General features: G+C 45.6%; 1 long non-coding RNA gene across 1 annotated transcript; it reads left to right on the top strand.

Annotated features, from left to right (window-relative positions):
* Positions 1-18,454: 18,454 nt before the first annotated feature.
* LOC141074877 (uncharacterized) lies at positions 18,455-61,466 on the top strand. Its single transcript, XR_012227236.1, has 3 exons — positions 18,455-18,643; positions 57,837-58,099; positions 58,908-61,466. It is a non-coding gene; the product is annotated as an uncharacterized lncRNA (long non-coding RNA).
* The last annotated feature ends 10,623 nt before the right edge of the window (positions 61,467-72,089 follow it).

Raw genomic sequence — 72,089 nt, 5'->3', positions numbered from 1 at the left:
CATTTGCAATATTTACCTCTCCCTGCTCCTCCTCTGTGTAGTCTGGGCTGTCAAATCCTTCCCTGGGACTGCCACTACAAATTTGGCGAACTGATAGATGATGGTTAAGACGTAGCTATGCCCTGTCCTGTTGGCCGGGCTCTAGCTTCAGATGATCAATGGCTTCCATTTCTTATGGATGTCGACTCACAATGAGATGCAGTATTGGTTTATCATCAGCTTTCACAGTTTTCCTACTCACAGACATGTGACATTCCTGCCCTCATTTTTATATATACCTGTTATCCCGTGATACTGTACCCTTTCTCAACTTTCTGCAATCTTGTTGAATACATACTGTGCCTGAGACCGTCTGAGTCTGCCTCCTGATTACAGATGAGTGGTGTTTGAGTGGAACTGTTGGCCAAGTTCAAATTCTAGCTGTTTTGGGCGGTGTTTTATCCGTTCGTCGAACTACAACACTTTGATTAAAATTCGGCTGTTCGAGTTTCCGTTCAAGAACGTTTCGTTAAACAAAAGCGTATCTTTTTTTTCACATTAATAATGGTTTTCAATGATAATAGACAGTTTTAGGGCATAGTAGCGGTGTCTGGTAGCCAGCGGTGTAGTACACCTGTGAAGGAGCAACACCTTGCGTGTTTCTAATAATTTTTTACCGCATATTGTCCTGAAAATCCTTTTGGGCCTAGTAACTGTGTCTGCTACTCAGAAGAGGAGCCCACCCGTGAACCGAGCTATGCCTCCTGTTTATGAAAGAACCAGTTTTTGACTGTATTTACATCACTCAATACTTTGGGCCTAGTAACTGTGTATGCTACTCAGCAGAGCTGGCCACCCTTGAACCAAGCTATGCCGCTTGTATATGTAAGAACTGTGTGCTACTCAGCAGAGGAGCCCAGCTGTTAAGCAAGCTACAGCACCTGTGGTTTGGACACTTAAATTTTTCACATTCTTTCTGGAATGCCGTTTAGGCCTAATTCCGGAACTACGGTTGACCTGCACTTACTGGGAAACGCTTGTTCGGGGGGAAGAATTGTAATTGCAGATCCCCATCACTAACGGGGTTCAGCGTGTTATCCGCACCTGTAAGTGCTGGTCCTTTCATTGTAGCACGCGTGCAGCCCTGGACAAGTAAGGGCATGACAGACCTGTTATTGGCTGATCTCGCGTGCCAGAGCCTCGCGTGTCCCTCTAGTAAGTTGGACGCGGACCACGGGGGCATGCCTGAGTCTCGTTCGTTAATGGAATTAAGCTTGCAATCTGTGCAGCTTTTTTGTGGATGGTATGGTTGAGGTTGTCCGTGTTGAGTCCAATTAAGCCGCAGGCTCCACTCCTGGACATTCATTTAAGGTTCAGCTTTGCAACCATACTGCCCCAGGAAACCAAACACTTTTCCTGACAGTGACATTCTGGTCAAAGAGCGAGATGACATCACGTCTGTACACCCTCTGCCTAAACAGTCCAAGTGCAGAGAGATGGAAGATGGGGACGAGGAGGAGTCCAGAGTACAGGGATTCCCTAGCGAGGAGACTTATTAAATTGTTTTAAAGGTTGGGAGCAATTTTTTGGGAGCATGATACTCTGGAGAATGATATCTGGGGCCCACCATACACTGGAGCATTACAAAAGTGGACATCAGTCACTGGAGCAGCATTTACAAGGCCCATTATACACTGGAGCATTAGAAATGGGGCTCATTATATATGGAGCATTATTTGGGCCCATAAGACACTGGAGCTTCATCCATGGTGAACAACATATACTGTAGCATTATGTGGAGCTCATCATATACTGTATGGAACATTATATGGGAGCAATAATTCTGTATGGAGAAATATATGGGCCTCATTACTCTGTATGGCGCACTATGCGGTTGCCATAATACTGTATGGAGGACTATACTGTCTGTTTTTGGAGCTATTGGAGAATTTAAAATGGATATCAGTCATGTGATGTAAGAAGTGAAGTATTTTTCATTGTACTATACTGCTATTTCTCTGCCGTATCAGAGGATCATCAATTGTGGCATGTGTTAAAGGAGCCCAGTGACACTCTTTGGCCCTGGGCCCACGAAAATCTGGAGCCAGCACTACCCCCCCAAAAATTTTTTTAGCCAAATAACCCCCAGTTTTCAATGCCTAACTATTATTATAAAGTAAATTAAGGTTGACAAGCTTAAGGAATAAGAATTGATGTTTTTGGCGTTAAAATGGGCACTGTAGGTGTGTTTCCTGTCCTCCACTCACTGCTGACTTTTCTTCCTCATTGACTTACATTGGGTTTCGTGTTTCAGTCGGACTTCGACTTTTCACAATAGTCTGCCGATTTCGTTCGACCCGACTTTTGCGAAAGTCGGGTTTCGTGAAACCCGACTCGACCCGAAAAAAGGCAAAGTCGCTCATCTCTACTGGCAAAGTCTATGTGCCACAGAGCATCCCGCTCTCCACATGAGTGTTAGCACCAAATAGCGCCAGTCAGCACAAGGCACCACTGGACTGCATGTGCAGCAGCGTTCCTCACAGCGGCGCCGTGCGCAAGTCAAGCGCTTACCTCCCTGCTCTGGGTGGTTAGTAGCGTTCCCTGAAACGGTGCAGTGCACACGTGGTGCGACTATATTATTTAGTTTATGCATCGCAGTTGTGGTGTCAAATGCTAGTGGGACTAGAGGGACTCTAACCCTGCGTCCATGGGGCAGAGTCCTGTGTCTCTTAACTAGTGTTCACCTTGCTGAGCCCTGTGAGGTTAACAGGCTCCGGCACTTGTGTCCTGAGGCTCTGTGCAGTAACAGAGTTCGCTCCTGTACACACCGGGTCAGTGGTTACCCTGCCAGTGTTCAGTCAGTGTTTGCCATTATCGAGCAGCACAGGGGCGGGCACTAACAGCTTGGGGCCCCTGTGCAAGAAATATGTCTGGGCCCCCTTCCTTTTATGGCGTCAAAGCTACGTGTGTGCAATATATATATAATTTATTGATATTATATAGCCACACACACATACAAGTGTATATATTACATAGTCCCCTTTATTATGTATACTGCTGTCCCTTACACAATGCCCTCTCTTGTTATGTACAGTACCGTTCCTTACATATTGAATTATATAGAGCCCTGATTTTTATTACATACCATCCTGTCTTATTAGCAATGATGGCTGATGAAGCAAGGGAAAGCTTCCTTTCTAATGGAGGAGCTGATGAACAGGTAGTTTGGTCACCGGCTCCTCGATCAGCAGTCATTTTATATCTAAAAAGAGAGGGGACTGTGTAATAAAAGAGGGTACTGTAAATAACAAAATTAATGAGAATACACTATGTAAGAGACAGCACTATACATAACAGCAGAGGAAGCTATATAATAAGGGATGGCACCATATATAACTAGAGAGGATGGTACGTAATAAGAGACGTGTTTTACTGAATGAAAGCGGAAAATATATAACTAAGGATGGTGTTATACAGAATTAGTGAGTACACTATATACTAAGAGACTGTGTTAGACATAGTGAGTACACTATATACTAAGGGACTGTGTTAGACATAATAAGAGATAATAGTGTCTTCCTCCACCTCCCCCTGTTCCTAAGGCCATTATAAGTCCCCCTTCCTCCCATCCCAATCCCTCACACCCCTCATTGTCCTCCTCCCCTCGCATCCCATTATTATCCTCTCCCCCACCCCATCATTGCCCATTCCACCACCTCCATCATTTCCTCCTCCTCCAACACCCCATTATTGCCCTTTCGACCACCACCATCATTGCATTCTCCCCCACCACCCCATCATCATTTCTTTTTCCCCCACAACCCCATCATTGCCCTCTCCATCACCCCCATCATTACCTTCTCCCCATCACCCCATCACTGCCTTCTCGCCATCACTCCCATCATTGCCTTCTCCCCATCACTCCCATCATTGCCTGCTCCATCACCCCATCACTCCCATCATTGCCTTCTCCCCATCACTCCCATCATTGCCATCTCCATCACCCCATCCCTGCCTTCTCCCCATCACTCCCATCATTTCCTACTACATCATCATCCCATTACTCCCATCATTGCCTTCTCCCCATCACCCCCATCATTGCCTGCTCCATCACCCCATCACTCCCATCACTGCCTGCTCCATCACTCCATCACTCCCATCATTGCCTTCTCCCCATCACTTCCATCATTGCCTTCTCCATCACCCCATCACTGCCTTCTCCCCATCACTCCCATCATTGCCTGCTCCATCACCCCATCACTCCCATCATTGCCTGCTCCATCATCCCATTACTCCCATCATTGCCTTCTCCCCATCACTCCCATCATTGCCTTCTCCATCACCCCATCACTGCCTTCTCCCCATCACTCCCATCATTGCCTACTCCATCACCCCATCACTCCCATCATTGCCTTCTTCCCATCACTCCCTTCTCACATCTCCCCATCATTGCCTTCTCAATCACCCCATCACTGCCTTCTCTCCATCACTCCCATGATCCCATCAATGCCTTCTCTCCATCACCCCCATCATGGCCTTCTCCCATTACCCCCTCATGGCCTTCTCTCATTACCCCCTCATGACCTTCTCCCATTACCCCCTCATGGGCTTCTTCCATTACCATCTCATGGCATTATCTCATCACCCCAGGCATCATGGCCTTCTCTCCCCATCACGTTCTTCTCTCCATGTCCCCATCTCCTCCAGGGCCAGGCTCCACCTACACACACACAGACATACACACATACATACACACAAACACACACAGACATACATACATACATACACACACAGACATACATACACAGACATACACACACAAACACACACTGACATACATACATACACACAAAGACATACATACATACACGCACAGACATACACACATACATACAGACAGACATGCATACTTACACACACACAGACATTCACACACACTGACACACACACATACTCACACACAGACACCACCTCTCTCCTCTCACCTGTCCGCAGCATCGCCCGTGCTTCCTCACTCTGACACAGCAGTGGCCGCTGAATGATGACGTCATTAAGCAGCGCGCTCCTCTCTGTGTCAAAGACAGGAAGCGCGGGCAGGGAGCAGGACTGATCCCTGCAGCTCCGCATCAGCAATTTTCTCTTGCAGGCAGCGGAGCTGCTTGGATCACTCCCTGCCCACCCGCTACACATGAGGGCAATCTGGCCAGGGGCCCCTGGAGCCTCGGACCTGGAGTAACCGGCCAGATTGCCCTCATCATTAGCCGCCTTGAAGGGCCCCCTGGAGGCTCTGGGCCCCGGTGCAGTCGCACCTGTTGAACCGGCGGTATGTCCGCCCATGGAGCAGCAGTATACCATCTCTGCACGGTGGACTCCGGGTTGCGAACACACCTTACTGTTATATTTTATATGGTGCGTTCCGCCAACCCTAACACAAGGTCTCGAAAAATTCATTTTTAAACAGCAGACAAAAAGGCAGCAACACATACCTGCCCACATCTTGAAACAAATGCACTACAGGGTGCAACCAGCCCATGTAGCAAGATGTCAGCAACACAGGTGCAAAATACCAGATCAACAGCCACTCTCCACCTACCCATTCCTGGAGGGGGTGACTGCCCAGTATACAATTGCAGAATAGAGGCCCGTATAGGGCGTTGTTCACACAAAGTTACCACACAGTGTCTGGTTCACAGCCTATTAGTCACGCCCCTACTTTTCGATTAAGCGTGCTGGCCAGCACACTCTCAATGCATAGCCTTGTGAACACTCCTCATGCGAGACCAGACGTGTCGATGATGATGATGAGACCAGACGATGATGAAGGGGTTCCAGGGGAAGGGCCTAGGAAATGCATGGGGTCTGTAAGGTCATGGATGGGAGTAGACACATTAGGAGTGGAATCGTGGGTATGGAGAGACACATTGGAAGGGAGAGACACATTGGAAAGAAGAGACAAATTAGGAAACAAAGACACATTGGTAGGTGAGGGTGGAGTTGGTTGGAAAGTTTTAGGGCGACATTTGGTGCTTCCTCTTCTGGCAGTGTTCCTCTAGTCTCACTCTTCAGGCAATGCTGAGCAGAGCTGGTACTGGGCTTCTGTTTCCTGCTTTTTTCCTTGGGTGTGTGAGAGTGGTGGCTTGAGACTGGCGTGCTGCAGGACTCAGCATGGCTGTGAGCTGAGGCTGACATGCTGCAGGACTTGGCATGGTGGCGCTTGAGGCTGGCATGCTGAAGGACTCGGCATGGTTTTGGCTTGAGGCTAGTGTGTTGCCGGACTCAGCATAGTGGTGGCTTCAGACTGGCGTGCTGCAGGACTTGGCATCGTGGTGGCTTCAGACTGGCGTGCTGCAGGACTCGGCATGGTGGTGGCTTCAGACTGGCGTGCTGCTGGACTTGGCATCGTGGTGTAGCTGGTTAGTGGTGTCCAGTCGTGTAGGATAGCTCACCGTTTTCTGCCCCTGCCCTTGTTGCTGTGTTGCAAATGCCATGTGTAGCTGCTAGTAGTACTGGGACTGCTGCATTGCCTGGCTGTAAGCAGCCTGGCAGGCCTGCCTCACATTAAGCTGGAGTTCGGAAGTAAGTTTTTCTAACATGACCTGCTCTATAGCAGAAAAAAATGTCATGCCGGTCTCTAAAGATCGTCTTCCAGGCGGTCAAAGCATCGGTTGACTTCCTGGAAAAGTGTGTTCACATGGGTGAACCCACTTTCCAGTCTCTCTCCAATTGCCTTCTGCCCATTCTGGAAGACCGAGCTAAAGTGAAGAAACTCAGACATGACTGGCCTGTCCCAGGCCCTCTGACGCTGGCAAGAAGACCCAACAAAACCAGTGGCAGAGGACTGGGAGTGGGGAAAACCTGCTGGACCAGCTGCCTGTTCCCCAGCCTGTGAAGCATGCCAACTTGCTGCATCGCCGGTGGAAGAGACTGTTCGGTGGCTGGTCAATGAGGGGCCTCTCCAACAGAAAATGATCCAGGGTCGATGGTGCTGCTCCAGGTTCTGTGTGGAAAAGAAATGAAAAACATTACTATAAAAAAATAAAAAAATTAAAAGCGCCAACTTATCCTGTGGAATACAAAAATTCAGATGACCATGGAATACAACCCAAAATACTTACGTTCAATGAGCAACCACAGGACTCAGGAAAGAAAGATTACAATGGTACTTGAATTTTCAAATCTTCGGTGCAGCACCACTTCTAACTTGATTCTCCTCTCTCATGTCCTTATTGAAGCGATCCTTCATCGAACGCCAATGGACTTTACTCTCTTCATTGTGAAAGGGAAAAAAAAAGAAACTGTAAAAAATGCACCTTTTACAGGTTCACTGCCGCATCAGACCACATTGCAACACATACGAAAATCCTTTCTGACTTGTGGTGTGGCTTTGTCCCAATCATCCAACAGTGATCTGGCCACTTCTTCCCAGAGTTGTCGAATCACTGTGATGTCCGAGTGCTGCCGATCACGAGTGTCCCATAATGCTACTCGTTCTTGCACCAGCATAATCAAGAGGTCATTATCAATGGTGGCTTCCTCATATTGTGGAACCTAGAAATCAAAGAAACACATTAGTCATATAATTGTAAAGATAAAACAATTAAGCCAAAAACATTCAAGAATACTTACACGCCGTCTTTCCACCTGAGGAACTTGGGCCCGAGTCAACTGCTCCTGCTCTTCCGCACTGGAACTGTTCTGTAAAGAAAATACATGACTTTACCACATGTCATATTGACAGTTAATACTTACCAATCAGTAGTAAATGTACTCACTTCATCAGTCTCCTGTCCACTCTGGGAGGAATTCTGGCCTTCACTTGATGACATCTTTGAAGAAGGTTGCAAGAGAGACAGAAGTGAGTACAGACTGCAGTGAGAGAGACAGACAGACATTTTCATAGCTTCTATACTCACATCCAGAGTGAAATCCAAAGTTTTCATAGCAGATCCACTGGCTTGTATTAGCATCCATAGCCTTGAGAGTACTGGACTTCCAGTGTCCACACCCTCTTTTTATACAGCTTTGTTTTTGGGGTGGCTGAAACCTGTTCCTGGACCTGCTTATTCTAAAGTACGCATGCATATCGAACGCATGTGTGCATATGTCCTTGCGTACCAATGCGTTCCCATAGACAGTAATACGTTGTTTTGACACACTTCATCCGCACTCATCCACATGTGTATGGCTGCACATTTTTGATGCCTCAAAAAATGCAACATGTTGCATTCGCCGCACACCGCTGCAAACCACAAAACGACGCATGCGTATGCATCCGCAAGCGACCACATGCAAACGCATGTCTCTGCGTACACCATGTTAAAGATATGCATGCATGATGCCTGCGGATCTATGCAGATCAAACACTGCGCACAGATACGCAAATATGAAACCAGCCTTAGTATAGTATTGATAAGCTCCTGGTGATAAAACAATCATTACAAGTAAACAACAGCATGAACTTTGATAAAAGAGGCATAGCTGAAATTTGTGTTTTAACCCCTACAGCATTCTATCTTCAGATTTCATAGCAAAAAACTGCTAACAGATTACCTTTAAATTCTTACTTTTCTTGTAGAAAAATGTTTTGCTGGCTTAGAGAAATCAATAGTTGAAATTGTATGCAAATGAGCTCCAAGTGCAGTGGGGTGGGAACTGCACCTACAAATTTCTTTCTTTTCTGGCTCTCCCCCCCCCCCCCACTGAGCTGCCTGCCTCCTATTCTAACAGGTCAGTGAAATATGAGCTACCTGTCAGTCACAGTCAGAAGACATCCGGTGGACGGGAAATAAGAAAAGGAAGCAGGAGAACTGTAAGTGTAGTGCCTGCCCACTGACAGGGAAAGAGGCAGGAGAACTATAAGTGCAGTGCATGCCCACTGATAGGGAAAGAGGCAGGAGAACTGTAAGTGCAGTGTCCACCCACTGATAGAGAGAGAGGCAGGAGAACTGTACATGTAGTGCCTGCCCATGGATAAGGAAAGAGGCAGGAGAACTGTAAATGCAGTGGCGGCCCACTGCACTTGCAGCTCATTAGCACATCAGTTCAAATATGGATTTCTCTAAAACAGCAAAACACATTTCTAAAGTGCCTCTTAAATACATGTCCTTAGTTTAGGGTATAAAATTCTGATGAGAGGTTTTATTTAAGTTAATAATCTACAAATATTCTTCTTATAGAAGTACATACATTGTGCTATACCTTATTACATGATTAAGACTAAGTAATTTCCTCTCTTCTCTAAAAAAAATCAAGCTGCACAGCAACCCTCCTACTCTTTAGGCCAGGATCACACTACTGTGTGTGATGCGAGAAACTCGCACGAGTCTCTCACATCAACACCCGGCACTGCCGCCGGCACTCAGGACCGGAGCTGCGGCTGCATGTATTTCTATGCAGCCGCAGCTCCGGTCCTGAGTGCCGGCAGCAGCGCCGGGTGATGATGCGAGAGACTCGTGCGAGTTTCTCGCATCACACACAGTAGTGTGATCCAGGCCTTATTGTGCTTGTGATGGTTACTACTTAGCTGCAATATTCATTCACATAAATCCATCTGAGATGGTCAAAAATTCATCTGAGACTAAGAGCTTGACATCACATTTTCTTCAGTATTAAGCAAAATGATATGCATTCAATCTTCAGGTGGCACAGCTCTATGTGTTTTGTTTTTTGTAAAGTCACATCCTCAGAAGACCATCCATATTTTCCTGTGCTGTGCCTCTCTGCATTCTTTCACTGGAAGGGTTAATGGGGGATGGTGACACAGTTACCCTTGGGGACAGGTAATTGGCAGTGATTCTGTATCCCAAGCGTCACGCTCCCTGGGCCTGTAATTAACCAAGAGTGATTTAATGACAGGGGGACAATTCTGTCACTCCTGCCCCCTCTTTTTCTATATCCCTCTTTCCACTTTTCAATGTCTCTCACAGTCGTTCTCTCTCGACCTTTCTTTGATTCTTCTTAAGTGAACAAATTGGCTTTCTAATTAGAAAACCATATAAAAAGATATTACATTTTATTTCAGTGCAGGCAACAAAATACATTTTTCTTTGCCAAGCTTCTCATTTGTAGTAAATCAGATTTGTGTATCATATCAGAACCAATATTTGAGTCACCACATGTTTACTGGAGTCATCCTCACATTAGAAGGCATAATATAGTAACATAGTAACAGTTAGTAAGGCCGAAAAAAGACATTAGCCTATCCAGTTCAGCCTATAAAATTCTGTCAGAATAAATACCCAGATCTACGTCCTTCTAAAGAACCTAACAATAACTGTAAGATACAATATTGTTACGCTCCAGGAAGACATCCAGGCCTCTCTTGAACCCTTCGACTGAGTTTGCCATCACCACCTCCTCAGGCAGGGAATTCCAGATTCTCACTGCCCTAACTGTAAAGAATCCTCTTCTATGTTGGTGGAAAAACCTTTTCTCCTCCAGATGCAGAGAATGCCCCCTTGTGACCGTCACCTTCCTTGCTATAAACAGATCCTCGGAGAGATATTTGTATTGTCCCCTTATATACTTATACATGGTTATTAGATCGCCCCTCAGTCATCTTTTTTCTAGACTAAATAATCCTAATTTTGCTAATCTCTCTGGGTATTGTAGTTCCCCCATCCCCTTTATTAATTTTGTTGCCCTCCTTTGTACCCGCTCTAGTTCCATTATATCTTTCCTGTGCACCGGTGCCCAAAACTGTACACAGTACTCCTATGTACTAATGTACAGTAATGTATTTCTGATGAACCTTTACACTAGATTAACTCCTTCTTCATCAGTGATCTGTTTGGCATCACCCACTTTTCTGATGTGGAAGTCAGCAGCACTGAACAATCCCTTTAAGTATAGTGATGAGCCTTTTCTTTGACATTTCCACTTACAGTTTTATAGTATATACATCATATTTTGTACTATTGGGATTACAAGAATATCAATCAGGTAGATAATTACAAAATGTGATTTTCTATTTAGCTATTAAGTCCAATGTAGATTAATGTTCAGCCAAAGTTTTATACTTTTAATCATAACAGAAATAAACAATAATGGCCACGGATTGCCATACAACAAACCTCACATCACTGAAAGAAATTTAAATAACAGTTTTTACTAGGGCAATTAAGTGGTACACAAAAGCACCATGATCTCATCAACCCCTGGATAAAGGAATGAGCTATACAATATACATACTAAATCTGTCCTCATAGCTCTTCTTTTCTTGTGCTTTGTATGAAACCCTTAACAACATCTTACAATAAAGTTGCATTTTACTTATAACACTTGGAAATCTTTCAAAGAGGAATATTCAGCAGAATAAGTAAATAGCGCCCCCTGGTGGGCAAAAATCTCCCTGGGGTACATGACAACTGACACCCTGGGGGATCAGCCCAGTCCAATTTTGGAACTAATCGGAGCCGATTAACCTCTTAAATAACTCTGTCAATTGTGGCAGTGGTATTTCAGTGGCTACAAGGGGGTTTACATACCCCCTTTGACACCATCAGCACTGGCACCACCAGGGTGTAGTGGCCTGTTAGATCCTGCTATAAGCAAGGTCTAACAGACAAAGTCAGTAAGTCGAGCAGCTACACCTGTCCTTTGATGCTTGGAGGACTACAATTTCCAGATACTCTAAGTGAAGCTGCTGAGTGGCATGGAGGCTGCATTGTAAGCTTTGGAGTGGTGTGGAGGCTGCATTTTAAGTGAGCGTTAAACACAATAGCATAGTTTAACACAAGAGCATAGTTTGGTGCTTTACTTACTAGCTTTCAACAGCTCTTTGGTCTTAACCACAGTGGAGTTTGGAGTGTGACTGTCTGAGGTTGTGGACAGGTGTTTTTTATACTGATAACAAGTTCAAACAGGTGCCATTACTACAGGTAATGAGTGGAGGACAGATGAGCCTCTTAAAGAAGTTACAGGTCTGTGAGATCCAGAAATCTTGCATGTTTTTAGGTGACCAAATACCATAATATGCAAAATAAATGTTGTCAAATCAGACAAGGTGATTTTCTGGATTTGTTTTCTCATTTTGACTCTCATAGTTGTGGTCTACCTATGATTTCAATTACAGGCCTCTCTCATCTTTTTAAGTGGGAGAACTTGCACAATTGGTGGCTGACTAAATACTTTTTTCCCCACTGTACTGTATGTGCTCCATGGACAATACTACCAGGTGTGCATCTTGTGAGATGTATGCATGCCTTGAACACCTGTTTGCACGTGAATACATCTGTGCTCAATGTGAGCATGTTACATGTTTGGAAGCCCAAATAATTAGAGATGATCGAACCCAAACAGTAAAGTTCAGCATTCGTACCAAACACCTACTGTTCTGTCACGGACACCAAACATGGACTTCACTAGGAAGTCCGTGTTACTATTCGAGTACGGCCCCCCAAACACAGGGTGTTTGTTCCACTGTCATGTGCATCACAGCGCAGAAAACACCGCTTCTGATCGGCTGTAAAATCATCACCGCCGGTCAGACAGCCGTGGTTCCCATTCTCTCAAATGACAGCGTGAGGTGGACTTGAGTATGTGGGAAAAACAATCCGAGAATTTAGGAAGATTGAGGAGCACGTTGGTGATGTAACACATAAAAGGGACACTCCAATTTCAAGACATATTCATGGTCTGCATGATGGTCAAATTACACACCTCAAATTTACTGACATTGACAGGGTATTTAAACCTCAGAGAGGGGGCAACTGAGATCAGTCGCTTTTACAACGTGAGGCCAAATGGATTTTTTATTTAGATGCGGTTACACCTAAGGGCCTCAATGATCAGTTCAATTATAGTTAGTGTTGAGCGATACTTTCCGATATTGAGAAATATCGGATCGGATTGGATCGGACCGATACCCAAAAAGTATCGGGTATCGCCGATTCCGATACCGTAAATCCCATTCAAGTCAATGGGACAGAAATATCGGAAGTAAAAAAAACCCTTTCTTTACTTGCACATCCAGTTCGGGAGGGGGGAAGAGTGTGGGCGGTGCGTGGCCGGACACTGTGCGTGTCTGTGTGTGCGGGCGGGGTCTGTACGGGCCTCTCGTGGGTCTGTGCGGGCCTGCCAGGGGTCTGTGCGGGCTGCCAGGGGTCTGTGCGGGCCTGCCGGGGGTCTGAATGGGCATGCCGGGGGTCTGTGCGGGCTGACGGGGGTCTGTGCGGGCTTGACGGGGGTTGTGTGTGTGTGTGCAGGCATCGTCCAATGGGACTACAAGTCCCATTGGGCTATGCCTGCTACAATGACAGTGATTGACACATTAGCCAATGATGGGACAGTATTAGTCCCATCATCCGGCTAATGTGTTGAATGTAAAAAAAACAAACAAAAAAAACATACATACTACATACATACTACATTCATACAACATACATACATACTACATATATACTACTTTCATACAACATACATACATACATACTACATACATACTACATTCATACAACATACATACATACATACTACATACATACTTCATATATACTACATTCATACAACATACATACATACTACATACATACTTCATATATACTACATTCATACAACATATGTACAACATACATACTACATATATACTACATTCATACAACATACATACTACATATATACTACATTCATACAACATACATACATAGTACATACTACATACATACTACATACATAAAACATGCTACAGACATACAACATACATACTACATACATACTACATTCAATACATTCATACATTCATACAATACATACATATAGATATACAGTACATATAACATAGAGTACATACTCACCATCACTTGTCACTTTGATCCCCAAAGCCAGTGTCATCTTTAAAAAATATTAAAATAGCAAACAACCGATATACTCCCTGATCCGCAGAAATTCACGAGTGTCCCATGACGATCTCCCGTGGAGAACAGCAGCATCAGCTGATGCCATCGCTCTCTAGGGGCCCCAGGAATACAATGATGGAGGTAGGTATCCTTCCGCACTGTATTCCTCCGCCACTGTAAAAAAATAGTCCCTAGTCTCACTTTTGGCATTGCTGTGTGAGAAAGTTCCCACGCAGCTTTTGCCATAAAGTGAGGCCAGTGAACTATAGTAACCTCTCAGTGATGCACTGCAGATCTTCGTGGGATACTCGTGGATTTCTGCGGATCAGGGAGTATATCGGTTGTGTTTGTTATTTTAATATTTTTTACAGTGAGATGACACTGGCTTCGGGGATCAAAGTGACAAGTGATGGTGAGTATTTACTCTATGTTATATGTACTGTATGTCTATATGTATGTATTGTATGAATGTATGAATGTATTGTATGTAGTATGTATGCAGTATAAAGTATGTATGTATGTTGTATGAATGTAATATATATGTAGTATGTATGTAGTATGTATGTATGCTGTATGAATGTAGTATATATGTAGTATGTATGTATGTTGTATGAATGTAGTATATATGTAGTGTGGTGCAGTGACCGCTGTGTCCACTAGGGGGCGCTGTGTGGGTGTCCCAGGACAGCAGTATAAGCATTTCCATTACCCTGATAGGTGTAGGATACTGAAAGATCATAATGATCAGCAGAGGTACTGCTGAGTAGTACGTTCCGTTACAATGTGTCAGGGAAGCCTGTGTGTGTATGACTTGGTCAGAATGTGGGATATCCTTTCCGGATAGTGACGATGGGCCGCAGGTGTGTACCGTGATGCTGCATCGGGAAGGAGTCCCTGGTAGGCTGGACTCAAGGAGTCAGGTGACTCTGACAGGAACTCCGCTCGTTTTTTCTCTGACCGAGAAAAATGTCAGAGTTCGCTGCGTCCACGGGGTCGTTGTGAATTATAAGGTAGACAGAGTCCTGATTGAGATGACAAAGGGGGAGTGCCAAGGTGGTAGTATGCCACCAAACTTAGTGCATACCTTTGAGAGGCGCCGGGACTTTGTCATATTTAAAGACGTGGGGCAGGACGATAGAGACGTTTCTACTGTAGGGCTAGCAGACACTGAGACGCTGACGCCTCCTAACGTGGACAGCCTAGACGTAAGGGCGACCGGAGAAAGCATTGCGTCAGACGAATTTACTGACCTGACGTCACCTGAAGCGTACCACAGTGTGAATGAGAATGGTGTGGTAAACAAAAAGAGCGGAGCTGACACACAGATAGAGAGTGTCTTGGGGGTTCACCGTACGGTGTGGTGTGACTGTGACGTGTTATTGCCAGTAGCCACCACTAGGACAGAATCTAATGCTGTGCTGACTGAAACTCGTGACATGACTGGTGGTAACCTGATCGAGAAGATAATGGGAATAGAAACACAGTCAGAGGGTAACCAGGGGGTTCACTTGACTGATAGGACTGACTCAGTGGTACCCTTTGATGATATAATTAAAGTATTAGTGGTGCGACACGTGCTGGACAAAAGAGAACAAGATCAGGAGATACAACTAATAAAAGAGACAGTGGAAGAACATGTCAAACAAGAGAGAATCTTGAGACAACTGGCCGAGCACAAGGTGGAGGGGCTCGAGAAAGAAGTCTTGGAGCTCAGAGGTCACCTGTCCACCTGGCAAAGTGTGAACAAGAGCCTTAAGGAAGAGATGGAGGAACTCAGAGGAGTAGTAGAACGTCTTCTGCGGGAGAAGAGCTTGGACGGAGATGTGCAACGGCTGGGTCCGAGTGATAACAAGACGGAACTGCCGGTACCTATCTTGGCAAAGGCTCACAAGGAGATAAAATCTCCTGAAGTTGGGGAGCAAAGCGCCGAAGAAGACAGTCACCCGGTCGGGTCAACTGTAGTGAGGGAAGTGTCCGTGGTAAAGCCAGAATCTTCTGTCCAGGAAGAGGGCAAGACCATGACCTTCAAATCTGTGATCGAAGTACCCGAAGACATGCAAGAAGCCTGTGCGGAGGAAGGTGTACATGAGGCTTTCAAAGAGGCGGTCAAAGCGTGTGAGGTGCACTGGGCACCTGAGACTCGGCAGTTGGTGATAGTATCAGCCAGGGAAGATACATCAAACCGAGTAGCTGTCCTGAAAGAGATGCATTTGCAGTGTCTACGTGTCAAACAATTGGTTAGGCAGAGTAATATGAAGGCTGCTCGACGCCTAGAGATAGCAAGAGAGGCTATGGATCGGTTGGGTTTGAGGAAAGATGTGGTTCCGGTACCCAAAGCTCTGATTGGGAGAATCATTGGACGGTCCGGGAAGGTAATGCAAGACCTTGTGAATATCTCCAGTGTGGTGAGGGTGAGGATCCCTCCTGATGATGAAGACCAGGTATCCAGGGAAGTGGATAGGATTTCCATCATGGTGGTTGGCTCCATGGAAAGCCTAAGAGACTTTCGGATGCTCGTGGAGTATCGAGTGGAGTACCTGCAAGAAATTGAGCAGTTGAGGCGGGACCGTCGGCGAATCAATAAAGAGGTACGAAACACCAGGTGGCGGTCGCCTTCAACCTAAGATGTAAGGACCCGAAGGGTTCCACCAAGAAGTGACAGGGCAGATGGCCGAAAAATGTCAGCAAGTGGTAGTTTGACTGGCAGGATGACATTGAGAGACCATTGTTCCTGTGAGACCCTGAATGAGTCAGACTCAGGCCAGACAGTAGGCCCGATTAAGACTGATGATCGCACCAACCGGGAGAGCCGGTCAGTGAGAGAAAGGTCAGGTGACGAAGCGCACTGTAAGAGGATGGTGACTAGACAGTGTCTGATGACGCAGGCAGACTGTAACTGGAGGGCTAAAGATTAGGGCCGATATTCTGACCGCTGGGGGTGGGGGAGACCCAGAGTAGAGATGAGACTGTATGACAAATGGAGACGGTTCTCTCGACCTGTGCGGCAAGGTGTAATGAGTGCCCGGTCTCGAGAGCCTGGTGTAATGTTGTGTGCTCAACCCCATAAGTTTGAACAGAGGGGGAGGTATGTGGTGTAATGACCACTGTGTCCACTAGGGGGCACTGTGTGGATGTCCCAAGAGAGAGGATGAGTGGCAGAACCCTGAAGGACGGTTATGTATCTCAAGGTGGGTGGCCTTGAGATGGAGACTTAGGTATGTGTGATCAGCAGTGATACTGCTGAGGGGTTGCTTCAATGTGTCAGGGAGAAGTCTCCAGGTAACTAGGGAGTTGGGAGGTCCTAGTTACCTACTGTTAGGAATGGCGGAACGTATAAATAAAAATAATAATAAAGTTCGTTCGCCGCTCGGAGTCCACCGTGCAGTAGGAGTTACAACCGCTGCTGAGTAATGGCAGACGAGCAATATGGCGATATAATGTGCACGGGTTCAACTTCACCCGAAGTGCACAGAGCGGGCTCTGTTCACACACAGAGGCGCGGCAACAAAAACATACAAAAGGCTGAGCCTGTTAGAGTCACAGGCCTCAGGTAAATGCACACACGGTGAGGGCAGCACGGTGGCTCAGTGGTTAGCGCTGCAGCCTTGCAGCGCTGGGGTCCTGGGTTCGAATCCCACCAAGGACAACATCTGCAAGGAGTTTGTATGTTCTCCCCGTGTTTGCGTGGGTTTCCTCCGGGTACTCCGGTTTCCTCCCACACTCCAAAGACATACTGATAGGGAATTTAGATTGTGAGCCCCATTGGGGACAGTGATGAAAATGTGTGCAAACTGTAAAGCGCTGCGGAATATGTTAGCGCTATATAAAAATAAAGATTATTATTATTATTATTATAAAGGTCACAGGAGCAGGAACTAAGACAGAGGGTTTCATCCGTATAGACCTACCGTGTGTGCGGCGTCGCTACTGCGAATGACAAGAAGGGCTGCAACTGCAGCGCTGCGCAGGACACTGCCGCTGGACAACACAGCTACAAAGCAGGCGCTATGTCGGACGCTAGCGCAGAGGTGCGGTGTGCACAGTGGCCTAAGGCTTGCCACAGACTGGCGCAGACTACTGAACTAATTCCCTAACCACATGCGTAATATCAGAGAGAAGGGGTTTCATAATAAGTCAGTCACCAGAATCATACATCTGTCACCATTCACACAAAGCAGTATAGTCTATACTAGCGCATGGCGGAACGGCCATGCGCACTTTTTATAGCCATGCAGGACCTTCCAAATCTCCGAGATGGACCAAAGAGATCTGGAACAGGACCTGGACACATGACTCCCGATCTCCAATGGGAGATCGTCTCGTGAGCATGCCCAGTAGGAGCACAGAGGGACTTAGTCTCTGGAGCGGTCTGCTGCAATGTAATCTCCTCTGCAGTAGAAAGACTGCAGGAGACCACACAATGTGAGGCTCTGGATTCCTGCAGAGCAGACGCAGAAACCTGACGCCTAACACCTACAAACCCAACTAGGGGGGTGTGTTTAAAGAACACTGTTGTAAAGAGTGTGAGTGGTTAAAGGACCTGTGATGAGGTCATAGTCAGGTGACCCGGTGGGCGTGGCTATGGACCATATAATGTGGCCAGGGTAGGTCACATGGGGTGAATGCTGGGACCTGGTTGGTCCAGTGTGGAAGGCTCCGCCTGAGATGGGGCTGCCTTCTGACAGCAAGTGAACCGTCTGAGTGAGATGGGGCTGCCTTCTGACAGCAAGTGAATGCTGTGTTAATGGCTGCACGTGCCTGGTAATTCCCTGGAGGGAATGGACGTCTGCCGCATGATGGTGAAGGAACCATGAGTGACCCTGATGTGGGTGAGATAACGCTGAGGCTGAAGAGCCTGTTTATGAACTTTATGTTGCTTCTATTGGTTTATGCTGCTGAAAAAACCGCATGGACTATGTTATGTTGTATGGAAAACACGGTGCCGGGTGTGTTTTGTTCGCTGCCTAGCTAGGATCCCCTAACTGAATGACAGCGCTATCTCACAACATATTAAAAGTTATGTTTTAATTCCACCATTTGCTTTATATATATTTTTTTGGGGTGAGATTTGATTTGTGTCAATTTTGACAGAAATTGTCCACTGCTTTATTGTTAAAAAATCTGAAACAAATAATGAAACCAAAGTTCAAATCACCAGCAATTTTCCCCATTAAAAATAAGGATGATAAAAAAACACAAACACACACACACATGTGGCATCTCTGCACTTAGAAATGAATGATCAAAATAACTAACCCGTTTAATAAGCACTGTAAGCAAAAAAAATTAAGAATGCTAAAATTAAATATTTTTGGTCACTGGAATTCTATGAAAAATGCTGTAACAAGTGAACTAAACATCACATCTATGACAAAATGATATCAATAAAAACTTTGTCTCACACTGCAAAAAGTTAGCCATCACACAGTTCCATTGACCTAAAAGTAAAAATGTTACAGGTCTTGGAAAATGGCAACACAACTAGTGATGAGCGAACGTGCTCGCCACTACTCGTTGCATGCCCGAGTATCACGGTACTCGGTGTACTCGGCGAGCACCAAGCATTTCCGAGATTACTCGGCGGGAACTCGGGTTTCCACCCAGCATTTTTGGCAGACTTTAGAGACCCAATCACAATGCAGGGATTGTCTGCCAGGCCATGAAACGCAGCAGCCATCTTTGTTGTGGTCGTGCAGTGATTGGCTGGCCGCACTGCATCATAAGGCATATAAGAGACCAGATGCCATTCTGCTCGGCGCATTCAGCTCCGGATTTAGATAGTGTAGGGAGAGCAACAGCCGATATAGGGTCAGAATTGGACATTTATTAGTTAGTGTGGGGTCTACCATCCTAAACTACTCACATCCAGCTAAAGCAACAGTCCTTCTAAGGACTATTTCTGGAGTATATAGGTTCCAGTGTTAGGTAGGCAGGGTAGTGTTTGTCGCTCTATACACATCAGTGCAAGGCCTGCATGCACTGTATGTGTGTATATAGATCATTGCATACATCAAGGGGGTCCATTCCCTTCCTCTGTGAATGACTTTGATTCGTGAACATGATAGGCCATTCTGAACAAATGTGTTTTGAGGGAGCGCCTGAAATTATGCAATTTGTGGATAGGCCTAATTTCTTGGGGTAGAGCATTCCAGAGGATTGGTGCAGTGTGGGAGAAGTCTTGGAGTCGGGAGTGGGAGGTATGGATTAGTGCAGAGGTTAGTCAAAAGTCGTTTGCAGAGCGCAGCAGTCGGTTAGGCTGATAGACAGAAATGAGGGAGGAAATGTAGGAGGGTGCTGCACTGTGGAGAGCTTTGTGGGTGAGAACAAGTACTTTGAATTGGATCCTATAATGAATGGGCAGCCAATGTAAGGACTGGCGAAGAGCGGATGTGTCCGAGTACCGATTAGCCAGATAGATGACCCTGGCTGCTGCATTAAGTATGGACTGGAGAGGGGATAGTGGAGTAACGGGGAGTCCATTTAATAGAGCGTTACATTAGTCCAGGCGGGAGTGGATCAATGCTACAGAGAGGGTTTTTGTTTCCATGGTGAGAAAAGGGCGGATTCTAGCGATGTTCTTTAGGTGTAAGCAGCAAGAGCAGGCAAGAGATTGTATATGGGATGTGAAGGAGAGATTGGTGTCAAACATAACACCCAGACAGCACGCCTGCTGCCGGGGTGTTACTGTGGTGCCACCCACGGAGAGGGAAATGTCAGATTTAGGGAGGTTAGTAGATGGCGGGAGCAGAAGAAGTTCAGTTTTGAAGAGGTTGAGTTTCAGAGCGGACATGATGTTTGAGACTGCGGACAGACAGAAACATAGATTAATTTCCTACGATCTCCATTGCTCAACATTGGCTGAATATAACAGGCAGAGTAAGATTCCCAGGGGGTTTAGGAGCAATCTTTGCCCTACCCTCTTTTCCGATGATCCGGAATACTGTGATAAATATATAAAAATCCTCAATAAATGTTCTTTGGATATCATAATCCTAACTGTGGAATATTTGCAAAAAGCCATAACTGAGACAAAACAGAATATCCACGCAATTGAGACACAACTCTCAACCACCCTCTCTTCCTCTGAGTGGACCACTTTGAAGTCAAAGACGGATAAAGCCTTGGCGAACCATCAGAAAATACTACAGGAACGCAAGAGGCAAAAATTCCAACGAGACTCCGAGGATTACTCGAATAATCGAGTATACAAATGGACCGACTCCTCCGCCCCTTCAAACTCTTGGTGCCGGCCTCGAAACTCGCGCAGATATGGGTCCTTCAGTTCAGAGAGCGACTCCTCAACAACTTCTGGCTGTCACCATTTTTTACCAAAGGGCCACAGGGGAGGACACCAAAGTACAGACCCACAAGGTGATCAAGGAGTACGAATGACCACACGGTCACAAGTGAGACATCCAACCTGGTAATCAATATATTAGATCATCTCCTCTCCCCTGCGGAACTTTCAGTTTTACATAAAGGGCTCTCCTTCTGTCCTACCCCATCTTGGGACTCGTTCCAGTTAAAAAAGGACCTTGAACGTTTCTACAGGACTATCAGGTTAAAAACCCATTTTGGCTTGGCCTCAAACCCCACAAGGGATTCGGTACCATCCTCAGGTACTGAGTTAGTACCTGAACTATCCATTTCAGTGTTTGGCCTCTATAATCGGAGCAATTTTTGTCTTCCACGTACCCAACATGCCACTGAGACCTTCATTTCTTTGGTAGACTGTGAGGTCAACACTCTCTCGCATCAGCAACAATTAGGCTTTTTCCGTCACATTCCAATCTTTCACCCATTGAAAAACAGGCCCTCTCATCCCTCCATCATAATAAAAACATTATCATAAAACCTGCGGACAAAGGGGGAGCAATTGTAGTGATGAACCGCAAACAATACATGAACGAGATAACCCGCCAGTTGTCAGATTCTGACACTTATGACATCATACCTAGGGACCCTATTGCCACCATTAGCAACAAGATCCATAATGTTGTAGATACATATCTCATTCGTCATGTCATTGACCAAAAATCGGCAACTTTTCTTGTTAATCCCCATCCTATCACACCAGTTTTTTACGTTTTACCCAAAATCCACAAATCACTCCACATTCCCCCTGGCAGACAATTGTGGCCTCGACTGATTCTGTTTTGTCCCCTCTCTCGATTTTTTTTAGAAAAAATCTTAACCCCATTGGTTAAATCTACTAGGTCCTTTCTCCTTGATACGGGACACTTTTTGGAAATTAGTAAACAACTCGGCACGGTACCTCCAGACAGTACTCTGGTCACTTTGGACATAAATTGCCTCTACACTTTGATCAAACATGACTAGTGTTTAGCATTCCGATACCGCAAGTATCGGGTATCGGCCGATACTTGCTGTATCGGAATTCCGATACCGACTTCCGATATTTTTTCAATATCAGAATTCGGAATCGGAAGTTCCAAGTTGATTGACAGACTGACGTCATCATGATGCGCGGTGTGTGCGCATCATGATGCGCCGTCATTTCGGGCCTTCCGGGGGTCTCTGCCGGCCTGCCGGGGGGCTGTGCCGGCCTGCCGGGGGGCTGTGTGGACTGCCCGGGGTCTGTACCGGCCTGCCGGGGGGCTGTGCCGGCCTGCCGGTGGTCTGTGCACCCTGTGGGGGTCTGTACCGGCCTGCCGGGGGGCTGTGCCGGCCTGCCGGTGGTCTGTGCACCCTGTGGGGGGCTGTGCCGGCCTGCCGGGGGGCTGTGCCGGCCTGCCGGTGGTCTGTGCACCCTGTGGGGGTCTGTACCGGCCTGCCGGGGGGCTGTGCCGGCCTGCCGGGGGGCTGTGCTGATGTCCGGGGGTCTGTGCAAGCATCGTCCGATGGGACTACAAGTCCCATCGGGCGATGCCTGCTACCATGACAGTGATTGACACATTAGCCAATGATGGGACAGTAGTAGTCCCATCATCCGGCTAATGTGTTAAATGTTAAAAAAAAAAAAAAAAAAAAAAAAAATACTACATACATACTACATGCATGCTACATACATACTACATGCTACATACATACTACATATATACTACATACATACTACATCCATGCTACATACATACTGCATGCTACATACATAATACATACATACTACATACATACTACATGCATGCTACATACATACTACATGCTACATACATACTACATATATACTACATACATGCTACATACATACTGCATGCTACATACATACTACATACATACTACATACATACTACATGCATGCTACATACATACTACATGCATGCTACATACATACTACATGCATGCTACATGCATGCTACATACTACATATATACTACATGCATACTACATACATACCACATACATACCACATACATACTACATACATGCTACATACTACATACATACTACATGCATGCTACATACATACTACATGCATGCTACATACATACTACATGCCACATACATACCACATACATACTACATACATACTACATGCTACATACATACTACATATATACTACATGCATGCTACATACATACTACATGCTACATACATACCACATACATACTACATACATGCTACATACATACTACATATATACTACATGCATGCTACATACATACTACATATATACTACATGCATGCTACATACATACTACATGCTACATGCATGCTACATACATACTACATACATACTACATGCTACATACATACCACATATATACTACATACATACAATACATTCATACAATACATACATAGACATACAGTACATATAACATAGAGTAACATACTTACCAATACTTGTCACATTGTTCCCCAAAGCCATTGTCTTTTCCGGAATAAATATTAACATAACAAACCACAAAAATACTCACCCACGATCCGAAGCAGTCCACGAGTGTGTCCCACGACGATCTTGGGTAGAGAACTGCAGCATCAGATGATGCTGCCGTTCTCTACGGGCTGCAGGAATCCAATGACGGAAGGTAGGTATCCTTCCGCACTGTATTCCTCCGCCACTTAAAAAAAAAAAAGTCCCTAGTCTCACTTTATGCCATTGCTGCGTGGGAAATTCCCACACAGCAATGGCATAAAGTGAGACTAGGGACTTTTTTTTTTTAAGTGGCGGAGGAATACAGTGCGGAAGGATACCTACCTTCCGTCATTGGATTCCTGCAGCCCGTAGAGAACGGCAGCATCAGCTGATGCTGCCGTTCTCTACCCAAGATCGTCGTGGGACACACTCGTGGACTGCTTCGGATCGTGGGTGAGTATTTTTGTGGTTTGTTATGTTAATATTTATTCCGGAAAAGACAATGGCTTCGGGGAACAATGTGACAAGTATTGGTAAGTATGTTACTCTATGTTATATGTACTGTATGTCTATGTATGTATTGTATGAATGTATTGTATGTAGTATGTATGTAGTATATATGTGGTATGTATGTAGCATGTAGTATGTATGTAGTATGTATGTAGCATGCAGTATGTATGTAGCATGCATGTAGTATATATGTAGTATGTATGTAGCATGCAGTATGTATGTAGCATGCATGTAGTATATATGTAGTATGTAGCATGTAGTATGTATGTAGCATGCATGTAGTATGTATGTAGCATGCATGTAGTATGTATGTAGTATGTATGTAGCATGCAGTATGTATGTAGCATGCATGTAGTATATATGTAGTATGTAGCATGTAGTATGTATGTAGTATGCATGTAGTATATATGTAGTATGTATGTAGTATGTATGTAGCATGCATGTAGTATATATGTAGTATGTATGTAGCATGTAGTATGTATGTAGCATGCATGTAGTATATATGTAGTATGTAGCATGTAGTATGTATGTAGCATGCATGTAGTATGTATGTAGTATGTATGTAGCATGCAGTATGTATGTAGCATGCATGTAGTATATATGTAGTATGTATGTAGCATGTAGTATGTATGTAGCATGCAGTATGTATGTAGCATGCATGTAGTATATATGTAGTATGTATGTAGCATGTAGTATGTATGTAGTATATATGTAGTATATATGTAGTATGTATGTAGTATGTATGTAGCATGCATGTAGTATATATGTAGTATGTATGTAGCATGTAGTATGTATGTAGCATGCATGTAGTATATATGTAGTATGTAGCATATAGTATGTATGTAGCATGCATGTAGTATGTATGTAGCATGCATGTAGTATGTATGTGGTATGTATGTAGCATGTAGTATGTATGTAGCATGCATGTAGTATATATGTGTTATGTATGTAGCATGTAGCATGCATGTAGCATGCATGTAGTATGTATGTAGTATGTATGTAGTATGTATGTGGTATGTATGTAGCATGCAGTATGTATGTAGCATGCATGTAGTATATATGTAGTATGTATGTAGTATATATGTAGTATGTATGTTGCATGTAGTATTTATGTAGTATGAATGTAGCATGTATGTAGTATGTAGTATGAATGTAGCATGTATGTAGTATGCATGTTGTATGAATGTAGCATGTATGTAGCATGTAATTTTTTTTTTTTTTTTTAACATTTAACACATTAGCCGGATGATGGGACTACTACTGTCCCATCATTGGCTAATGTGTCAATCACTGTCATGGTAGCAGGCATCGCCCGATGGGACTTGTAGTCCCATCGGACGATGCCTGCACAGACCCCCGGAGCCTGCACAGACCACCGGCAGGCCGGCACAGCCCCCCGGCAGGCCGGCACAGCCCCCCGGAGCCTGCACAGCCCCCCGGCAGGCCGGCACAGCCCCCCGGCAGGCCGGCACAGCCCACCGGAGCCTGCACAGACCACCGGCAGGCCGGCACAGCCCCCCGGCAGGCCGGCACAGACCACCGGAGCCTGCACAGACCCCCTGGCAGGCCGGCACAGCCCCCCGAAAGGCCCGTACAGACCCCAGAGAGGCTGTACAAGGGCAGGAAAGGGTTTTTCTTATTCCGATACCGGAAGTCCCATAGACTTGAATGGGACTTCCGGTATCGGAATCGGCGATACCGATACTTTTTTTAAAGATCGGCCGATACCATCCGATACGATACTTTGAAGTATCGGACGGTATCGCTCAACTCTAAACATGACAAAGGTATTGAGGCCACAAGTCATCTGCTTAATTCATCAGACATGTCCAATGACTCCATCCAGTTCTGTCTTGATCTTCTTAACCTGGTACTCTATGAAAATTACTTCTTATATGAGGATACCTTCTATATCCAGAAGTGTGGCACAGCAATGGGCTCAAATGTAGCGCCTGCTTATGCGAATGCTTTTATGAATTTTTTTGAAGTCACCTATGTAGTTTGCAATGATTTGTTCCTACAACATGTCCTAGGATAAACCAAAAAAACTGAACTGGAGTAGACTTGAATGACATGCATGATGTAAAAGCATGTTCACACTGGCCATAAAAGCAAGCAAAACCAAAGGAAAAAACAATGTGTGTATATACCCTAATGAAAATAAGTAAAAAAGCAAGTGCATTAAATAACATAGGGTACTTGGTAAACACTATTTTGATCAAAAAAGTATAAAGCTGTCCCACCACGGCAAGGTGTACCAATTTGAGACAGTAACTACACTAACGGTTAAAACCTACCTAGTGTGAATAGTGACAGAGTCTCTGGGTCCCAAAAGGACAACCAGCTTCAGAGGGACTAAATGAACTACACAGCTCAGTAGAAAGGAGGCCACACCCTATTTGTACTGAATACAAAAATGCTGAAGAAAAACCAAAAAAACTGAACTGGAGTAGACTTGAATGACATGCATGATGTAAAAGCATGTTCACTCTGGCCATAAAAGCAAGCAAAACCAAAGGAAAAAACAATGTGTGTATATACCCTAATGAAAATAAGTAAAAAAGAAAGTGCATTAAATAACATAGGGTATTTGGTAAACACTATTTTGATCAAAAAAGTATAAAGCTGTCCCACCACGGCAAGGAGTACCCATTTGAGACTGTAACTACACTAACGGATAAAACCTACCTAGTGTGAATAGTGGCAGAGTCTCTGGGCCCAAGCGGACACCCAACTTCAGAGGGACTAAGTGAACTACACAGCTCAGTAGAAAGGAGGCCACACCCCATTTGTACTGAATACAAATACCCTATGTTATTTAATGCACTTGCTTTTTTACTTATTTTCATTAGGGTATATACACACATTGTTTTTTCCTTTGGTTTAATATGTCCTAGGATACCACCGCTACATAGATGATATCTTTTTCATCTGGACGGGCACGTCTGATTCCTTACAAACCTTTCACTCTTACCTCAACTTCATCCTTCCTGAACTTTGTTTCACCATGCATTTCAGTACTGAATCTGTTCTTTTCCTGGACATAAGAGTTCTTAAGGACACCCACAGTTGCCTTTCAACAGATTTATATTCAAAACCTACAGACTGCAATAGTCTTTTGCATTATACAAGTTGCCATCCTAAAGCCATAAAAAACAGTTTACCGCGTTCCCAGTTCAATAGAATTACATGTATTGCTTCTGATTCCAGAACTCTTAAGGCCCCTTTACATTTAGCGATGCACCAGCGATCTGACCCGGTCAGGATCGCTGATGCATCGCTAAATGATCGCTAGTGAGCTGTCACACAGGCAGACCTCACAGCGATGCAGCAGCGACGCAGCGCACGATACTCACCTTTCACACACAGCGATCCTGACGTCCTCCTGCCAGCGTCCATGCGTTGCTCATCGTCACAGCAGGAAGCCCCAGCAGGAAGCTGATGACGAGAAATGGAGCCGGTCATTCTCGCGCGATCAGCGATGGACAGCGGGGGAGCCGGTCGGAGGTAAGTATCACACATAGCGATATCGCTAACGATATCGTTATAACGTCACAAAATCGGTGATGTTATGGCGATATTGCTAGCAATATCGCTATGTGTAAAACCCCCTTTAGTAAAAAATTGGACTCCATAACTCAAAATTTCAAGAAAGATGTTATCCACTAAGAATTCTTAATGATGAAAAGGCACGTGCCTTAACACCCCCATCTCCCCCACCTCGTATGTGGCCTAGAGAGAGAATCCCATTTGTACATACATTCCATCCGCTGATGCCCAAGGTTTATTCCATCATTAGGAAACATTGGCCTCTCTTGGCCAAAGCCTACCCGGAGATTGATTCGTTTAATGTACCTACATTGATTTGCAGGAAAGACCACCTAACATTAGGGACAAGCTTGTGAGAGCGGACATAGGCAGCGCACGGCCCACTACCACACAGACATTGTTAGCAACTCAAAGAAAGGATACTTTTCTGTGTCTATACTGTGCCGCCTGTTCCAATATAATTAAATCGGACAACATAACCCACCCTAGGACGGGAAAATCATATCCAATACATGGTTTTTATACATGTGATTCAAATTTTTTAATATATTTGGTAAAATGCCCCTGTGGACTCCTTTATGTGGGCGAAACCACACAGCATATTAGGGACCGAATAGCCAGCCATAAGTCCACCATTAGATGTGGCAAAACCTGGCTGCCATTACCCGACCATTTTTCAAGGTTTAGACACTCAGTAGCCCAACTGAAGTTTCAGGTCATTGAGCATGTCCCCCGGCCCACAAGAGGTGGGGACCATATTAAACTGCTCAAAGCTTGTGAGACCTATTGGATTCATAAATTAGACACTTTGGCCCCCAAGGGCCTCAATAGAGAGATTGGCTTATCTGAATATTTACTAACCTTTTTCTGTTATTTTGCAGCCTCGCTAATTTACCATAACCATAGGTGAGTTTGCCCCATTCCTTGGCCCTTATTCTGCGTTATTGTCCATTCATATTTTTATTTCATTTCTCATTTTTTACCCCTTTCATATAAAAAAATGTTTTCACTATAGGCTATTCACTAACAACTACTATACCTTATCCTGGTGCCATTTTGCAATACGTTCCCCTATATCCTTATCAGTAGTCTCATACACTGCGGCCCCTTATATTATTACCTAGTGATCTATATTCTATTTACTTATCATGCCCATATCATACCATTAACTTTATTTAGGACGCCATCATCATGTTTATATTATGTGAACGCTCACACAGCTGCCATCACCTGGCAGGCACAGGTTACTAAGCCTTTAGCTTCCCTAACGATGGCCGCACTTGCATATACAGCTGAGCAACGTCACTTCCGATCCGGGCCGCTCACTTCCAGTCCAGCATCATTCAGGGGACATTGAAACGCTCACTAAGAGCGATGCAGGCACACACCGACTCAGCCAGGTGCGGGAGCGCCGCTGTACACATCCACCCCTCCAGGTAATACTCTCTTCTGCCACAGCTAGTGACATGACCCCTGGACGCTCAGGCTAATTTTAATTAAGTACACATACTTTCAATTCACAGAGCCCCACCAGCTATTGATGGTGATCAGGCACCTTTAAAAGACATTACCATTTAACTAGGTACTAGAGTTGAGCGACTTTTGTTTTTTTAGGGTCGAGTTTCGTTTCGTGAAACCCGACTTTTCCAAAAGTCGGGTCGAGCAAGATCATCCGATTATAGGGAAAAGTCGGGGTCGTCCCGAAACACGAAACCCAATGTAAGTCAATGGGGAATAAAAGTCGGCAGTGAGAGGAGGACAGGAAACACACCTACAGTGCCCATTTGAATGCCAAAAGCATCAATTCTTCTTTCTTAAGCTTGTCAACCTTAATTAACTTCATAATACAAGTTACGCACTGAAAAATGGGGGTTATTTGGCTAAAGTTGTGGGGGGGAGGGCTGGCTGCAGGTTTTCATGTGCCCTGGGCGAAAGAGCACCCCTTTAACACATACCACAACTCATCATGCTCCGATAATGTAAAATACTTCACTTTTTACATCTCATGACGAGGCCCATCTATTTCTCCATACAGAATCATTGGTCCCATATAATGTTTGAAACAGTATATGATGAGCTCCACATAATGCTACAGTATATGTTGGTCCCCATGGATGAAGCTCCACTGTCTTATGGGCCCAAATAATGCTCCAAACATAATGGGCCCCATTTCTAATGCTCTAGTGTATAATGGGCCCTGTAAATGCTGCTCCAGTGTCTGATGTCCACCTTTGGAATGTTCCAGTGTATGGTGGGCCCCATCTATCATTCTCCAGAGTATAGTGCTCCCCAAAAATTGCTGTCCCAACATTGAAAACAATCAAATAAGTCTCCTCGCTAGGGAATCCCTGTACTTGTCTGGATTCCTCGTCGTCCCCATCTTCCATCTCACTGCACAGTATTTCAACTTTGCAAGTGCTGTGATCCTGAGCAAGCAGGGGGGGCCCACTCGTTGGCGACGGCACTGGCACAGGGCCCCTGATAGTACGGTGGTGTGTCTGATGGCGGGTGGGCCGAACCTGCACTTTCATCTGCAGCTTCCTCTTTGTCACCGTGTAAGATGGAACTGTATATGGGAAGGGTAACCTGAGTTGCATCAGGGTCAGATTCAGGTCGTGTAGCGTGCGAGGGGAATGTAGTGGTCTGGGTCAATGTACCAGCAGATTCATCGAGCAGTGGCTGGGCATCAGTGCACTTGTGTCGCCCCCAGGAGTACGGTCGCCACAGTGGCATTACCTTCTTCCTAGGGAGTGTGATGTAATGCTTGGGAGCAGCGAACGATCTTTCTAGCAGGTTAACTGATTGGGCGGCGTTATTCCCACGAGTCATGACCCTCCAAACAGCGTTCATGAAGGCAAAGTGTTTGTTTTACGTGGGCAGTATGGTTGCAAAGCTGAACCTTAAAGGAATGTCCAGAAGGGCACCACCAGGAGTGGAGCCTACGGTTAAATTCGACTCCACCTGGGAAACCTCAACCATGCCAGCTACAGAACAGATGCACACATTGCAAGCTTAATTCCGTTAACGAACGAGACTCCGTCATGCCCCGCGGTCCGAGTCCGGCTTACTAGAGGGACACGTGAGGCTCTGGCACATGAGATTGGCCAATAACTGGTGTGTCATGCCCTTACATGTCCGTGGCTGCATGTGCGCTACATTGAAAAGGCCAGCGTTTGTCGCTTACAGGTGCAGATAACCCGCTAAACAACGTTAGTGATGGGGATCACTGATTACAATTATTACCCGAGAACAATGATTTCCCAGTAAGTGCAGGTCAACCGCAGTTCCGGAATTAGGCCTAACCGTCATTCCTGAAAAAATGAAAAACTTACGTGTGCAAACCACAGGTGCTGTAGCTTGCTTAACAGCTCGCCAGCCGTTCTCACGCCCAGTATGGATTACACGTGATTGCACAAAGGGGAGAAAGGGTAACGTATCCCCAGATAACATGTATGGATAGCGTACACATTCAAAATATATGTCTATACATCAGGAGGCAGGCTCAGACGGTGTTAGGCCCAGTATGGATTGCACGTGATTGCACAAAGGTTAGAAAGGGTACCGTATCCCCGGATAACATGTATGGATAGCGTACACATTCAAAATATATGTCTATACATCAGGAGGCAGGCTCAGACGGTGTTAGGCCCAGTATGGATTGCACGTGATTGCACAAAGGTTAGAAAGGGTACCGTATCCCCGGATAACATGTATGGATAGCGTACACATTCAAAATATATGTCTATACATCAGGAGGCAGGCTCAGACGGTGTTAGGCCCAGTATGGATTGCACGTGATTGCACAAAGGTTAGAAAGGGTACCGTATCCCCGGATAACATGTATGGATAGCGTACACATTCAAAATATATGTCTATACATCAGGAGGCAGGCTCAGACGGTGTTAGGCCCAGTATGGATTGCACGTGATTGCACAAAGGTTAGAAAGGGTACCGTATCCCCAGATAACATGTATGGATAGCGTACACATTCAAAATATATGTCTATACATCAGGAGGCAGTCTCAGACGGTGTTAGGCCCAGTATGGATTGCACGTGATTGCACAAAGGTTAGAAAGGGTACCGTATCCCCGGATAACATGTATGGATAGCGTACACATTCAAAATATATGTCTATACATCAGGAGGCAGGCTCAGACGGTGTTAGGCCCAGTATGGATTGCACGTGATTGCACAAAGGTTAGAAAGGGTACCGTATCCCCAGATAACATGTATGGATAGCGTACACATTCAAAATATATGTCTATACATCAGGAGGCAGGCTCAGACGGTGTTAGGCCCAGTATGGATTGCACGTGATTGCACAAAGGTTAGAAAGGGTACCGTATCCCCAGATAACATGTATGGATAGCGTACACATTCAAAATATATGTCTATACATCAGGAGGCAGGCTCAGACGGTGTTAGGCCCAGTATGGATTGCACGTGATTGCACAAAGGTTAGAAAGGGTACCGTATCCCCGGATAACATGTATGGATAGCGTACACATTCAAAATATATGTCTATACATCAGGAGGCAGGCTCAGACGGTGTTAGGCCCAGTATGGATTGCACGTGATTGCACAATGGTTAGAAAGGGTACCTTTGCACCGGATAACATGATTGGATAGCGTACACATTCAAAATATATGTCTATACATCAGGAGGCAGGCTCAGACGGTGTCAGGCACAGTATGGATTTGACGGCCCAGACTACACAGCAGAGGAGCAGGGAGAGGTAAAGATTGCAAATGCTGGGGCCCTGCCCAAGCAAGGGGGGCCCACTCGTGGGCGTCGGTACTGGCACTGGGCCCCTCATAGTACGGCGGTGTGTCTGACGGCGGGTGTGCACCACCACCGTCAGAGACACTTGATTGCACTATGAAGGACCCTGTGCCAGTGCCCGAGCCCAAGAGTCGGCCTACCCACCTGTCCAGGGCAACGGCACTCGCACGGTGTCGTGCGCTAGGTGGTGACCCCGGCCATGGGGGGGGGAGGCAGCACAGTTAGGGAGTTTTAGAAAGTGGCATATGTTGATGTTGGACATTCAGCTGATGCAAAAGGTGAAATAGGTCAAGTCCCAGGAAGAGGTGGACCAAAGCAAGCCATTTTTCTGTCACCCTATGTGTCATCAGGGGAAGGTGGGACAAAATCCTTGGAAACCCATGCATGGTTCATTTTAATGAAGGTTAGATCATCCACATTTTGGGTTGACAGACGGGTCCTTTTTTCTGTCAGGATTGATCCAGCTGCACTGAAGACTCTTTCCGATAGCACACTTGCAGCTGGGCAAGCGAGCTCCTGTAAGGCATATTGTGCCAATTCAGGCCAGGTGTCCAGTTTAGCGGCCCAATAGTCAAAGGGGAATGACCTGTGTGGGAGAACATCGATATGGGAGGAAAAGTAGTTTGTAACCATAGTTGACAACTGCTGTCTCCTGTCACTTTCCATCGATGCAATATTACCAGTTGTGTGAGTGGTACTTGAAAAAAGAGTCCACAACATTGTCATGAAACCCCTGTCTCCAACGCCACTTCTGCTGTGTGCACCAAGAACACCTCTGCCAAGCTGCCCCCGGCCCGTACGGCTCGTGTGAGAACCATCACCGCTGCTGTGTGCTGGGAATGCCTCAAGCAACCGATTTACCAGAGTTGCTTGTTTATTAGCCAATATTAGGTCAAGGTTCTCCTGTGGCATGATGTTTTGTAATTTGCCTTTATAGCGTGGATCCAGGATGCTGGCCAACCAGTAGTCGTCATCGTTCATCATTTTGGCAATGCGGGGGTCCCTTTTTAGGATCCGCAAGGCATAATCTGACATGTGGGCCAATGTTCCCGGTGTCAATGATGCACTGCGAGTGCTGGTTGGAGGAGCACTTTCTGGCAAATCCACATCCCTCCAGTCACGCACAAACCCTGTACCAGACCTTGCCACGCCAACATTTTCACTTGCCCCACGAGATGCATCCTCCTCCCCTAAGTAATCATCCCCATCATCCTCCTCCTCCTCCTCTTCTTCCTCCACCTCGTCCAGGAGAGGTCCCTGAGCAGACAATGGCTGAATGTCATCAAGGATTCCCTCCTCCTCTTGCTCCTCATCAACATTGGCTGCAGAAGCCTGCTCCTTAAGGTGCGTCAAAGTTTGCATGAGCAGACGCATAAGTGGGATGCTCATGCTTAGGATGGCGTCGTCTGCACTTACCAGCCGTGTGCATTCCTCAAAACACTGAAGGACTTTACAGAGGTCTTTCAGCTTCGACCACTGCACACCGGTCAACTCCATGTCTGCTCTCAAAGTGCCTGGCCGTGTATCCTCCCACAAATGCATTATGGCCTGCCTCTGCTCGCACAGCCGCTCCACCATGTGCAGGGTGGAGTTCCACCTTGTTGCAATGTCGATAATGAGGCGGTGGTTGGGAAGTGGAGCAATCGCTGCAGCTTCTGCATACGAACGGAGTGTACAGGCGACCGGCGGATGTGCGCGCACAGTCTTCGCACCTTCTGGAGCAGGGCTGTTAACTCCGGATCATTTTTGAGGAAGCACTGCACCACCAGGTTCAAGGTGTGAGCCAAGCAAGGTATGTGGCTGAGTTTTGAAAGTGCTATGGCTGCCACAAAATTACGCCCGTTATCACTAACTACCTTGCCTGCCTCAAGATGTACACTGCCCAGCCATGACTCAGTTTGTCGCTGAAAGTACTCGGCCAGCACCTCGGCGGTGTGTCTGTCGCCCAAACACATCATCTGCAACACTGCCTGCTGACGCTTTCCACTAGCTGCTCGATAGGGGGACAGCTCGTGTGCAACAGTGGCAGCTGCAGATGGAGTGCTCGTACGACTGCGCTCTGTGGACGAGCTTTCGCTTCTGGAGGAGGAGGAGGAGGAGGAGGGTCGAACGCCTACAGCCAACTGTTTCCTATACCGTGGGCTAGGCAGCACTGTCCCACCACCGCTGTCCCCTGTGGACCCTGCATCCACCACATTAACCCAGTGCGCAGTGATGGACACGTAACGGCCCTGGCCATGCCGACTGGACCATGCATCAGTTGTGAGGTGCACCTTTCCGCTCACTGACTGCTTGAGTGCATGGACAATGCGGTCTTTCACATGATGGTGGAGGGCTGGGATGGCTTTGCGAGAGAAGAAGTGGCGACTGGGTAGGTCATAGCGTGGTACTGCATAGGCCATGAGTTCGCGGAAAGCTGCGCTTTCCACCAACCGAAAGGGCATCATCTCAAACGAGATTAGTTTGGCAATGTGGGCGTTCAAACCCAGTGTACGCGGATGAGAGACTGAGTACTTTCTTGACCTACTCATAGTGTCTGGGAGGGTGAGCTGGACTTGAGAGCTGCATATGGTGGAAGTAGCGGTGGACAGGGCGGACTGAGAGAGGGTTGATGATGGTGATGGAGTTGGTGTTCTTTCTGATGGCCTAGAATCAGTCTTTCATTGATATAACAGTGGGATTCCCTGACTGCTGTGGCCTTGCAACGACACCTCAACATTTGCTGCTGTGCTAACCGGTGGGCTTACAGTGGGGGAAACAATGTAACGTTGCTGACTACCTTCGTTGTGATCAGTTGCACATGTGGCACTTGAGGTTTGGTGTTGTGTCCACGCTTGCAAGTGCATGCTGGTTAAATGTCTAAGCATGCAACTCGTATTCAAATTTTTCAGATTTTTCCCTCGGCTAAAGGTCTTTGCGCACTTCTTACAGATAACCTTGGCCTGATCATGAGGATTTTGTTCCAAAAAGTGCCACACTGCACTCTTCCTACTTTGGCATACATTTTGCGGCCTAGCACACTGTGATCTTTTGACCCTCTGGACAAGCTGTCCAGCAACTCTTTTGATGTTTGGAACCTGTCTTTGGAGTGCTCCGGGCCTGCCAGATAACAGCTGTTGCGATGTCGATGTCTGCTGTGGATGCTCCTCATCTGAGCTATTGGAAGCAGCACCCTCTTCCCCCAATGGATGCCAATCTGGGTCAACAACTGGGTCATCCATCACCTCCTCTTCTATGTCATGTGCACATTCCTCAGTGTCACCCTGTATGGTGGTATAGTGTGCGGGAAGGGGCACCTGAGTCTCATCAGGGTCAGAATCTGGCTCTGTACACTGCGAGGACAATGTAGTGCTCTGAGTGAATGTACCAGCAGAATCATCCATCAGCGGCTGTGCATCAGTGCACTCCATCTCAGATTCATCTTGGCCTGGGTGATTCACCATTTCACTTGATAATCCAGGCATGGTATGTGAAAACAGCTCCATGGAGTAATCAGTAGTATGGCCTGCGTCATCCTTCAATCTTGGTTGGGGTGAAGGACACAAGGAAAGGTGAGGTTCATGAACATGAGCCTCCAATGACGACTCAGTGCTTTTACTTTTTACAACTGAAGAAGAGGAGGCGATAGAGCTGGAGGCTGAGTCAGCAATGTAAGACAAAACTTTTTCCTGATGCTCTGGCTTTAAAAGCGGTTTGCCAACTCCTAGAAAACTAAGCGTTCGAGGCCTTATGTAGCCAGACGATGACGCAGGCTCAACACCTCCTGCATTCGGTCCTATTTTGCTCTTGCCACTACCATCAGATCCACCACCAACACCATCATTACCAGCTGCCAACCCCCGCCCAATTCCACGGCCTCTTCCACCAGCCTTCCTCATTTTTGGTAGAAATGTAGACAAAATCCAACAAACTATATAGTAATGTAAAACAAGGTACAAGGTGTCTATAGGATAGGGGAGATTTTGAATTTCTGCAGACACTTGTGGACACTGGACACTTTTGGATTGTGTGAGGCCCACTGAATATCTGAGCGCTCTGTCACAGACTCGATGGCACAGCTGTGACCAAAGTGACTAGAGGATAAGGGAGATTTTGAATTTCTGCACACACTTGTGGACACTGGACACTTTTGGATTGTGTGAGGCCCACTGAATATCTGAGCGCTCTGTCACAGGCTCGATGGCACAGCTGTGACCAAAGTGACTAGAGGATAAGGGAGATTTTGAATTTCTGCAGACACTTGTGTACACTGGACACTTTTGTATTGTGTGAGGCCCAATGAATATCTGAGCGCTATGTGACAGGCTCGATGGCACAGCTGTGACAAAAGTGACGAGAGGATAAGGGAGATTTTGAATTTCTGCAGACACTTGTGGACACTGGACACTTTTGGATTGTGTGAGGCCCACTGATATCTGAGCGCTATGTCACAGGCTCAATGGCACAGCTGTGACAAAAGTGACTTGAGGATAAGTGAGATTTTGAATTTCAGCAGACACTTGTGGACACTGGACACTTTTGGATTGTGTGAGGCCCAATGAATATCTGAGCGCTTTGTGACAGGCTCGATGGCACAGCTGTGACAAAAGTGATGAGAGGATAAGGGAGATTTTGAATTTCTGCAGACACTTGTGGACACTGGACACTTTTGGATTGTGTGAGGCCCACTGATATCTGAGCGCTATGTCACAGGCTCGATGGCACAGCTGTGACAAAAGTGACTAGAGGATAAGGGAGATTTTGAATTTCAGCAGACACTTGTGGACACTGGACACTTTTGGATTGTGTGAGGCCCAATGAATATCTGAGCGCTATGTGACAGGCTCGATGGCACAGCTGTGACCAAAGTGACTAGAGGATAAGTGAGATTTTGAATTTCAGCAGACACTTGTGGACACTGGACACTTTTGGATTGTGTGAGGCCCAATGAATATCTGAGCGCTATGTGACAGGCTCGATGGCACAGCTGTGACCAAAGTGACTAGAGGATAAGTGAGATTTTGAATTTCAGCAGACACTTGTGGACACTGGACACTTTTGGATTGTGTGAGGCCCAATGAATATCTGAGCGCTATGTGACAGGCTCGATTGCACAGCTGTAACAAAAGTGACAAGAGGATAAGGGAGATTTTGAATTTCTGCAGACACTTGTGGACACTGGACACTTTTGGATTGTGTGAGGCCCACTGATATCTGAGCGCTATGTCACAGGCTCGATGGCACAGCTGTGACAAAAGTGACGAGAGGATAAGGGAGATTTTGAATTTCTGCAGACACTTGTGGACACTGGACACTTTTGGATTGTGTGAGGCCCACTGATATCTGAGCGCTATGTCACAGGCTCGATGGCACAGCTGTGACAAAAGTGACTAGAGGATAAGGGAGATTTTGAATTTCATCAGTCACTTGTGGACACTGGACACTTTTGGATTGTGTGAGGCCCAATGAATATCTGAGTGCTATGTGACAGGCTCGATGGCACAGCTGTGACAAAAGTGACTAGAGGATAAGGGAGATTTTGAATTTCAGCAGACACTTGTGGACACTGGACACTTTTGGATTGTGTGAGGCCCAATGAATATCTAAGCGCTATGTGACAGGCTCGATGGCACAGCTGTGACAAAAGTGATGAGAGGATAAGGGAGATTTTGAATTTCTGCAGACACTTGTGGACACTGGACACTTTTGGATTGTGTGAGGCCCACTGATATCTGAGCGCTATGTCACAGGCTCGATGGCACAGCTGTGACAAAAGTGACGAGAGGATAAGGGAGATTTTGAATTTCTGCAGACACTTGTGGACACTGGACACTTTTGGATTGTGTGAGGCCCACTGATATCTGAGCGCTATGTCACAGGCTCGATGGCACAGCTGTGACAAAAGTGACTAGAGGATAAGGGAGATTTTGAATTTCATCAGTCACTTGTGGACACTGGACACTTTTGGATTGTGTGAGGCCCAATGAATATCTGAGTGCTATGTGACAGGCTCGATGGCACAGCTGTGACAAAAGTGACTAGAGGATAAGGGAGATTTTGAATTTCAGCAGACACTTGTGGACACTGGACACTTTTGGATTGTGTGAGGCCCAATGAATATCTAAGCGCTATGTGACAGGCTCGATGGCACAGCTGTGACAAAAGTGATGAGAGGATAAGGGAGATTTTGAATTTCTGCAGACACTTGTGGACACTGGACACTTTTGGATTGTGTGAGGCCCACTGATATCTGAGCGCTATGTCACAGGCTCGATGGCACAGCTGTGACAAAAGTGACTAGAGGATAAGGGAGATTTTGAATTTCAGCAGACACTTGTGGACACTGGACACTTTTGGATTGTGTGAGGCCCAATGAATATCTGAGCGCTATGTGACAGGCTCGATGGCACAGCTGTGACAAAAGTGACTAGAGGATAAGGGAGATTTTGAATTTCTGCAGACACTTGTGGACACTGGACACTTTTGGATTGTGTGAGGCCCACTGATATCTGAGCGCTATGTCACAGGCTCGATGGCACAGCTGTGACCAAAGTGACTAGAGGATAAGGGAGATTTTGAATTTCAGCAGACACTTGTGGACACTGGACACTTTTGGATTGTGTGAGGCCCACTGATATCTGAGCGCTATGTCACAGGCTCGATGGCACAGCTGTGACAAAAGTGACTAGAGGATAAGGGAGATTTTGAATTTCAGCAGACACTTGTGGACACTGGACACTTTTGGATTGTGTGAGGCCCACTGAATATCACAGCGCTATGTCACAGGCAAAAATTGGCTAGTTTATCACAAACTACAAGGTGTATGTAGAATTGGGCAGAATAGGAATCTCCCTAGAGTGCAGGTCTGTAAGAATGGAACATGTCCTCGTTTTATTCTCACAGAGTGACACACTGATAGCTTCACTGTGGCTGTGATATCAGCCGTTACACGGTACTGTGTGAGGAGCGTACACCGCTGTATGGTGTGAAAAAATGCACGCTCAGTACCTCAGCAGGACAAAAAAAAAAATTGGGATTGCTTTTAAAAAAGCAGTTTGCGGAGCAGTGGGTAAACAGCAATGCAGGAATGTCAGGAAGCCTTAGAAGGCAGCCCAACAACCAACACCACTGATACACCACTATATAGCCTCCCCTTGCACTGCACACACAGTGACTGATGTGTTGTACAGGCAAAATTGCTATCAGCAGAAGCAGTTTTTTTTTCTTCTCAGCAGGACAAAAAAAAAAATTGGGATTGCTTTTAAAAAAGCAGTTTGCAGAGCAGTGGGTAAACAGCAATGCAGGAATGTCAGGAAGCCTTAGAAGGCAGCCCAACAACCAACACCACTGATACCAGTGGCGTAGCAACTGTTTGTGGCGCCCTGGGCGGTCGAAAAATTTGCCGCCCCTTTGGTCGTTGATAATTCGGAAGCATCCGAAGAGCCCACACTACACTCAAAGATCTAATTTTTAGTCTGCTACTAACTCTGCTATTATTTCTAAATTTCTAGACTTTCAACTTCTTGCAGTTCTCTATATATATGTATGTATTAGCTTGATGATGCTGGATGAAGACCTAATGGCTTTTTTTAATAATAATTTTTAATAATGTGACAGAAAAAAAACCAGAAAGTACAAATTATTTTGGCGGACAGGGGGCGGACACTGACAGCTTGGGGTCCCTGTGCAAGAAATGTGTCCGGGCCCCCCTCCTTTTATGGCGTCAAAGCTACGTGTGTGTGTGTATATATATATATAGATAGATAGATTATTGATATTATATAGCCACACACACACATACAGGTATATATTACATAGTCTCCTTTATTATGTATATTGCTGTCCCATACACAGTGCCTTCTCTTGTTATGTACAGTTCTGTCCCTTACATATTGGATTATATAGAGCCCTGTTTTTTATTACATACCGTCCTGTCTTGTTAGCTGTATAATGCAATGATGGCTGATGGAGCATGGGAAAGCTTCCTTTCTAATGGAGGAGCTGATGGACTGGTCGTCTGGTCACCGGCTCCTCGATCAGCAGTCATTTTATATCTAACAAGAGAGGGGACCATGTAATAAAAGAGGGCGCTGTGAATAACAAAAATAACAAAAATACACTATGTAAGAGACAGCACTATACATAACAGCAGAGGAAGCTATATAATAAGGGACGGCACCAAATATAACTAGAGAGGATGGTAGGTAATAAGGGGCGGTGTTATACATAATAAAAGAGGAAACTATGTAACTAAGGATGGTGTTATACAGAATTAGTGAGTACACTATATACTAAGGGACTGTGTTAGACATAATAAACGATAATGTCTTCCTCCACCTCCCCCTGTTCCTAAGGCCATTATAAGTCCCCCTTCCTCCCATCCCAATCCCCCACACCCCTCATTGTCCTCCTCCCCTCGCATCCCATTATTGTCCTCTCCCCCACCTCCATCATTTTCTTCTCCACCACTATCTTTGCTTTCTCCCCCACCACTCCCATCATTGCCCATTCCACCACCTCCATCATTTCCTCCTCCTCCACCACCCCCATTTATTGCCCTTTCCACCACCACCATCATTGCATTCTCACCCACCACCCCATCATTGCCCTCTCGACCATCACCCCATCATTGTCTTCTCCCCATCACTGCCTTCTCCATCACCCCATCACTGTGCCTTCTCCCCATCACTCCCATCATTGCCTGCTCCATCACCCCATCACTCCCATCATTGTCTGCTTCATCACCCCCATCATTGCCTGCTTCATCACCCCCATCATTGCCTGCTCCATCACCCCATCACTGCCTTCTCCATCACCCCATCACTGCCTGCTTCATCACCCCATCACTCCCATCATTGTCTGCTCCATCACCCCATCACTGCCTGCTCCATCACTCCCATAATTGTCTGCTCCATCACCCCCATCATTGCCTGCTCCATCACCCCCATCACTCCCCTCATTGCCTGCTCCATCACCCCATCATTGCCTGCTCCATCACCCCCATCATTGCCTGCTCCATCACCCTATCACTGCCTTCTCCATCACCCCATCACTGCCTGCTCCATCACCCCCATCACTCCCCTCATTGCCTGCTCCATCACCCCATCATTGCCTGCTCCATCACCCCCATCATTGCCTGCTCCATCACCCCCATCACTCCCCTCATTGCCTGCTTCATCACCCCATCATTGCCTGCTCCATCACCCCATCACTGCCTGCTCCATCACCCCCATCACTCCCCTCATTGCCTGCTCCATCACCCCATCACTGCCTGCTCCATCACCCCCATCATTGTCTGCTCCATCACCCCATCATTGTCTGCTCCATCACCCCATCATTGTCTGCTCCATCACTCCCCTCATTGCCTGCTCCATCACCCCATCATTGCCTGCTCCATCACCCCATCATTGCCTGCTCCATCACCCCCATCATTGCCTGCTCCATCACTGCCTGTTCCATCACCCCATCATTGCCAGCTCCATCACCCCATCATTGCCTGCTCCATCACCCCATCATTGTCTGCTCCATCACCCCATCATTGCCTGCTCCATCACCCCATCATTGCCTGCTCCATCACCCCATCATTGTCTGCTCCATCACCCCATCATTGCCTTCTAGACCATCACTCCCATCATTGCCTGCTCCATCATACACACAGACACACACACACACAGACATACATACATACATACACACAAGACACCACCTCTCTCCTCTCACCTGTCCGCAGCATCGCCCGCGCTTCCTCCCTCACACAGCAGCGGCCGCTGAATGATGACGTCACTCAGCGGCGCTCCTCTGTGTGAAACAGGAAGCGCGGCCTCCGGGCAGGAAGCAGGACGGACCATTGCCGCTCCGCTCCTGCTATTCACTCTTGCAGGCAGCGGAGCTGCCGTGATCGCATCGCTCCCTGCCCGCCGCTGCACTGCACTGCAGGGTGGAATTGCTGCTGCCGCGCCGCCCCCACACACATGCCGCCTGGGGCGGACCGCCCCCCCCGCCCCCCCCACGCTACGCCAGTGGATACACCACTATATAGCCTCCCCTTGCACTGCACACACAGTGACTGGTGTGTTGTACAGGCACAATCGCTAGCAGCAGAAGCAGTTTTTGGTGTCTTCTTCCCTGCCTAACGCTCTCCCTACAAAATCATCAGCAGCAGCAGCTCCCCATCATTGCCCTCTCGACCATCACCCCATCATTGTCTTCTCCCCATCACTGCCTTCTCCATCACCCCATCACTGTGCCTTCTCCCCATCACTCCCATCATTGCCTGCTCCATCACCCCATCACTCCCATCATTGTCTGCTTCATCACCCCCATCATTGCCTGCTTCATCACCCCCATCATTGCCTGCTCCATCACCCCATCACTGCCTTCTCCATCACCCCATCACTGCCTGCTTCATCACCCCATCACTCCCATCATTGTCTGCTCCATCACCCCATCACTGCCTGCTCCATCACTCCCATAATTGTCTGCTCCATCACCCCCATCATTGCCTGCTCCATCACCCCCATCACCCCATCATTGCCTGCTCCATCACCCTATCACTGCCTTCTCCATCACCCCATCACTGCCTGCTCCATCACCCCCATCACTCCCCATCATTGCCTGCTCCATCACCCCATCATTGCCTGCTCCATCACCCCCATCATTGCCTGCTCCATCACCCCCATCACTCCCCTCATTGCCTGCTTCATCACCCCATCATTGCCTGCTCCATCACCCCATCACTGCCTGCTCCATCACCCCCATCACTCCCCTCATTGCCTGCTCCATCACCCCATCACTGCCTGCTCCATCACCCCCATCATTGTCTGCTCCATCACCCCATCATTGTCTGCTCCATCACCCCATCATTGTCTGCTCCATCACTCCCCTCATTGCCTGCTCCATCACCCCATCATTGCCTGCTCCATCACCCCATCATTGCCTGCTCCATCACCCCATCATTGCCTGCTTCATCACCCCCATCATTGCCTGCTCCATCACTGCCTGTTCCATCACCCCATCATTGCCTGCTCCATCACCCCATCATTGCCTGCTCCATCACCCCATCATTGTCTGCTCCATCACCCCATCATTGCCTGCTCCATCACCCCATCATTGCCTGCTCCATCACCCCATCATTGTCTGCTCCATCACCCCATCATTGCCTTCTAGACCATCACTCCCATCATTGCCTGCTCCATCATACACACAGACACACACACACACAGACATACATACATACATACACACAAGACACCACCTCTCTCCTCTCACCTGTCCGCAGCATCGCCCGCGCTTCCTCCCTCACACAGCAGCGGCCGCTGAATGATGACGTCACTCAGCGGCGCTCCTCTGTGTGAAACAGGAAGCGCGGCCTCCGGGCAGGAAGCAGGACGGACCATTGCCGCTCCGCTCCTGCTATTCACTCTTGCAGGCAGCGGAGCTGCCGTGATCGCATCGCTCCCTGCCCGCCGCTGCACTGCACTGCAGGGTGGAATTGCTGCTGCCGCGCCGCCCCCACACACATGCCGCCTGGGGCGGACCGCCCCCCCCGCCCCCCCCCACGCTACGCCAGTGGATACACCACTATATAGCCTCCCCTTGCACTGCACACACAGTGACTGGTGTGTTGTACAGGCACAATCGCTAGCAGCAGAAGCAGTTTTTGGTGTCTTCTTCCCTGCCTAACGCTCTCCCTACAAAATCATCAGCAGCAGCAGCTCCCCCTATTCTGAGATCAGCATGAGTAACATGGCGGTCGGCGTGCACGCCCTTTTATACCCCCTGTGACGCCCCCCAAAGCAAGCCAATCACTTGCATGCCCTTCTGAAAGATGGTGGTGACCCGTGCCTATGTCATCACGTTGCCCACAGTGTCCGTGGATCCTGATTGGCTGAAAAAGAGCGCAAAACAAACTTTTGAAACGCGACTTTGGCGCGTAAGTCGCCGACCTCGTGGCCGACCTCATCCTAGGGTCGGGTTTCGTTTCATGAAACCCGACTTTGCCAAAAGTCGGCGACTTTTGAAATTTTTCGACCCGTTTCGCTCAACTCTACTAGGTACCATACAATACTCCTTTGTTTTTTGTCACGTCTTTCGTATGCTAATTTTCTCACTATTCTTTGCAGTCTTTATGTGACTCTACAGGGATCTTTATCCCTTATCTTTGCATTCTTCCTTTATTTGGCACAGGAAAGGCCTCTCTCTTGCCTTTCATTATGCCTCATTTGTTTCAGGATCTTTTGACAGTCTATGCATGTATATCAGCTCTGCACAATGTATATGAATCTTAAAAAATAAGTATACACCAGAACGACCTTTCCAATTTTGTACATATGTATATATGATTTCATAACTATTTGTTATTTATGTATTTTTTCTCTGTTTTTTCCAGCGATTATGTGGTAAAGTGTTATGATTCCACCACACGGCAGGGGAAGAGGGTGCCACTGAGCTCCACCCACCACTGACCCTACCTACTTGCCGGTCCCACCCTAGCCGGTGGGCGACAACTGGGCGGCGGTCCCTACCTAGGCGTAAGTGCAGGGAGCTACAGTGAGGGTAAACCGAGGGTGGAATGAGTGCAGGACAACCTAAGGGAGACAAGCAGCAGCAAGGAGGACTCCTAGAGTGAAACTAAAGAGTGAATGAACCTGGAGGGTAAAACCATGAAAACCCCAAGCTAACACAAAAAATACTAAGATTTCAGCGAAGACCAAAGCGGAAAGCTGGAGTCCCAGAGGTACACAACGAAAGAGAGACCGGGAGGCTGTCAGAGGTTGTACCGGACAGCGCTGTAGGGAAGACAGGAATCCGTACCACAGAAGAATCACCGGCAGGGAGTGAGAACCCTGTGGAGTGCTAAATAGGAAAAAGGCGGGACATAAGCACAGGAAACAGTGAAGCAGCCAATCACCAGAACGGAGGAAGAACAATGAACGAAAAAGAACTAGTTGATCAGAAACTGTATATTACGAATGGTTGTGTGGCACAGCAAGTAAGGCAGCGAGACCTGCTGTGGAACACAGACTAGACCCCCGTACGAATCCTGACATTACCCCCTCCCTTATGAGGGGCCCCTGGACCCTCACACAGGGAAGGCTTCTCAGGAAAATTGATATGGAACCTCTTACATAACCTGGGAGCATGAACCTCAGAATGAGACACCCACGACCTCTCCTCAGGGCCATACCCCTTCCAGTCCACCAGGTACTGCAGGACCCCACAAACTTTCCTGGAATCCAAGATCTTTTTTACCTCAAACTCGGGGTGACCAAGTACAACAACAGGAGCAGGAGGTGTGTCAGCCGGACAAACTGGAGGTACATAAGGTTTTAGGAGAGCGACATGGAATACCTTATGCACTCTCATCGCCTGGGGGAGATCCAATTTGACAGAAACAGAGTTGATTATCTGAGATATTTTAAAAGGACCAATGTACCGGGGAGCCAGTTTACCAGAGGGGACTCTTAGTTTCAGATTTTTAGTAGAAAGCCACACTTTCTGCCCAACTTCAAAGGAAGGACTTCTCCTCCTTTTCCTATTAGCAAAGTGGCATTGTGACTCCTGAGCCTTTTTGATGTTGCTTTGGACTTGCTCCCAAACTGACCGCAGATCAGAGGAAACAATCTCTACCTCAGGATTGTCCGAGGGGTCCTCAGAGAAAGAGCTGGATTTAGGGTGAAATCCCATGTTGCAGAAGAAGGGAGATATCCCTGTGGAAGAGTTTACCCTATTATTTATGGCAAACTCTGCCAGGGCAATAAAAGATGCCCAGGTCTCTTGCTTATCAGCCACATAGCAATGTAAGAATTGTTCAAGGGCTTGATTGGCCCGTTCTGTCTGCCCATTGGTCTCCGGGTGAAAGGCCGATGAGAAAGCAAGGGAAACGCCAATTTTACTACAGAAAGCTCTCCAGAATTTGGAGACAAATTGGGTACCCCTATCTGACACAATATTAGAAGGAATTCCATGCAGCCGCACCACATGATTTAGAAACAAGGGGACCAATTGCTTGGCGGATGGCAATTTGGGTAAAGGAATAAAGTGTGCCATCTTACTAAAGCGATCCACCACAACCCACAAGGTAGTCATTCCCAGGGAGGAAGGTAAATCAGTAACAAAGTCCATGGAAAGATGGGTCCATGGCTTGGAGGGAACAGGTAGAGGACATAGTTCACCCAAAGGCCGTGAGCGGTTAACCTTAGACCGGGCACAAATGTCACACGCCTTGACATAGGCAGTGGCATCCCGGCGTAAAGTCGGCCACCAAAAATTTCTGAAGATTGACTCCATCGTACCAGAGATACCAGGGTGACCTGAAAGAGGAGAGTTGTGGTGTTCATTCAGCAGTCTCAAACGCAAATGACAGGGAACGAACCATTTATTATCAGGAGAGTCGGACGGAGACAAATGTTGAAATTGCTTAACTTCAGCAAACAAATCAGAGGAATTAGCAGCCAAAAATACTTTATCAGGTAAAATGGGAACAGGTGGGATGTTTGACGGTTGTTCAGGCAAGAATCTTCTAGATAGCGCGTCTGGTCTGGCGTTTTTGCAGCCGGGTCTGAAAGAAATCACAAAATTAAAACGTGAAAAGAACAACGCCCACCTTGCCTGTCTTGGATTAAGCCGTTTGGCCGTTTTGAGATATTCAAGATTTTTATGGTCGGTGAGGACAGTAACCGGATGTTTGGCTCCCTCCAGGAAATGTCGCCATTCCTCAAAGGCCAATTTTATAGCGAGCAGTTCCCTATTCCCAATATCATAATTTTTTTCAGCTGGGGAAAACTTCTTTGAGAAGAACGCACAGGGTTTCAAACGAGTCAAAGACGAAGTCCCCTGTGAAAGTACTGCCCCTACCCCTGCCTCCGAGGCGTCAACCTCAACAATAAAGGGTCTCTCCTGATCGGGCTGGGTAAGAACAGGAGCAGTGGCAAAGCTCTCCTTAAGAAACGTGAAGGCATCCACTGCATCCTTACTCCAGTTTACCAAGTCGGAACCTTTCACAGTAAGATCTGTGAGAGGTTTCACCACAATGGAGAAGTTTTTTATAAACTTGCGGTAAAAATTGGCAAACCCCAGAAATCTTGGAAGAGCTTTCAAAGATGCAGGACGAGCCCAATTAAGAACCGCTTTTACCTTCTCCGGCTCCATTGTGATGGCCTGGGGTGTCAAAATATGACCCCAAAAAGATAGACTTTGGACCCCGAAAATACACTTTTCTTGCTTGGCGAAAAGTTGGTTATTGCGGAGTACCTGGAGAACATCCCTTACATGATTTAAATGTGAGTCCCAGTCAGGAGAGAACACTAAAATATCATCCAGATAGACAATTACATAGCGGCCAATAGCATGTTGGAAAATATCATTGGTGAAATTTTGAAAAATCGCCGGAGCATTGCATAGCCCAAAGGGCATAACCAGACACTCGAAGTGGCCCTCGGGGGTATTGAAGGCGGTCTTCCACTCGTCGCCAGCCTTTACACGAATGAGATTATACGCCCCTCTCAGGTCCAACTTCGAGAACCATCGAGCCCCCTGAACCTGGTTGAACAGGTCCGCAATCAACGGTAGAGGATATTGGTTACGGACAGTTATTTCATTAAGACCTCGGTAGTCTACACACGGCCTAAGTCCTCCATCCTTTTTACTGACAAAAAAGAAACCTGCGGCCAGAGGTGAGGTGGACGGACGGATATGCCCCTTTCTTAGAGCCTCTTGTACATATTCACGTAAAGCTTCTCTTTCAGGAGGTGATAAATTATACAGGCGTCCCTTAGGGAATTTACAGTTGGGAACCAAATTGATAATACAGTCATAGGAGCAATGAGGTGGCAACCGCTCAGACTCCTTCAAAGAAAAGACATCTGTGAATTGGCCCAAAAGATTCGGAAGAGAAGCTTGTGCGGAGACGATACCACAAACGTGTGTTAACAAGCATTTCTGTGAACAATCTGCACCCCACTTCTCCTATTCACCAGAAACCCAGTTAAAGTTGGGGTTATGGAGCTGGAGCCATGGAAGCCCCAGTATGACACTAGTTGGGAGATCATGCATAACCAAAAATGACAGCTGTTCCACATGCAGTACACCAACCTGAAATGATAGCAATGGAGTACAGAGACTAATCTCCCCATTTGCTAGTGGGGTGTTATCAATACCAACTAATTTAGTGGGGTGAGCGAGTGGAATTAAAGAAATACCCAATGAGACAGCAAACTCATAACACATAAAATTAGCAGTAGCCCCTGAATCAATCATGGCAACTCCTTCTCCCTTAGAGGAGGTGAAAGCAATAGAAATTGGCACTAAGAGTCTCTTAGATCTTAAAGGAATTACCTGTCCACCCACAGGCCTAGGTGGTGTATTCCGAGAAGATTCCTGTGGAGTGCCAGGGTGCCGCGGGCAATCCTTTATCCAGTGCCGAGGATCTCCGCAGTAAAAACAGGTTCCAAGTGCGTGGCGTGGACGGCAAGGACTTGGATCTGTGGTAGCTTGCATGGCTCCCAATTCTATAGGTTCGGCAGCTGGCAGATTCGGAACAGCCGGAGTGACCCTAGAGAAAACGGGAGCTTGTGCTGCTGCCTGCTCCGATCTCCTCGCCCTTAACCTGCGATCTATTCTGACCATTAAAGCCATCAGCTCCTCCAGAGACTGGGGCAGAGTGTAGTGTACCAATTCATCCTTTAGGGCTGGTGAAAGGCCCCGCTGAAATTGATTCCGAAGTGCGGGATCATTCCAACGGGTAGCTAAGCTCCATCTACGAAACTGGGTGCAGTAAACCTCTACCTCCTGATCACCCTGGGTCAGGGAGGTAAGGTTTGCCTCGGCCAGAGCGACTTGGTCAGGCTCATCGTAGATATTCCCTAAGGCTTGAAAGAAGTTGTGTACAGAATCACGGAGATTTGAATCTGGCGGCAGAGAGAAGGCCCACTCTTGGGGCCCCTCCCGTAAGCGAGAGATTATGATACGGACTCTTTGAGCTGGGGGGCCAAAAGAAATAGGTCGTAATTGAAAATATAATTTACAATTTTCTCTAAAAGAAGCAAATTGGCTTCTATCTCCGAAAAATGGCTCGGGTAAGTTAACTCTAGGCTCAGAATTAGTTGTCCCTGCAACGGCAGCTGCTTGAATTTGCTCCTGACGCTGGACCTGCGCAGCAAGATCTTGCACCAGCTGAGTAAGACCCTGCATTTGATTGACTAAAGAGGTCATAGCGTCCATAGGGAAGGCCGGTGATTCTGTTATGATTCCACCACACGACAGGTGAAGAGGGTGCCACTGAGCTCCACCCACCACTGACCCTACCTACTTGCCGGTCCCACCCTAGCCGGTGGGCGACAACTGGGCGGCGGTCCCTACCTAGGCGTAAGTGCAGGGAGCTACAGTGAGGGTAAACCGAGGGTGGAATGAGTGCAGGACAACCTAAGGGAGACAAGCAGCAGCAAGGAGGACTCCTAGAGTGAAACTAAAGAGTGAATGAACCTGGAGGGTAAAACCACGAAAACCCCAAGCTAACACAAAAAATACTAAGATTTCAGCAAAGACCAAAGCGGAAAGCTGGAGTCCCAGAGGTACACAACGAAAGAGAGACCGGGAGGCTGTCAGAGGTTGTACCGGACAGCGCTGTAGGGAAGACAGGAATCCGTACGACAGAAGAATCACCAGCAGGGAGTGAGAACCCTGTGGAGTGCTAAATAGGAAAAAGGCAGGACATAAGCACAGGAAACAGTGAAGCAGCCAATCACCAGAACGGAGGAAGAACAATGAACGAAAAAGAACTAGTTGATCAGAAACTGTATATTACGAATGGTTGTGTGGCACAGCAAGTAAGGCAGCGAGACCTGCTGTGGAACACAGACTAGACCCCGGTACGAATCCTGACATAAAGGCTTCGGTGGAGCCGAAACGTTTATTTTACGTCGCTTGCACTGTATCATTCTGTTACGCTCCCAGATTGTGTGCCAATAAAAATTCAATCAGTTTTGCATAATAATCCACATGAGTGTGCGGTGAATTATGAATTACATTAAACATAACACCCAGACAGCACGCCTGCTGCCGGGGTGTTATTGTGGTGCCACCCATGGAGAGGGAAATGTCCGATTTAGGGAGGTTAGTAGACGGCGGGAGCAGAAGAAGTTCAGTTTTAGAGAGGTTGAGTTTAAGAGCGGACATGATGTTTGAGACTGCGGACAGTCACTGGCGTTCTGTAGTACAGCAGGGGTAAGGTCGGGGGATGACATATATAGTTGTGTATCATCAGCATAAAGATGGTACTGAAAGCCAAATCTGCTGATGGTCTGTCCAATTGGGGCCGTGTAGAGAGAGAAGAGAAGGGGGCCAAGGACCCCGAGGTACCCTGACAGTGTGAGGAAGAGGAGATGACTTGAGACAGAGAACAAAACACTGAAGGAGCGGTCAGAAAGATAGGAAGAGAACCAGGAGCGAGCAGTGTCCTTAATGCCTAGTGACTGGAGCCTAGAGAGGAGGAGACGGTGGTCAACAGTGTCGAAAGCTGCAGATAGGTCAAGAAGAATGAGCAGAGAGTGGTCACTGTTACGTTTTGCTGTCAGAAGGTCATTGGTCACTTTGATGAGTGCAGTTTCAGTCGAATGTTGGGGGCGGAAGCCAGACTGTGAAGGATCTAGAAGGGAGTGAGTGGCTAGGTAACGGGTAAGGCGGGAGTAAACTAGGCGCTCCAAAAGTTTAGTGATGAAGGGGAGATTGGAGACTGGTCTGTAGTTGTTTGCGCAAGATGGGTCAAGAACGGGTTTCTTTAGTAATGGAGTAACGATGGCGTGTTTGAAGGAGGATGGGAAAAATCCCGAGGAGAGGGAGAGATTGTAGTTAAATACCGCAGTATTTATCCCCAAAAAATTACAGGCCACACATTTGTCGTACAGTGCCTTGCGAAAGTATTCGGCCCCCTGAAACTTTTTGTCATGATCTGCTTAGTTTGTGGGATTAAGTAGTTCAGAGGTTAATCTAGACAGCCTCACTCTGAGATTCTGGGAGGCTTTTTATAGCCTCATTGTGGGCTCATTCCTCGTCACTTATACTCAGACCCTTGGCTGAGTGTGTGTGACCCTGGTATGCTTTGCGACTGTGATACTTTTTGCTTGTTTGGTTTTGATCTGGTTCCGTCCCTGTTACAAGTTCTGCCTGTCCCTCTTGTACTGTGCTGCTATCTCCGTGTATGACTCTTTGCCTATGACCTGACTATTCTCTGATTGCCCCTCTTGTACTGTGCAGCTATCTCCGTGTATGACTCATTGCTTACGTTCTGACTATTCTCTGCTCGCCCCTATGGTACCGCTCTGCCTTCTCTGTGTATGACCCCCCGTTTGTCTGACCTGAGTTCCCCTTGCCTCTACTCCAGGATTCCTGTAGTAGAATCCTACAGTCATCTCCAGCAGTGGGACGCTAAGCCCCGCCCCCTGTGGTCACATGATCGTAGGTCCTGGTACTTCTTACTACCTTCAGCATCGCAGGTCCCGTCTGTCTGAACTTTCTCTGCAGTATCTGACCCCGGGCCCTCCCGCAGTGTGGGTGAGTCACCTTGCTCAGCCGTGGCAGTTTGCCGGCACCAACAGGATCCTGATACTTTTCAACCTTTTCCCACATATCATGCTTCAAACATAAAGATACCAAATGTAAATTTTTGGTGAAGAATCAACAACAAGTGGGACACAATTGTGCAGTTGAACAAAATTTATTGGTTATTTTAAATTTTTGTGGAAATTCAAAAACTGAAAAGTGGGTTGTGCAATATTATTTGGCCCCTTTACTTTCAGGGCAGCAAACTCACTCCAGAAGTTTATTGTGGATCTCTAAATAATCCAATGTTGTCCTAATTGACTAATGATGATAAATATAATCCAGCTGTGTGTAATCAAGTCTCCGTATAAATGCACCTGCTCTGTGTTAGTCTCAGGGTTCTGTTTGAAGCACAGAGAGCATCATGAAGACCAAGGAACACAACAGGCAGGTCCGTGATACTGTTGTGGAGACGTTTAAAGCAGGATTTGGATACCAAATGATTTCCAAAACTTTAAACATCCCAAGGAGCGCTGTGCAAGCGATCATATTGAAATGAAAGGAGTATCGTACCACTGCAAATCTACCAAGACCAGGCCGTCCCTCTAAACTTTCATCTCAAACAAGGAGAAGACTGATCAGAGATGCAGCCAAGAGGCCCATGAACACTCTGGATGAACTGCAGAGATCTACAGCTGAGGTGAGACAGTCTGTCCACAAATCTGGCCTTTATGGAAGAGTGGCAATAAGAAAGTCATTTCTCAATGATATCCATAAAAAGTGTCAATTAAAGATTGCAACAAGCTACCTGGGAGACATACCAAACATGAAGAACTTGAAGAAAACCTGTTGGAGTCTGCAAAAGGCCTGAGACTGGGATCACTGTCTTGTTGGATGACAAATCTCCGTCCCAAACATAAAGCAAAATCTACAATGGAATAGTTCACAAATAAACGTATCCAGGTGTTAGAATGGCCAAGTCAAAGTCCAGACCTGAATCCAATCAAGAATCTGTGGAAAGAGCTGAAAACTGCTGTTCACAAACGATCTCCATCAAACCTCACTGAGCTTGAGCTGTTTGCCAAGGAAGAATGGGCAAGAATTTCATTCTCTCGATGTACAAAACTGATAGAGGCATACCCCAAACGACTTGCAGCTGTAATCACAGCAAAAGGTGGCGCAACAAAGTATTAAGTTAAAGGGGCCGAATAATATTGCACGCCTCACTTTTCAGCTTTTGAATTTCCACAAAAATTTAAAATAACCAATAACTTTCATTCAACTTCATAATTGTGTCCCACTTGTTGTTGATTCTTCACCAAAAATTTACATTTGGTATCTTGAAGCATTGAAGCATGATATATGGGAAAAGGTTGAAAAGTTCCAGGGGGCCGAATACTTTCGCAAGGCACTGTAGTGATATCTCTGTGCAGCTCATATCTGTGTGTGCTCAAAGTTTGGCCAGCTTACGGCCGTTTTCTTTTTTTGTCCTGGCTGTCACTGTAGTTAAATACAGCAGTATTTAGCCTCCCAAAAAAATACAGGCCACATATTTTTCGTAGTGGTATCTCCGTGCCAGCTCTAATCTGAGCGTGCTCAAAGTTTGGCCAGTTTATGGCAGTTTTCTTTTTTTGTCCTGGTGTCACAGTATTTATATACAGCACTATGTTGCATTATTTTAAAAAACAGGCCACATTTTACAGTGGGGTCTATCTCTGACACGCCCCATACATCCGTTTGCCAAAAATTGAGGCATTTTAGGCCTAATTTCCCTTTTTTGGGTAGTCTGTTACTCTCGTTATGTCTATCAGTCTTTTTTATCCAAAAAATAAAAAAAAATTATACAGTCTGTTATCTCAAGCTGAGGCCTGGTGTATCTGTGGTGGAAAAATCTTCGCTTTGCAGGCATACTGATCACATATAATTTTTCTCCAAATAAATCCATTGGCATTGAGCTTTTCAAATATTTCAGTAGTTCATTTAAAATGGGCAAGTCAAGGGGCGGGGAAGTGGATGTGATGCTGATGGTGCATCCCGGCCTTTACAGGTTCACTGACTTGTCAGACAACATTGCAATACTTACGAAAGTCTTTTCTGGCTCGTGGCGTAGCATTGTCCCAGTCATCCATCAGCTCTTGGGCCACATCATTCCACTGCCGCCGAAGCACCACCAGGTCCGAGTGCTCTCTATGCTGGCTGTCCCACAAGGTGACTCTCTCCTCAACAAGTGAGATGAGGAGGTCATTGTCTATGTAGTCCTCCTCTCGATGTGGAACCTATAAATGAAATAAAAACATTAATGTTGTAAAGATAAACAAGGAAAATCCCCCCCCAAAAAAATAGAAAAAAAAAGCCAGAAAAACCATCAATACTGAAAGGAAAAAAAATAAAACTTACATGCCGTCTTCCCACCGGTCCGTGTGCCTCCCTCTGCTCCTGCTGCTCCGGTTCCTGGGCACTTGATGAAGTGTTCAGTAAAAGAAAAAAAGCAGGATTTTGGCACATATGTACAGTGATACTTACCAACCTTAGTTGCAAAAGTACTCACTTCAGAATCCTGTCCTGTGTGCTCAGGGCTAGAGGCCATGGTGAAGAATGCTGCAAGAAAGAGACATACATAATTACAGACTGCAGGGAGGAAAATTAAAAAGACACACAGACATTAGGTTGTATACTCACATTTGGCTTGAATTCAGTGATGTCTTCTCTGCTCTTTCAGTCTCCAGTATCTTGAGAGTAAAGGTACTGTCACACTAAGCGATATCGCTAGCAATATCGCTATAACTTGTGACGTTATAGCGATATTGCTAGCGACATCGCTGTGTGTGATACTTAACTACAACCCGCTCCCCCACTGGTTATCGATGATCGCGCGAGAACGTTCAGGACCGCTTCTCGTCGTCAGCTTCCTGCGTCGCTTCCTGTGGAGAGACGAGCGTGGAACCGGGCGGGAGGACGCAGGATCGCCTAGTGTGACAGGTAAGTAGCGACCCCCGTCCCCAGCGATGTCACTGGTGAGATCTGCCTGTGTGGCAGCTCACTAGCGACCACTTAGCGATGCACCAGAGATCCTGACCGCGTCATATCGCTGGTCGGGATCGCTGGTACATCGCTAAGTGTGACAGTACCTTAATGGACAATGAGTGCCCACTCCCTCTTTTTATCTGTCTTTGTGTGGGGACTGGCTAATCAGTGTCTAAACAGGTTTAATCAGGAAAAACACATGCGTACGGAAGCGCTAGCGAACGTGTGTACTAGTGTAAGCATGCGTTCTCATAGACTGTAATGCTGTAATGCATTGTTTCAACGCATTCCTTCTGCAAGCATCCGGATGTGTATGGCGGCAAATTGCCACCTATTAAATTGCAACATGCTGCGTTAGCTGCGCCCTACTGCACGAGCCCTGAAATGATGCATGCGTAGTCAAACGCGGCCGAAAGCATACGAACGCATGTACCTACGTCCACAACGTTAAAGATAGGAAAACCCGACGCATGCGGATGTATGCGGCAGAAACGCTGCGGACATAACCGTAAATGTGAATCCAGCCTAATACACTATTTCTACTGTGGTGAAATTGATGCCACTTCTGTGGTGTAAGGCCCTCATTTCTTTAAATGTGTACACTCCTTGTAGAGTGTCCATCTGCTGAATTGGGTGCAGTGAAAGACCTGTTGGTCCCTATTCCACTATTTCTACTCTGGTGACATTGATGCCACTTCTTTGGTGTAAGGCCCTCATTTCTTTAAATGTGAACACACCTTGTAAGGTGTTCATCTGCTGAATTGGAGTAGAGAAAGACCTATTGGTCGTTATTAGACTATTTCTACTCTGGTGAAATTGATGCCACTTTGGTAGTATCTGCAAATAATTTTTGGAAATGTGAACACTCATGGTTGAGCCTCCATTTGCTGGATTGGGTGTAGTAAAAGACCTGTCGGTCACTATTCTACTATTTCTACTCTGGTGAAATTGATGCTATTTTGATGGTATCATCTGCAAATAATTTTTGGAAATCTGAACACTCATGGTTGAGTGTTCATCTGCTGGAATGAGTGTAGAGAAAGACCTGTTGGTCCCTATTACACTATTTGTCCTGTGGTGAAATTGGTGCCACTTCTGTGGTGTAGGGCCTTTAGGCCCCTTTCACATATCAGTTTTTTTGCCATCAGTCGCAATCCGTCAAATTTTGAAAAAAAAACGGATCCGGCGGCCATTTTTTTCTCATAGACTTGTATTAGCGAGAGATTGCGACGGATGGCCTCACGTTTCATCAGTCGTTCGCCAGATCTGTTGGAAATTCTCTGTCCAGCGGCTGGAGACAACGCACAAAGGAACATTTTTTGTCTCCGTCGAAAAGACGGACAGTGACGGATTCGTCACCATCCGTCGTCTGCTAGAATGGACACCTACAGATGACAGATCCATAGTAGTCCGTCACATGACTGAATCCGGCAACAGATTCCGTTTTTTAACTGAGCATGCTCAGTTTACCTCTGGGCACTGGTGTCAGCTGATGGGACAACTGATCCCATCATTCGACACCTACTACCACGAACTGCAGTGACAGCAGGAGCGGCGGATGGGCGTATTCATCTGCCGCTCCTGCGCTGAATATAAATAATAATTTAAAAATAGCGTGGGTTTCCCCGTTTTTGATAACCAGCCAGTAGAAACTCACAGCTGGGGGCTGCAACCCTCAGCTGTCAGCTTCAGCAAGGCTAGTTATCAGGAATCGAGGGGTTCCCACGCTTTTTTTTTCAAATTATTTAAATAAATAATTTTAAAAAACGGTGTGGGGTCCTCCCATTTTTGACAACCAACCTTGCTAAAGCAGACAGCTGAGGGCTGATATTCTCAGACTGGTAAGGGGCCATTGATCTTGGCCCCCCACAGTCAAAAAATAGCAGCCTGCAGCTGCCCAGAAAAAACGCATCTATTAGATGTGCCAATTCTGGTGCTTTGCCCGGCTCTTCCCACTTGCCCTGTAGCGGTGGCAAGTGGGGTAATAAGAGGTTAATGTCACCTTGCTATTGAAAGGTGACATTAAGCCTAGTTTGGGCATACTAATTTGTATATTTTCTGCATGTGCACCCTATTTACTTGCCCTATTTTGGTATACATATGTATTGCTATATACTTACCCGCTACTCTCTATATATGAGAGATTAATATACTAAATATTTTTTGGTCTCTGCTGTTCTCTGTGCACACCCGTGCAGTACCTTTTTTTGCCCCTTTTTCAATCCAGTGGCCTACTTAATATTGTTGTGTATACATGTAGAAAAGCTACATAGAAAAGTCAACATAAATACAAGGTTTCTCTGGAGACTTTTTTCTCCAGCCTCTAGTCACTACCCTTTCCTCCCATGTAAAGGACACTTCACATCTTTTGGTCTTGTTACATGATTTGATCACTCCGCCTAACACGTTTTTGGTTTCATTGGATGTTGAATCTTTGTACACCAATATCCGACACGATCTGGGTATTCAGGCGATCACCTATTTTTTGGAACATCATACCACTGGTGACCGCCAACACGATTCATTTCTAATTGATCTGTTGTATTTTATCTTGGACAAAAATTATTTTGTTTTTGACCGGGCATTTTTTAGGCAGGTTTCAGGTACAGCAATGGGGGCACGCTGTGCCCCATCTTATGCGAATCTGTTTCTCGGGTGGTGGGAGTTGACACATGTCTACCCACTTACCGAGTTCAGAGATCATGTATTCAAATGGTGGCATTATATCGATGACGTCCTTCTATTATGGTCTGGGCCTTTGGAAGAATGTAAAAACTTTGTTGACAAACTCAATAATAATAATCTAAATATTCATCTCACAGCTAATTTTGCAGGATCTGCAGTTGAATTTTTGGATTTGAGATTGGTCTTGGAGGGGTCTTCTATTAAGACGACGCTTTTTCGTAAACCAACTTCTACCAACAGTATCCTGCACTACTCAAGCTTTCATCCGAAGCATTTGAAGAATGGGATTCCTAAGGGACAATTTTACCGTCTAAAAAGAAATTGCTCTACCCAACAGGATTTTTTGACACAAGCCAGAGACTTGACAAGACGCTTTAAAGACAGGGGTTACCCACACAAGGTAATTTCCAGGGCTTTTCAATCGGCCAGGGGTGCCAATCGGGCGGATCTGCTGCGCTCACGACCGCCAAGATGTGATAGACCTTTGGGTCTTGTTACTACATATAACAACCACTGGCATGATTTGCGAGGCATTCTGATGAAATACTGGGGAATGTTGGCTGAAGAGCCCAAGTTGGCTCCGCATATTGCACCACAACCTACTCTTATTGCTAGAAAGGCAAAATCCCTGAAGGATTCATTGTGCCATAGTCACTTCAAAAGACCTGTTATCAGTTTGAATAGAGGGGCACGCCTGGTTGGGACTTTTGCCTGTGGTAGTTGTAGCATTTGTCATCTCACTGTTGGTAGTGAGGGAGTTAATTTACCCACCTTGACTTTCCCGGTCTTTTCTAAGACCTTTTTTAACTGTAGGTCCAAAAATCTGATATATGCATTGGTTTGTCCTTGCCCGAAGATTTACGTGGGACAAACAACGCAGGAACTTAGAAAGAGAATTCAACAACACCTCTCAAATATTAATACAGCTAAAACAGATCGTGATAAGGGTGAACCTTTAACCCCGGTAGCTTCACATTTTTTGCGTGAACACCATGGCTGTAGCGCTGGTATTAGAGTCATAGGGTTGGAAGCTTTACAGACCAACATCAGAGGGGGGGACACTTCGTTGGAATTGTTGAAATGTGAATCCAGGTGGATTTTCCACCTTCGGAGTCGCTCCCCTTTGGGATTGAATGAAGATTTATTATTTATCGGATATTACAAACAGATTTGATCTGGTTTGTTTTACAAGTTGTCTTCTTTTCTAGATCCTGGATATTTAATCTCACACCGTCTTTGCTTCGGACTTCATGACTCGAAAATTTTGTTCTCGACTTTTGATTCGTCAATTTGGATCTATCTGTCTTCCCGGTGTTACCTGGATAAAGCTGGCCTCTTGACGCCTTACAACATGATCTGCACATCTATTATATTATGGATCGTTTTCAAAGGACTTTATTTTTGATTAGAATTGTTTGTTATCTAGGCTTGTTTTTTGAGCATATCCAGTTGTTTTTTTGAAATTGTATTGTTTTTTTGAGTTTTACATTTTGCTTAATTATGCTTCTCACCCCTATGTGCTCGGCTACCAGTATATCTTTATCTTTTGGATGTCCCTGGGGGGAGTTTGTGGAGAACCTCCATGCATAGCCAATCCTGGTCTGTTTGAATCATACTCTCCTTTTTTTTTTTTTTTTTTTTGTGTATTTGATAAGCATTAATGCAGCCACTACATTTTATATGTGCGCTACATTTGTGGGGTTTTACTATGCGGCGTTATTGGCATGTATCTTTGTATTATAACAATGGAGAATTTTCTAAAATACTGAATATATAAGATCTAAGTACTGGCATTTGATCTTTTTCGTTCTTTATTGTCCTTTGTGACCACTAATTATTTGTGCACACTCGCTGATACTGGCGTCTTTTGGTCACTGTAATCATTATGTCTTTTGACATGCGCGGTATGTGCCGCCATATTTTCTATATTTATTTGCAAGGAATGGGTCATATTTGTGGCCTTTTCTTGCTATGCTTCAGTGCGTCTCTATATAATATATTTAATTACGACTACAGTCTCCTAAAGCTGCTATCTATCGCCAATTTGTGCGTATTTTGATTATTATGACGATCGTTTGCTGTATAATTGCCGATACTAGCGTCCTTTGGTTGGTATAACTACCTTGTTTGTGGCACATGCGCATTACAAGTTATTGCGTCCTTCCCGTTCTTTATTGTCCTTTTTGACTACTAATTATGTGTGCATATTCGTTGGTATTGGCGTTTTTTTTGGTCACCATAATTACCATGCCTTCTGACATGCGCAGTATGTGTTATCATATGTACCCTTTATATCCATCTGCAAGGAAAGGGTCACACTTGTGGCCTCTTTTTGCTATACATTTCTGCACTTCTATGCAATACATCTATTTGAGACTAAAGTCTCCTCGAGTTGCTCTCTATCGCCGAATTCTGCGTATTTTGATTATTATGACGATTGTTTGCTATATAACAGCAGATATTAGCGTCCTCTGGTTGCTACAACCACATTATTTGTGGCACATGCGCAGTACAAGGTATCGCGTTTTTTCCGCGCTTTATTATTTTTATGACCACTGACTATTTGTGCATACCCGCCGGTTCTGGCGTCTTTTGGTCATTACAATCACCATGCCTTTTGACATTTGCAGTATGTGTCACCACATATATTGTTATATCTATGCATAAGGAATGGGTCATACTTATGGCCCCCTTTTTTTGCTATGCTTTCCTGCGCCTTTATACAATATCTCTAATTGAGATTAAATTCTCTTAAAGCTGCTCTACACCGCCGATCCGTGTGCACTTCCATTACTATGACGACCGCTTGTTGTATAATCGCCGATACTAGCGTCTTTTGGTTGCTACGACTACCCTGCTTGTGGTACATGCGCAGTACAGATTGCCGCATTCCTGTTATGTACCCGGAAGTGGTGGTGAGCTACGGGTCACACATCCGGTCCTGGCCTGACATACGTCCTTGCGCCTCCGCACATTGCGTCTAATCAGATTCAATCTCGCAGCTGCTATCTATTATGTTTATTTTGGTATGTATTTATATAACTTCCACTGCACACACTCTCTAGCCCCTGACGAAGCTACCTTGCGGTAGCGACACGCGTCGGGCAGGGCACTCCACAAGCTCCCCCATATGTAAGAGGGCTATTAGGACATTTTGGGCTATTCTATCTGTGCATTATTTGCAGAGCAAGTTTTGTGTGTCTATTCTTACATGGCATGACTTGTTCTCCTCTATTTTGGTTTTATTTTAACTTATCTTTGTATGGTTATTCATATTGCTGCAGCAGTATTGTTGGACATGCTTTGAGTCCATTTATATATTTTTTTGATATATTGTTCATTTACAGGTTATTGTTACTGGCATGTACTGAATTATGTTTGTTTTGAATCAGTGTTATTGATTATCTCTATTACACATTGCTCTCCTCAGATTACTGTATTTAATGCCCACTAATTTTCAGCCCCATGGGGGATGCTTGTTTGGCTTTATTAGGAGCCTTGTGTATGATCTGTCATGTGTGATGACTTTTAATTGTTTTTACATGTGTGTTGTCTATGGTTGTTTAATAAAAATTATCATGATTTTTGGTGATCCCTGCTTTTTTGGTCAGTAGCTTTTCTACATGTATACAGTACTATTTCTTTGCTGACTGCAGGAGGATCCCATCAGTGTATTTCGTGGTGCCCTCCTTGGCTTTTATCATTCTACTTTATATTGTTGGCATTTAATATTTGTATGGAATATTAAAGAATATATTTGTTTTTTATTATTGGTGGTATTTTTTTGCTCCACATGTGTTCTCTTGTTTTGCCCATTGTATTTATGGGAGCTTTTCCACCTTGTACTCTATCTTGACTGGCCATTTGTGCCTTTGCCTTTGGACTGAAGGAATTGCTTCGTTATTTATGCCAGACATTTTGTGCTGATTGTGACTTTCGTTGTTAATCTACCCAAGTGATGAATAATGGGGCTTCGGTGCAAGATTTTCAACATATCAAATTAAATGGCATTTGCACGGCAAAAAAAATAATTACACCTCCATGCAAATTCTTCGTTTTCTGAACAGAAACACTTGAAGATCTGTTTTTTTATATTCAAATGTTAGGGTATCAGATAAAGAAAATAATGAGGCTTCACTGAAATCGTCTTCTGATGGCAAAGAAAAGCATTCAGTGAACTGTGAAATTGTAGGCAAAAATCATACATTGCAAGATGGTGGACGTTACACAAGGCATGGTTCCAAAACATTATTTTCAAATGTCAGAAAAGTGCGTTCTTCCCCCACCAATTACATTTCTCAATGTTCAAATAAAAAATCACATAGAAAATCACACAGAGTTAAGGAGAACTGACTGCAAGGAAAAAAAATGAAAGAATCAGCATCTCTTCCACCAAAACTTGATAACACTTCAGAGTTGTGGCTGATAAAAATCTCACCAATTAGTCCAAAAGTGAGTGAAACAGATTACTTTAAATCCTTGCAAGACTATAAAGTTTACTAATGTGACACAAAATCGTGTATGTTTTCAGTTAAGCTTTTGAGAATAACCAACAATGCAGTCTGAATGACGTGATTGGAGACAGGAGACTGTTATTTTTTTATTTTTTTTTTTAAAAAGGAGTGCACCATGAAACCTCAAGCTGTAAAAGCCTTTCTTGGTTTTCAAATGGTAATGGAATCCCAACAATATGTTGAGAGCAGGATGCAGTACATTGAAGGACAATCCACTTTTCTTATTTTTTAATGGTATGATGGTTCCCTCTTTGCAGAATTATTTAATGGATAATTTGGCTATTTTATTTGCCAAGTTTTTAACACTAAGGTTCAGATACGGCTTTAAAGATGTCTAATACTTGCAATATAATGCTTTTTTTATTTCAAAGTACAAAATAAAAGGAATAGTATGATTGAATAGTATGAGTGTGTACACTTTTGTGTATTTTAATATACAAAGATTAAATACATATAGGGATTAAATACATCTAATGATTAAGTATATATAAAGATTAACTACAGGTACAGGTACCCCAGTTTTTGCATCTGTCTTTGTGATTTTTCTCTCGTCTTATATAGTGATTTACACTATGTATTAACTCAAGTTCCACCCAGCCCTTCAAGTGGCCAGCTTTCAAGGTCGGATGAAACTGAGATAATAACTCTCGAAAGCTTGCTTTGTAACATCATTCACTATTATTTGTTAGCCATTAAAAGGTATCATACCCACAAGATTCCTATTTTGTTTCTCTCACTGAGAGCACTTTATATATTTTTTTCTACTGGCTAACACGGTACCAAACCACTTTTTTCGTTTTACTGACGTCAATAAACAAACAGTTCTCCAGATTGTGGCAGGATGAGCATTTTCTTCCACATCGGTACATCTTTTACCAGAAATGCAGCTATGCAGTTGTCTGAATGCATTCTGTATATTTCAACATGAATTCAAAAGAGCCATTTGTATATTCGCAATACAATATTAACAGCAATCATATCTATATTCAGCCTTTCTAGGAAAACGTAAGCTTAACCCATAGACTACTATGGATAATCATGACAATATTCTTGACCAGTATCTATACGTAAGTAATGTTAAAACTAGCTGCTACTATGTATTCTGAAAAAAAGAGAGAACTGCAAGAATGTAAAGATGTTCTAAAACATAACTGTGACCATGCTCAATATTCCATAACTGTTCCGTTCTGCTGTGTAGTAAATATTGGAGACTCAATAGATGATCTGACATCCTTTCAAAAAAATTCTTAGATAAAAATAGCATATATTATTATTCCTGTTTAGTGTCCTAGAAAGAAAGAAGGAGCATGCAGTCTCTCATACAAGTTATCTCAGCCAAAAATGATTACATTACATACTCTGCATCTACAAGCATTCAGCCAATCACTGTTTTGTATTGAACTCTTACCATTTGATGCAGCCAAAGTTATGGCTCTCAAGGAGATAAACAAATATAGTGGACAAAGAAATATTTGTAATGAAATACTGAGCCTACATAACAGTATTGTTTTATCAAATTTATATGAAGTGTATTGTTTACAATGTGAGCAATCAGGCAACCAAAAAAGGAGCTTTTCAAGTCAACTCTTTAAGGTACATAAATGTTATGAAGGAAAGCGACGAGACCGGCCTATGCCGAGGAGTGAACATGAGGAGGGGGACGTTAGTACAGGGCCGGTCAGCACTCTTGGGGTTCCTGTTGTAGTACATGGGCAGACCACCATAAGCTCCTCTTACTGGCGGACAAAGAAAGAAAGATACAACATGGATACACGGCTTTGTGTGAACCCATCAGAGCCAGATGATAGTGATTGTCACAGTCCACTGGGCTTGTTTGAGACATTCTTGGTGGAAATCCCTCCAGATCCTTCATCTTTTCCTGATCCTGATGTACCAAGAGTTTCAGAATCTCCTTCCACATGGTAGTCAAAACATTTCATGGTCAGCCCAATTTCTCAAGATGTCAGTGCATCCAGCAGGCATAAAAGTGGCTTAGTAGAGAGAATGCGCTTGGTGATGAATGCAGGCTCTGCTGTCAGGAATAGAGCCGAAGATGAATCTTGCATTCTGTTGGGATCCTGGAATGTAAATTCCAAGAAGGTGGGGATGCTGGATGAGTTATAGAGACCTTCTGACCAGCCATAATTGGACCTTCAGTTAATAGTACACGATGTGCCCAATAATGACGATGTTGTGATGTGAGGAGAAGACACACAATAAAGGTAAAAATTCTGATTCACTCTAAAAGGTCAACTGACAATCTGCTGGAATCTGTTCCTCCAACAAATTCAAAGGTGAAACTGGGAAAAAGAAAGTCCAAAAAGCAGACATTTGATATAGAAAATCAACATGATTCTCTTATCCTGTTTTCAGCAAAGTTCCCTATAACTGTTCGCGGAAGCACAGTAGAGGCATTGTATGAAGTCCTGATTAGAAGCTTGTTGCCTAGAAGACCGACCACCCCCTCTGTTTGACTTGGTAAAGGAGACAAAGAACTTTGAGTTGCCTGAGGAAACAATTGAAAAAACTGGCAGAAAATGTTGAAGAAGAAATATTTGGCTTGTATCGTGACACTAGTATAAGATGCAAAATAAGTACAGAAGTCTTCTTTTCAATCTGAAGGACCCCAAAAATAAGGGTTTATTTCAACGTGTGTTATTAGGTAAGATCACCCCACAACGTCTGGTTCTGATGAGTCCTGCAGAAATGGCTCACCAGGAGCTAACTGACTGGAGAAACCAGGAGAGGCAGCACACATTGGAGATAATTCAGAAATCAGAGGAGGAACTAAATCAAAAACAGCAAATGATAAAGCTCACACACAAGGGATTGATTTAAATCGATACATCACCAGATCAAATGTTCACCTTGGAGTATCTGTCTCATGCACCTTGGAAAACCAATGATTCACTGAGTTCAGATATCTATAATAATAAATGCGCTAAGCAGTTTCCGTCCGGTTGTAATGCAGCTTCCGTCCGGTGGTAACTTGGTGACGTCACATCCACCAAACACCTCTTGCCATGTTAACCCTCAACACACACTCCTCAACACACACACCTCAACACACACTCCTCAACACACACTCCTCTCACCTTTCACCATCTCCACTCACGTCCCCCCCTCTTTCACTCCACATACGACCCTTTCTCTCACTGAGTCTCTCATACTCACGCCGTCATCACCGCTGCTCCACGATCTCCGACATCTTCCGCCGGCGCCATCTTGGATCCAGACGTTGTCCACGCCGGCGACATGTTCTTGCGGCGACGCCATCTTGGATCGGCGAAATCCTGCGATACTCAAGATGGCGACGCCGCAAGAACATGTCGCCGGCGTGGACGACATCGGGATCCAAGATGGCGTCGGTGAAATCTCGCGAGATTTCGCCGACGACATTCTGGATCCAGATGTTGTCCATGCCGGTGACATGTTCTTGTGGCCGCCATCTTGGATCGGCGAAATCCCGCGATACTCAAGATTGCGTCGCCGCAAGAACATGTCGCCGGCGTGGACGACATCGGGATCCAGAATGGCGTCGCCGAAATCTCGCGAGATTTCGCTGACGCCATCTTGGATCCCGCGGAGTTTCGTCATTTACCTCACGCCGACTTGCTGTGCGGATGTGTTGCCTTGCTCCTCTGCCTGTTCACTGCCAGTGTCTAATTACAGGGCAAATATGCCTCTACCACTTCATAACTACTGCTGCCTTGCTCCTCTGCCTGTTCACTGCCGGTGTCTAATTACAGGGCCAATTTGCCTCTACCACTTCATAACTACTGCTGGGCAATTACAGGGCCAATTTGCCTCTACCACTTCATAACTACTGCTGGGCAATTACAGGGCCAATTTGCCTCTACCACTTCATAACTACTGCTGGGCAATTACAGGGCCAATTTGCCGCTACCACTTCATAACTACTGCTGGCACAATTACAGGACCAATTTGCCATTACCACTTCATAACTACTGCTGGGCAATTACAGGGCCAATTTGCCGCTACCACTTCATAACTACTGCTGGGCAATTACAGGGCCAATTAGCCGCTACCACTTCATAACTACTGCTGGGCAATTACAGGGCCAATTTGCCGTTACCACTTCATAACTACTGCTGGGCAATTACAGGACCAATTTGCCATTACCACTTCATAACAACTGCTGGGCAATAACAGGGCCAATTTGCCGCTACAACTTCATAACTACTGCTGGGCAATTACAGGGCCAATTTGCCGCTACCACTTCATAACTACTGCTGGGCAATTACAGGGCCAATTTGCCGCTAGCACTTCATAACTACTGCTGGGCAATTACAGGGCCAATTTGCCGTTACCACTTCATAACTACTGCTGGGCAATTACAGGGCCAATTTGCCACTACCACTTCAATGCCAACAACATGGAGGCCTTTATAATTCCCCTTCCAGCATGCCAGCCAATACCTGACAAACTTCGCCCCTTCGGGGGGCCTGGTCTTGAGGATGAACATCCTCATCTTTTACTGGCTCTACTTTATCTAAACTATCCATTCTGGACTTCATGTCCCGGAAAGGTCACCAAAATTCAGAGAGAGGAGGATCATGATCTTTCTGATGACATATTCACATCTATATTAGAAAATGTTGAAAGGGAGGCGAATTTGATGGTGGAACAAGGACACCCACCTGTAGGGCAGGAGATACCTGGTATGGGAGAAGTGTACATGTCAGAGCTGATAAATATTCTGACTCATCTGTCAAATAACCTGCAGAAACTTGCTGACAAAAACAACAATAATGTTCAGTCTACGCCCCCAACTAAACAGCCAAACCCCATATCAGCAGCAGCCACTGTTTGGCCATCATGTCCTATGGCACCCACTTTTCAGGTTCCTGTTTGTTTTGGCAATGATCCAGCTGCCATGTTTGATCCTTCGACCTTGTATGGTCCATCGGGCAGTAACCCTTATACTTTCTAAAAGCAACATGACAATAGTTTTCTAACCCAATTCTTAAGGTTTTAGACTAGGTATATATAAAACTTTGTTCATGTTTTGAAGAACATATATACCTACAGTTTTAAAAATCAAAATTGTATTGTTATCACAGAGCTATTAAACATTTCTAAAGATTTTTTTTTATATGTCTCCATTGGTTTATGTTTGTATTGTTTGCAAAGCATATTAAAATCTAAATCTCATAAATGTTATCAAGTCTTTGCCAACAAGGATGTGGTTTCACCAATGGGGGTACCTTTTTAAAAATTATACTATTGCCATCACAGCCCCCCTTGCCCAAAATTCACTGGACTATAGCAATACAGAACAGGTTCATTTAGGTCATGTATTCAGAGATAAGGAAGAGACATTGCAGGAAACACAGTTAAGAAGTAGGCGCAATGTATAGGTGTTGGTCACTGAGACTTGTAAAGGAGTGCATAGGCTGACAAACATTTCACAAATGGGGTTACTTTTTGTAAAAATATACTAGTGCCATCACAGCCCCCTCTTGCCTCAAATTCACTGGCCTATAACAGTACAGAACACGTTCATCTAGGTCAGGTAGTTGGAGATAAGGAAGAGACACTGCAGGAAACCGAGTTAAGAAGTAGGCCCAATGTAGGGGTGAGGGTCTCTGAGACTTGTAATGGAGTGCATGAGCTGACAAACAATTCCCCAAGGGGGGGTTCCTTTTTTCAAAATATACTATTGCCATCACAGCACCCCTTGGCCAAAATTCACAGGACTATAACAATACAGAACACGTTGATATAGGTCAAGTATTCAGAGATAAGGACGAGACATTGCAGGAAACACAGTTAAGAAGTAGGCCCAATGTAGGGGTGTGGGTCTCTGAGATTTGTAATGGAGTGCATAGGCTGACAAACATTTCACAAATGGGGGTACCTTTTTAAAAATATACTAGTGCCATCAAAGCCCCGTTGCCCAAAATTCAATGACCTATAACAGTACAAAACACGTTCACCCAGGTTATGTAGTCGGAGATAAGGAACAGACATTGCAGGAAACTGAGTTAAGAAGTAGGCAAATGTAGGGGTGTGGGTCTCTGAGACCTGTAATGAAGTGCATGAGCTGACAATCCCCAAGGGGGGTTCCTTTTTTCAAAATATACTATTTCCATCACACCCCCCTCTTGCACAAAATTCACCGGCCTATAACTGTACAGAACACTTTCATCTTGGTCATGTATTAGGAGAAAAGGAAGAGACATTGCAGGAAACCCAGTTAGGAAGTAGGCCCAAAGTAGGGGTGTGGGTCTCTGAGACTTGTAAAGAAGTGCATGAGCTGACAATCAATTCCTCAATGGGGGGGTTCCTTTTTTCAAAATATACTATTTCCATCACACCCCTCTCTTGCACCAAATTCACCGGCCTATAACAGTACAGAACACGTTCATCTAGGCCAGGAAGTCTGAGATAAGGAAGAGACATTGCAGGAAACCGAGTTAAGAAGCGGGCCCAATGAAGGGGTGTGGGTCTCTGAGATTTGTAATGGAGTGCATGAGCTGACAAACAATTCAACAAGGGGGGTTCCTTTATTCAAAATAGACTATTGCCATCACAGCACCCCTTGGCCAATATTCACCGGATTATAACAATACAGAACACCATAATCTAGGTAGGTAGTCGGAGATAAGGAAGAGACATTGCAGGAAACCGAATTAAGAAGTGTGCCCAATGTAGGGGTGTGGGTCTCTGAGACTTGTAATGGAGTGCATGAACTGACAAACAATTCCCCAAGGGGGGTTCCTTTTTTCAAAACATACTATTGCCATCACAGCTCCCCAAATTCACCTATAACAGTACAGAACACGTTCATCTAGGTCATGTATTCGGAGAAAAGAAAGAGACATTGCAGGAAACACAGTTAAGAAGTAGGCCCAATGTAGGGGTGTGGGTCTCTTAGATTTGTAATCACTACGCAAACTTTATTCCCCATTCAATTCTACCCCTTTAACATGACCACCTGAGTCCATGGACCGGGTCACTGCCACTGTGACATTTCCCATTGAAGTTAACGGGCCTGGCGCAGAGTATCCCACGGCCTCTGGGGCGCGTCACACACAGGTTATGTAGTCGGAGATAAGGAACAGACATTGCAGGAAACCGAGTTAAGAAGTAGGCCCAAAGTAGGGGTGTGGGTCTCTGAGATTTGTAATGGAGTGCATATGCTGACAAACATTTCACAATGGGAGCACCTTTTTAAAAATATTCTAGTGCCATCACAGCCCCCTTGCCCAAAATTCAATGGCCTATAACAGTACACTACACGTTCACCCAGGTCATGTAGTCGAAGATAAGGAACAGACATTGCAGGAAACACAGTTAAAAAGTAGACCCAATGTAGGGGTGTCAGACTTGTAATGAAGTGTGTTATGATGAGTCACCGAAGGAGGAAAAAACAAAATACCAGCTAAGTCCAGAAAAACCAGAGAGGTTGGCAGCTATCGGATTGCAGACCCCTGAACCTATCCACAACAGCTAGCAGTAGCCGTGGGGGGTTCCTACGGTGCCCTAGACCCCTCGATCACAGCCAGAGAGCTACATAGCCTAAAGACAGAAAGGGGAAAAACTAAACTGCCCCAGAGCAGACCCCAAAGCAATAGGCAGCCCCCAACATATAATGACGGTGAAGCAAGATGAAAACACTAACACAGATAAAAAGATAGGTTGACCAAATGATGGGGCCCAAGCTAACTACATAGGACAGGATAGGAAAGCTGCTGTCTGCCATCCGCAAAAACCCTATCAAAATGAGCCAACCGACTGATAGGAAAAACTGGCCCTGAAGTCGCTAGGCTTCAAAAGACTATATCAGCACTCAGATATATTCTGAAGACAGAGCAAAAGATCAACAGATCAGAGACAAAAATGGAATTCAGCTCACCCCCGGCTGAACTCCCAAAAAACAAGGCAAAACAAAAACAAAACTGAAGAGTACAAAGCAGAGCAGAAAAACTTAGCTTTGAGACACAGGAATCAGACTGGTCTCCAAGAATCCAGCAGGAAAATCACCAGCCAGGAAGAAGGGCGTCGGCAGCCTTATATCCAGTCCTCAATTCCAGCCACCCAGTTATCATCTAGCTGCCCAGGTGTTTGGTAAACAGTCTCACTACCTTCCTTCACCAGAGGAGGGAGTTCATCAGACCTCATGATGAAGGGAAGAATGAACTCACAACAGTACCTCCCCCTTGAGGAGGGGTCACCGAACCCTCATCCATGCCACCAGGGCGATCCGGGTGAGCCCGATGAAAGGCACGCACCAATCTTTCGGCATGAATATCAGAGGCAGAGACCCAGGAATTATCCTCCTGACCATAACCCTTCCAATTAACCAAATACTGGAGTCTCCGTCTAGCCAGACGGGAATCCAGTATCTTCTCTACCTCATATTCCATGTTACCTTCAACCAATATAGGGTCAGGAGGTGCCACCACAGGAACTACTGGTTCAACAAACCTCTTCAACAAGGACTTATGAAACACATTATGAATTTTAAATGTGACAGGAAGAGCCAACCGAAAATAGACCGGATTAATAATCTCCAAAATCTTGTAAGGTCAAATAAATCTAGGCTTAAACTTAGGAGAAGCCACCTTCATAGCGATATTTTTTGATGACAACCAAACCATATCACCCACCTTAAACTGGGGACCAACGGTCCTACGCCGGTTGGAAAACCGCTGGGCCTTTTCCTGGGAGAGAGACAACTTATCCACTACTTGGTCCCAGATCTGGTGCATTCTCTCCACCACAGTGTCAACACCTGGGTTGGCAGAAGGCTCCACCTGCCCTGAAGAAAATCGAGGGTGAAAACCAAAGTTACAAAAAAAGGTGACATCAAAGTGGCTGAACTAGCTCTATTATTTAAAGCAAATTCGGCCAAGGGCAAAAATGAAACCCAATCATACTGATCGGCAGAAATAAAACATCTCAAATACGACTCCAAAGTCTGGTTTGTTCTCTCCGTCTGCCCATTGGTCTGAGGGTGAAACGCAGAGGAGAAGGACAACTGAATTCCCAGCTTGGAACAGAAAGTCCTCCAAAATCTAGACACAAACTGAACTCCTCTGTCAGATACAATGTTCTCAGGAATCCCGTGCAAGCGAACCACCTGTTGCAAAAACAAGGGCACCAACTCAGAGGAAGATGGCAACTTAGGGAGTGGTACAAGATGGACCATCTTAGAGAATCTATCACAAATCACCCAAATAACAGTCATTCTCTCAGAGACAGGCATATCAGAGATAAAATCCACTGAAATATGGGTACATGGCCTCCTGGACACCGGCAAAGGCATCAACAAGCCACTAGAGCGAGAACAAGATTTAGACCGGGAGCAAGTCCCACAGGACTGCACAAAATTCCTGACTTCACGAGACAAGGCGGGCCACCAAAAAGACCGACTCACCAGATCTCTAGTACCAAAAATACCTCGATGACCAGCCAATGCAGAGCAATGAACTTCAGACATCACTCTCTTCCTCCACTGGTCAGGAACATACAACTTTCCACTGGGACAACGCTCAGGTTTGTCCTCCTGAAACTCTTCCAGAGCACGTCTCAAATCGGGCGAGATGGCAGAAAGAACTACCCCCTCGCCTAAGATGGTAGCAGGCTTAGTCACAACAGGAGAATCAGCAAGGAAACTCCTAGAGAGGGCGTCTGCCTTGACATTCTTAGTGCCCGGAAGAAAAGAGACCACAAAATCAAAACGTATGAAAAACAAGGCCCACCTAGCCTGTCTAGGATTCAAGCGCTTGGCCGACTCCAGGTAAATCAAATTCTTGTGGTCAGTAAGGACTACGACTTGGTGTTTGGCTCCCTCCAACCAATGTCTCCACTCCTCAAATGCCCATTTCATGGCCAACAGTTCCCGAT

The sequence above is a fragment of the Dendrobates tinctorius genome, unplaced genomic scaffold, assembly GCF_039654945.1.
Source record: "Dendrobates tinctorius isolate UK_male_01 unplaced genomic scaffold, ASM3965494v1 ptg000015l, whole genome shotgun sequence".
NCBI classification, from domain to species: domain Eukaryota; kingdom Metazoa; phylum Chordata; class Amphibia; order Anura; family Dendrobatidae; genus Dendrobates; species Dendrobates tinctorius.
The sequence above is the reverse complement of the archived record's forward strand: the minus strand, read 5'-3'. Positions and strand labels throughout refer to the sequence as shown.